This window comes from Sceloporus occidentalis, unplaced genomic scaffold (assembly GCF_023333645.1).
Source record: "Sceloporus occidentalis isolate IW3139 unplaced genomic scaffold, rSceOcc1.0.p SCAF_3, whole genome shotgun sequence".
NCBI lineage: Eukaryota > Metazoa > Chordata > Lepidosauria > Squamata > Phrynosomatidae > Sceloporus > Sceloporus occidentalis.
Window position 1 is genome coordinate 180,082,142 of NW_028316983.1, and position 60,948 is coordinate 180,143,089.

General features: G+C 39.2%; 1 long non-coding RNA gene across 1 annotated transcript; it reads right to left on the reverse strand.

Moving 5' to 3' along the window:
* Window positions 1-31,721: 31,721 nt before the first annotated feature.
* On the reverse strand, window positions 31,722-60,018 carry LOC149317172 (uncharacterized). Its single transcript, XR_016280737.1, has 3 exons — window positions 60,004-60,018; window positions 57,156-57,218; window positions 31,722-31,742 (listed from the first exon to the last, which is right to left on the reverse strand). It is a non-coding gene; the product is annotated as an uncharacterized LOC149317172 (long non-coding RNA).
* Window positions 60,019-60,948: the final 930 nt, after the last annotated feature.

Here is a 60,948-nt window from a genome sequence, read left to right on the forward strand (position 1 = left end):
CTGGGTACCATGGTTCAAATAGCTGGAATGTGTCCAGAGAAGGGTGACCAAAAAGATAAAAGGTCTGAAAACCAACCCTTAGAAAGAATGGATTGGAGAATTGGGTAGGTTTAGATGGGGGGGGGGGGGGCTGAAAGTTGACATGGTAGCCTCCTTTAGTTAGCTGAAGAGATTTCATGTAGAAGGTGACATGAGCTTGATTTCTGCAGTTCCAGAGACTAGAACATGAACCAATGGATTAAAGTTACTAGAAAAAAAATGCCACATAAACATTAGGAAGAAACCATTGATGGTAATAGCTGGTGGATAGTGGGAAATATTGCAGCAGAAGGTGGTGCACTTTCCTTTTTTGTTGATCTTTAAACAGAGGTATCTTTCAGTAGTGCTTTAGTTTTTTATTCCTGTATGGGAAATATTGCCCTGGCAATCCCTTCCAATGGTTGATTCTATGGTTCTATGACCATATTATTACTAAAACCTATTTTTAAAAATCAATACACATCACTGTCTATATCTAGAGTAATGCATTTTGCAAATGACAACACATTTGGTGTGTGTCTGTCCAGAAGGGGCAATTCGGTATGAAAAAAAATTGTTTCCCCTTTCTCCACTCCTTGTAATGTCATTCATTACATTTACCATGTTTAAAATTCTAGCTTTTCTTACCCAGCTGATCAGGCAATTGGACATTGAAATGTTGCTCTGTATTATGGAAGAACAGGTGGTTAATAGGTCTTTTTATTGATGACAACTGTGTTAGAACCATTCTTCAATTTTTAGAGGCATTGTTAAGTGTATCCAAACTCATTAATTAATTATGATGTTAATATAATTGCATGAGCATGTGCATCACCTTACTCTGGTATGAATGATAAATTATTCTTCTTCCTAGATAGGGCCTCAATTTTTTCTGTCTCCACTCCTTTCATTCTAACTCCACAATGAACAGATATGGAAAGCTAGCCAGGTATGAAAGAGAAAAAAGAGAGGCGGTTAAGAACAAATAAATACTTTTTGGACAGTAAATGCAAAGTATGTCCTATAGGGCATTTGCAACCCGCCTATGTCTTTGGTGGTTTGCCTTAGGGATAGGCAGTTCTGTCAGTTTTACTTTCCCTGTAGTAAATGTTTCCAATTGTTTGTAAATTCTAATTGACGCAGAAGTGGAATACCAGGTGCTGTAGGTTATAATTCAGAGGAAGGAGTACCTCTGAGTATTCCTTGCCTAATATAACTCTATGAAATTCATGGAGTTGCCATTAGTCAACAGACGAATTGAAGGCATATAAAATAATAATAAATAATAAAAATTTTATTTATATGCCGCCCTTCCTTCGATCAGGGCGGCTTACAGCATAAAAACAGACAATACAAAATACAAATCAATAAAAAATACAGTAAAAATACACAATACAAAGTGACGAAAACTCTAGCCCAACAGTAAAAAGCCCCATGGCCCAGCCTCTTGGCCACGAAAGAGGAGGGAGGCCCGCAGGATATCTATTCGGGGAATGCCTGTTGGAATAGGAAGGTTTTCAGGTCCTTCCTAAATTGGGCCAGGGTGGTAGACGAGCGGAGCTCTGTGGGCAGCGCATTCCAAAGGGCTGGGGCAGCTATGGAAAACGTCCTCCGCGAAGTGGAGGCTAACCTAGCCCCAGGCACCTTCAGTAGCTGCTGCCCAGACGTTCTGAGGGTGCGAGGCGGAATGTACGGGGAGAGGCGGTCCTTTAGGTATCCTGGGCCCAAGCCATTTAGGGCTTTATAGGTAATTACCAACGCCTTATATTGAGCTCATGACTTATTTGCGCATGGTTTGTTTGTGAAATAAAGAGAACTTTATGTGCAGGAAACAGCATGTTCTGCACAGCAAATAACTATGGATGAATTTTGCTTTGAATAACTTGCAAGATGTAAAATTTTTCATCAATCCAGGATTCTCTTTGCCAGGCTTCTCCAAAGCTCAAGAAACGTGTATTTGATAATTTCTGAATATTTTTAAATATTCTTTCCATGCCTACAGCATAACAAACCACCCCATTTTTCTATTTTTTTTTCAGCCAATACAACACAGTTCTCATGTTTAACTCTTCAATGGTTGTGTTATTATATATGCAATTTGTTGTTATTATTTTTAGGAACACATCAGTAATAAGGTTGAAGGTGATGTAAACAATTCACTTCAGTTAAGGAAAGTTTTGACCAACCAGACATTAGAAGCTTTTTTCAGAAGAAGGTTGTGTTGCAGACCCACTGTGTCTTATTCATGAATCCCCCTTCCCTAAAGATCCTACTCTTACTTTGATTTTGTTCTTAAAACAAGCTGTTATTCTTTAATTCACAATTGAAAATTATGTGGCCTGCAAGTTGTATGGAATATGGTGGGGGGGGGGGGGGGCAATTCCATCTGTGGCCTTTGGTAACTTTAGGTGTCCACCTCTCTCTCCAACCTCTGACCAGACCCTCACATAAAACATAGGCCCACCACAAACTGAGTCTTTAAAAGAAAGCAGCATTATTTTGGCATAGATAAGGCATTACAGTATTTCAGGCAGACCTTCACCCCCAAAACAATCTTAAATTACCTTACACTTCTGGTTTGGCAAAATGCAGCCCCGTTTCAACCCTCTGGAGCAATAGAGGAGCCCCAAATGATGGTGTGTAGTCTTTCAAGGTACAGAGCATGCCCACCCCAGGTTTAAATGCAGCAGTATATTGCTGAGATTGCACTAGCAGAACATTCACCAGCAGAATTGCATTATTAAACCCCTATACTGAATGTTAGAGAGTCAGCATGCTGTAGTGGTTTGAGCACTGAACAGTGGAAACCAGTTGAGCTTCAAATCCCCATTCAGCCATGGAAACCAGTGGGGTAACCTTGGGCGAGGCACACTTTCTCAGTCTCAGAGGAAGGCATATGCAAACCTACTCTGAACAAATCATGCCATGAAAACCAAATGGTGGGGTCCCTGGGGCTTCTATAACTTGGAAATGACATGAAAGCATGCAACAACAATAAATACTGAATACTGATGGAGCAAAAGGTTTGGGGATTAATGGCAAGTAGACAATATGGCTGACAATTCATGTAAAATTGCAATAGACAATAGTTGTTTATTTATTACCTGTCCTTCAGCTGAAAAGGCTCCCAGAGCCACTTACAAATAATTACTCTAACAGTTCCCTCCCCAGAGGCTTACAACTAAAATAAGACGTGACACCTAAGGAAAAGGGAATGGCAACGAAAGAGCAGATTAGGTTCAGCAGATGTTTGATTCTCTTCTCTCCCTCAGTGGGCCAGGACAGTGGCAGTTGGAATGGAGGGAGATCCTCTCACTAGCTGCTTGCCCAAGGCATGATGAAGCTGTACCAAACTGCTCTATTCTCCCTTAACAACCACAGCAGTGGCAGTTGCGATGGAGGGAGGGCCTCTCATCTGCTACTGGACCAGGGCATGATAAACATATGCCTGGCTGCTCTTCTCCCTGTCAGAGGACAGAGCAATGATAACTGGAATGAAGCAAGGACCTTTCAGCAGCTGCTGAGCCAACACAAAATGCATAGAGGCAATGTGGACTCATATACTGTTCTGTATGGGGGGGGGGGGGGGACCCTCACAGTTCAAGCCAGGAACTGGCATGGACAAGATCTGAAGGTGGCAGCAGTGATGGCAGGGGTGATAAGAGAAGTAGGGACAGGAGAGAGCCAGTTGAGTAGTGAAAATAATCTAGTCAATGTCCCTGTGGAGAAAATGATAAATAAGGTAGCTCTGGGGCAACTTCAGTGGTAGGAGGGGCAGGAGTCCAATTGGACTTTTTCCTCTTCTGTAGACTACTTTCAGGAGGGTCCCCTCTATTTTTCTTTAAAAAAAACAATCAAGGTCCAAAACACACTGCAGAAATAATCTAGTTTGAGGCCATTTTAACTGCCCTGGCTTAGTGCTAGGGAATGCTAGGAATTGCAGTTTATTGTGTGACACCAGAGATCTCTGACAGAGATAAGCTAAATGTCTCACAAAACTATAGTTCCCAGAATTCCCTAGCATTGAGCTAAAGCAGTTAAAATGGTCTTAAACTGGATTATTTTGGACCCCAATTAGCTTTCATTGATTATTGCTAGTTCCTGGTTTTATCAGTTTATTGATTTAAACATTTTTAGTTTTATGTGATTAAATAACTTTAGTGTTGCTACTGAATCATAGCAGTGAACATATAATAAATCTTATTATGTTTATCATTATAACTCAGTAGCAACATAAAATTAATTATAATAATAATGTTACATAATATGTTATAATAAACATAAGTCATGAATTCATTTTATATGTTGTCACTCTGAAAATTTCAGATATAGAGTGGGATATAAATATTTTTTTATAAAATAAAAAAGATAAATAGATTTTTTTGTAGAAAAATAATAAAAGCACAAATTTTAAAAACACACACAGAAATACACAAATATGCCTTATCAAGATTATAGGTGTGATAGGCACAGGCATCATAATTCTCAGATATATTCCTTAGTGAACAAAAGAAAGCAGCAAGATTACTAAGATAATAATTTATCTGAATATAGAAGGATTTCTACATTGTGCCAAGTTTATTTTTTAATGTGAAGGACTTAGTAAATCTCTGCAGATCAATAGAAAAGCTTCTTCTGCCACTTGCAGCCTTTACATATGTCAGACCCTAAATAGCTGGACTCGATTACTGATAGCCAAAGCAAATTAATAACTCCCTTCCCTCATATACACAAAGATATCTATTTCATTATTTCTTCATATGCTTTCTAATTGTAAGTTCTGCCTGGGAGGCCATTCTTGGATAAAGAAACAGGGAACAGGGACACCATTATCATCAGAACTATTCTTCTCAGCAAACCCAGTTCAAATATCTGCTTTGAAAATCAACACTCCTGTGGATTTCTAGTCAGTTTAATTTTTAGTTCATACAGAATCATTTCAACAATGCAAAGGATTTAGATCTTTTTGTCAATGGAGCTATGAAGAATGTTGGAGAACAATTTTGTTTGCATCCATGTTAGATGAAAAGTGATGCAACAAGAGATTTATCAAATGATTAATATCACAGACATTGTACAAGACCTTCTGATTTGCTACAGCTTTTAAAAACTGTTTTCTTAAGTTTTTTAGTGTGACACAATGCAATGAAAAAATTACACAATTCACATTTTTTAAAATTCTTCATGTAAGGATTCTTCGACAGAACAGATTTTTTTACCCAAAGGGATCCCATTTGGGATGAATAGAAAGGCTGCCAATGTAGGTATTCTGATATAAATAAAAAAGCTATTCAGAAATTCTGGTACATGGAAGATATTTGGGAGAAAACATCATAGTGATTCCATGCAGTGGCATCACTGCAGTCTGTGGTGGTGGACCACACTGGGTCTGTCACCCATTGGGGTAGTCCACCCAAGGGGGGTTGCCTTCCTGGTCCCAAATGGACATGACCACATGGGACTCAGAAGGCCACGGGGTGTGGAAGGTGGGAGGTTCCCTTCCGGGTCATGGTCATGCAGGACTTGGAAGGCTGAGTGGGGGGGCTGCCTTCCAGGTCCCTTCATGGGACTCAGAAGGCCAGGGAGAATGCTGAGAAGGCCAAGCATACCCTCTACCTCACTGCTGCAGCACTATTCTAAGAGCCGTGGCAGTGAGGTAGGGGAATGCCCTTTTGGTCCTACCCCCTGCACTGGGTGACACTCCAGGCAGGGATGCCACTGATTCTATTTGGAGATCTAGAAAGCACAGGCAGTTAAAATTTTCTCTACCTTCCAAAGGAAGTAGAAAGACAGAAGGAAACTTTAAGATTCTAAATAGCTTGTTTTGCTGTTGCTGAAACTAAGTGTTTTGATGTGTGTTATTCCTCATGTACACTCTTAGACATAAATTTGAGCCCAGTTTCTTCACACTATCACATATATATCCCACACATCTGAGAACCTCATTCTTTCATTAGCCCTGGGTTTATAGTGGTTGTCCCACTTTTCTTTCTACCTCTCTTATTAACTATGCCCATTTGGTACATCAAAGTACTAAATGAGCACTACCATCTGGATGGCAATGATGCAATACTCCAGATATTGTTTTTTGGGGGTTTTTTTGGGCTATGTGGCCATGTTCAAGAAGAGTTTATTCCTGACATCTGTGGCTGGCATCTTCAGAGAATTCTCTTCAGTATTCTCTGAAGATGCCAGCCACAGATGCTCACGAAATTTCAGGAATAAAGTCTTCTAGAACATGGCCACTTAACCCGAAAAACCCACAAAAAACTATGGATGCTGGCCATGAAAGCCTTCAACTTCACACTCCAGATATTGTTGCCCAGAAATTCCCAACATTCTTAGCCATTGTCTACAGTTCCTAGGGCTGCTAGGATTAGCAATCCAATGGCATCTGGAGGACCACTTGCTTCCCACCTCTGCTCTACAGATTAGCTGAACAGTGGAACACCACTTTGAATATACCCAGCCATGCCAAAAACTGGGTTGGGCCTGATTCATACTTGAATGGGAGACCAAGAGGGAATATAGGGATCTGCAAGTTAGGCTAGGAAACAATCCTTTCAAAAATCTTGAAGAGCTTTTCCTATAGGTTTTGACAATATTGTGCTACTTGGAGGCAGGGAAGTCTGTAACTTCCTATATTCTTATGTAACTTCCTATTGTTTCTGCAGATGCAAAATTATTTTTTTTTCAGTGTTGCATAAGCTTATACCAAGTTTTATTTTCCTACATTCTGTACTCAGGTCCATTCTTATGTGTTTGTTAGTGGCAAAGTACATATCTTTGTTATGTTATATTTTTAATATAAAATTAGGATGATAAATACTTAATTTAAACACTATTTACTAAATTAAATACAGGGAACTGCCATCAAAGATATAGCCACAGGAACAGGGGAAAGTATGTTTGCAGTATAATTAGCATAAGTACAGAGCTTCTGCCTCCAGAACCTTAAAATTATACATAAAGTATTAATATACTTTACTTAAAATGGCATTAAACATTAATGTGTCTTCATTACAGGGATTCATTAATATCTTAAATTTATTCTAACTCTTCTGCTTTTAGCCTACCTTTTTGGTAGTTTATTAAACCATTTCTTTAAAAAAAATCTATGAGAGAATTTAATGTTAATATCGTTGGAAATTGCTTGGTATAGTAACATATTTGAAATATAACCAAATGCCATTCAGGCCATGCCTAGTTCCAAGAAAGAAAATCCATAGGTGGCATGTGGACCAAGCAGCATGTATGGGGGACCTCATCGCAGAATTATGGGGGAAGGCACACCACCTCCTGCTTGGTTCATGAGCTGTGGTTGGAAACAGTCATCCACCTTCTTAACTGAACCGGAAACAGTGAAATTATATTTTCAGAGCTCACCTTTCCAGTTTCTTCACATTGTCAAAGGTCTAAAGACTTTTTACTTTTTACTTAGCCAAAAACATTCCACACATACAAACCATCATTTAGATTCCTTCTGCCATTGCCTGATGAGTTTCTTTGCAGTTGCCTGAGAAGGGCTGCTCTCCATCTTTTCAGTTAAACAATGTGCTCCATCTTTAAATCTATTTTGTCTCTGCAGATTGAAGATGCACCTACCACCTTCCTAGTTATTCTCTAGGCTTACTGCCATCCACTGCCCCCTCTTCTCATCACTTTTACTATTTTTCTCCTTTTCTTTTGTCTATGTAGATTCAATAATGCAGCCATCCTTGGGCAGGTCTACACCAGCCAGAATACGTCAGGCTGCTCCTAGAATAAACTGACCCAAGTCTCAATCCCCTCTTTACCTCCACATTCCAGAGTGACACTGGGCAGCTGTCTACACATGTATCCCATGTGCTGCCTGGCACTGCCACTGATACCACAAATTACTCTTGAAGAAGAAGAAGAAGAAGAAGAAAAAGAAGAAGAAGTGGCACCCAGTATTGATGAAATGACTGGGCACTTTGTTATGGCCTCAGAGGGGGAGACTTGCCACAGTGGTGGTGGCACAGTGGGACACTATGTAAACAATTACCCAGCATCACTCTGGAGTTGTCTTTATAGGTAAGCCTTTATAACACAGTGTAAAACAAGAATGACCTGGTTTCAATGTGGAACTGGTCTCATTCAATGAAGACAGTCTGTAGTTGAACTAGGTCTTTAGCACTGTGTTGTGAAGACATGTTTTGGAGAAGGCAGGGGGAAACCCATTACTTTGGCCTGTGTAGACATGCCCCTTGTAGATATGCCTATCCTATCCTTCCTATTCCCACATTCCATTCTGCTCTTCCCTCTGCTCCAGATAGCTTGCTACAATTCACCTGTGACTTTGCATCTTCATTTTCTGGGGTAAATTCATGTCTGTTTTTCATTCCCTGGAGCATTATGAGAATTAAGATTGAGGAAGAAGTTTATCTGGTCTGCATTTTCATGTGAACCTATTTAATCCACACTTCCTCAACCAGTTCCAGCCAAAATGGAATTATTTTTCAAATAATCACACTGCCGTAAGTTATACAATGCAGTATTCCAGTTAAAACTGGGATCTGAAAATATGTATATAAAGAGGAAATGTCCACAAAAATGTGTGTATTGTTTTAAACTGAAGTGTGTGCATGTAAAAATATATGGATTTTTGTGAGATTAAAAAAGTTTTTTTAAAAAAATACTCATAAATCAGTGAAGATGTGGGATAAAACAAAATTAGAAATGATGAGAAACTAAAATTGAACGATTCACCACCAACCTGGACCAAAACTCTTAATCATGTTACTGCTGAATATGATTAATTTGCTAAAACATTTTTGTTTCTGGACCAATTGTATTGGTCTCAGAGTAGGCTATCTTCCATCTAGGAGGGATCCAGGAAACAGAGAAAATATAGGCTTTTTTAGTATGAGACTCAATCATCAATTGTTCTCAAGGGATTTACTTCATGGACATAAACTAACCAAGATTCAGATTGTGGAGAAATGTGTTTCCTAAACAAGTGGGATAACAACTAACACCAGTCAGAAAAATATATCAGCATATTGATGATGGGTGGGGATGGGGAAATGGCACCACCCGATGCTTAGGAAGGGGGGGTCTTGTTGCAGCTGGCACCCTGAAGAGTCAGTGCCACACTGCCAGCCCTCCATGCAGCTGCACAGAGGGAGCTCTCACATCTAGAGCCTGGGGGCGGAGAGCTGGGGGGAAGAAATCTTGCCTCCAACTCTCAGAAAACAACGTGGGGCTTGGAAGCCTCAAGAGGCTTCTGGGGGATGGCCTAGATATAAATAGGCTGTCCCCATGTGGCTTTGGCCATTCACAGGCTAACAGACAATTGAGTAGGTTGACCTGCTGAGTCCACTTCCTTTGTGAGGCGTAGTGACTCACCCTTCTTCATAATTGCGTTGGGCCACCAGGTATTTCTACATCCCAATGAGGGTTGGTGGGTGATCCTCATGCTGGGATGGGGTGGGGGTTGGGCTTTCACTGGCTGAGGTGGGGCCTGGGGGAGCATTGATTATGATGTATTGATGATGAGGATAACAACTAACACCAGTCAGAAATGATAAGTGAGGATGGGGAAATCTGGCATTTTGGTTTCTCAAGCATTTTATTCTTCAAATTATTTCTGCTGAAAATCTGAGGGAATGCATTTATTTTGATAAACTAACCCAAATTCCCAACATTTGATAGATAAAAACAAGGACACATGTTATTACATCAGATTGGTTAAGACAGTGAACGTCTTAACCTTAAGCTAAGAGAGACTGCAGCACTTTACTTTTGTATGAGCCTCCTGGGAAAGGGAAATTTCTGCTCTCCTCTCCTTTTCCCCTGATGATTTAATTCAGTGCAAATTAGTGAATAAAGAACTTTAAACCCAAGCATTTAAGAGCTAATCTCTGAAGTTCCTCTCATGTTCTTTCCATCCCAGGGTTGAAGAGATATGGAAATTCTGATGAATTCATATCAAAACTATTTCAAAGGAAAGTGACACCCAGCTTTAGATCAAGGTAGCTTTTTAATTTTCAAGAACTCAGTAGAGATTTTTTGGGTGGTTTCAAAACGTTTTATGTAGCAAACAAGAAACTCATACTTAAGGTCCATTTGAATCCGTAAATAAGATAGACGAGCTCTAGGACCCAAATGAATGGTCACATCTTAAAAACAGAAATATCAAAAGTGCACAGTTCTCAGTACTCTGCTAGAAGACAAAATATAATCCTGGTACTGTGAAGCTAAAGAACAGCCAGGGTGAAATCTCACTATTTGTTCTGGAGAAGAAAGACTTAAAAGCCCAGAACAATTCGTAGGCATTCCTTTATCAAAATCAAATTGCTCAGCAAATGAGGAACCCAGGAAGTCAAAGTGTTCAGGATACACGTGAAGCAGCCAAAACGCAGATCTAATGCCACTCTTTGCCATTAAGTTCCCTGCGCCACAGATAGCAACAACTGATAGTGCAGAATCAAAGGACGAGTCTCATATCTCACTAAGAAAAGATCTGGGGAATGCTGTCATTAACCATGTGACCCTTAGGGTAAGAAAGATAATGAATAGCCCAAAATTCATGCAGATATTTGCAGGGAGGGACTGCTCCCAATGAATAAAATTTTTAAATTGGGCATAGATGAGATATTGTTGAGGGAGTGAAAAACCTCACCTTGTGAATATTGATCTTACTTTTAGATGCAGCAAATTGTTCCAACGCAGTGTAAGAATAAAGGTTTTTAACACTAATTGAAAGCTTGGGAACATTAAAAAAAATTGAAGCGTTAATCATTTTTTTTAAAAAATGAGCATGCAGCATGACTGCCGGATAAATGGAAAGCCAATGACAGGGAACTTGAAAAAATATTGCAATTGGAACCTTTGATTACAAATGATTTGTATTTTTATATCTGCATAACACAGGCCAACAAGAAGACTCATATGCTATATGTACAGGGATTTGTGTGTGGGGGGGGGACCTCACTGTTGTTGAAATTCTATTTGAAAGGGGTCAGCTCAGCTCAAGGAGACATGATCTCAAAGCTTCTCCAAATCTAGTATGAGATACCATCTCAAGCATGAGACTGAAATGTTAGAAGATTTTTCTTTTTCCTATCACAATTTCTGCCTTTTGTATAATTTTTAGTTTGCAAAGAACTCCTATCTCTGCAGAAATCTTGTCTTTCCCCCTTTCTGCAACTAAGCACACAAACACACACACACACAAAGAGGGAGAGAGCACAAAGAATAGGCTGGTTGAACACACACACAAAAACCCAATCAATCTTTACAGCATTTCTACTCACACAGATAACATTTCCTGATATTGCATTTTTTACAGTAATGTGCTGAAACTATTTCCCCAAAAAAGTGCACAATTTTTCCCAAGAGGAATTAGAGACATACAGACAAAATTTTCACCATTAGTGGAGGCATGCATTTTGTGCATTTTGGTTGTTCAAATAAAGGTAGAGCTGTTTGGTCGATTTTGGATGTTATTGTAATTTATGGCCAATACAGCTACCCTTGGATATGTTTTCTCCATTAGTACAAGTATCACCAGCCAGCCCACTCCTACTTGCTTTCTTACTGATAACCAGTCTATGGGGCAACATTGGCTGTTAGTTTCACCCCTGTTCACTTTTTCAGGCTTGTCTTTGCACCACCAGGCAAACACATCACTCTCTATAAAGACTGACAAGTATAACTTGGCAGACTAAACTCTCCCTACAAATATTCTCAAGCTTATACCTTGCCTCAATGCTAGAGATTTCTGGGAACTATAGTTTTGTGAGACATTTAGCATTCTCTGTCAGAGAGCTCTGGTGTCAAAGTAAACTACAATTCCAAGGATTCCCTAGCACTGAGTCAGGGCAGTTAAAGTGGTTTTAAACTGGATTATTTCTGCAGTGTGTTTTGGACCTAAAATTCCCCCTTTTCATTGTGATCTGTTAGCATTTTACCATCCTTACTAAACAGCAGTCCCACTTTATCCTTGGTCATTCTCTTGTCTTAAATATATCTGAAAAACCTCTTTTTGATGCCCCTTGTTTGCATAGTCAGTCTACTCTCATTCATATCTTTAGCTTTCCTTTTACTATTCCTACAAATGTGGGTTTAACATGTATACTTTTTCTTGGTGGCTTGTCCTTTCCATTCTTAAGTTTCACCCAGAATGGTTCTAGGTTTGTGGAAGCAAAAATGAAAAAGAAAAAACACATTGATGCATGACTGCTCTTTATTTAAATAAATGCATGCTTTGTAATTAAAAATGAAAATTAAACCTGCACTTTCATGTGATTGTAAAGTGTCCTTTTGAGTTCATCCCACTTCCACATTTTTAAAAGCCCTGGTGCTGTATGTGGCCATTTTTGTCTACTGCTTCTGTTTGTGTGTGTTGTTTTAAGAGGAAAACATTGGGGATAAAAGAGAGGCAATCATTCTTCTGAGTAAATCTATCTAGGGCTTTTGCTCCATATTACATTTTAACACAGAGTACACTGAATGAGATTGAGTTCTCTCTTTTCAGCTTTCAGTCTACGTTTTGGTCAGATGAGCCATCCTCTCCATCTGCAGCACTGAGCAATTTAAAAGCTACACCACCTAGAGAACATTTTCTACCATCCCCACCAACATCATTATAAGATAGCAAGATACATCAGGGCTGTGGTTTCATCAGGATTTCAGGTTTCCTCCTGAAATAGAAATGGCAGTTTAGAAAACCCATACATTGAACTGAGCAACCATTCTATGAATAAGAATCAAGAATCAATCCATTTAAAATTAGAGCAAGAGATTGTGTTGATATTTTCTAGGTTGACTTGTAAGATAGCAGAGCTGTAAGATAATATAATATAAAATAATAGAATGTATAATACACACACACACACTCACAGAGAGAGAGAGAGAGAGAGAGAGAGAGGCTGTTTTCATGGTATATTTATCAGCATTCACTCTCTCCTCAGCCTACTAAATACAATTTTAAAAGGAGCTTAAACTAAGTAGTTTTGCCAATGGTGCCAAAGTACTCTCACCCACCAAGTGGGCAAACAACAAAATACTTCAAGAGATATCTTATATTTTCCTTTTATATATATATATATGTCTAGAAAAAGCAGGAATGTCTTGAACACAAGTTGCCATTTGGCAGTATTTGTTCTTTAGTAAAAGGGTTCCAATGGAAATAAAAATTATAAATTCTTGGGCAAGTCACACACTCTCAGCCTCAGAGGATGGCAATGGCAATTCTCCTCTGAAGAAACTTGCCAAGAAAATCCTGTGATAGATTCACTTTAGGATCAGGAATACTTAGCTATAATTGAGGATTAGCTATAATTAATATAATAGACTAGCTACAATTGAGGAAATGCACGTGTGGCAGATAAATGGGAAACTTACTGGAAGACCACACTTCACAAATGGCATAGGCACTTGATAGAACAAAGGGGAAATATCATTTTTCATGTCATGAGAAGACGATGCTGCAGTCGTTGAAAGCACCAGTGATAGAAGTCGCTGCAGACCAAGACTCAGTGGTAGGGACCAAAGCTATAAAAGATGAAATGATAACCTGAGAAACATTAGCAGATATAGCATTGCCCAAAAGTCCCTAGAACTGAGATAAAAATTTAGGCAGCTCAATATAGAGAGAAATGTGGCACTCATTCAGGAACGATGACCCATACCCAGGATCTCTGAGACAGGATCATCCATGTGTTTAGCTATATATTTTTGTGGGCCATTCATCTACCAGTTCAGTGACAAACTGATATATAATATAATGGTTCATATATCTGAGTCATGAAGTAATATCAAGAACTGGAGGGTTGATAGAGCAATTGTTGGGTAGATCCTGAGCCCCACTACATGTATCCTGTTCTGACCAAACAATATAAGCAGTGGGAGAAGTAAAAGAAGAAAAGAATTCATCACTAGCAGTATAAGTGGGTAGTTTCTCAAACCTGAGAGGAGGAGGAGGAGGAGGAAGAGGAGGAGGAGGAGTTGTTTCTTCTCTTTCAAAATATAATGAATCGTTTTTCTTTAAAAAAAATGATAGAGAAAAAGTAGACGTCCTGGATTAGTGATGGAAGGATAAATTCATCTGTAGATAATTTTTGTAAAAAATAAATCAGTGCCACCTTTACATCTGATATCCAATCACTCATCTCATCACATGCTGCCCAGTAATCTTCCCATGCAACAAAGCAATCAGAGAGGCTCTTCTCCACTTTCAATTCAGCCACAGTGAATTTTTTGGTCCCTTGAAATTTTCAAGCAGTTAGCAAAACAAAAACAAAACAAAACAAAAAAAAAAAAAACAATCGTACATTCTCCCAAAACTATTCAGTTGCAGAAATATCTTTCAGTGCATTACACTCTTCTTCTAATTGTGTGTGTGTGTGTGTGTGTGTGTGTGTGTGTGAGAGAGAGAGAGAGAGAGAGAGAGAGAGAGAGAACTCTTATTATGTTTTAGATATTTTTTATTCTATGTTTCTTTAAATGTTTGGTAAAAGAAAAGTATGCTTTATACTTAGACAGAAATGAAAATAAATAGTAATACCTTCATTTCATGTGTCAAATTTCTTCCTCCTCTTCCATCTTTATATTCTTATTCTGAGCGCAGCATTCATTCCCAACATTTTCAGTTCCACATTTTTACAGTCTTCTACACATTCTTGTTTCTGTTCAGAGGAGGGGTATTTTATTTATGTTTTAATCTGCAATCCCAAGCTTTCTTATCAGAGAGTAAACCCAACTTCTGCATGAAGATATTTTAAATCTCAGAAGGAACTCCTGGATGTAATGGAACTTAATCCCATGTAAGTGTGCTTACACTGCTGAGACTGCAGTCTCAGGCTGCATTTACACTGCATAATTAATGCAGTTTGACATTGCTTTAATGGCCATGGCTCAATGCTAAGGAATTCTGGAATTTTGTGAGATATTAGCCTTCTCTGCTGCCACAGCAAACTACAAATCCCAGGATTCCATAGGATGGAGCCATGATAGTTAAATTGGTGTCACACTGCAGTGTCAAGTCCTTGCAAGGCAAGTCTCAAGTGTGGGAATCAACATTTAACAGAAAAAAGGAGGCAGAATCCTTTCTTCAAGGTGAATAGCAAATGTGTTAAGTGATGGATTTGAGGTGGGGGGTGAGGTCCACTTGGCAGACTGTCCCCACTCTACATCAGAGGAACCTTCTAAAGCTTTTCAAAAACTTTAGAAGGATCCTTCTATCTCAAGCCCATTGCCTAATAAATTTAATTTTTTCCTGCACTGGGGGGGGGGGGGGGGGGGGCAGGTCTTGTCTGCTGCTCAAAGTGAATGGTGCCAGCAAGTCTGTTGCTAAAAATATACAAGATGCAAGTTGATATCTCAGGAAGGAGGCTCTTTGAAAGTTCATACTACAAACCTTTATCTTTCAATTTGCCTCGAAGGTGCTATATGATCTCTTTACATACACATTTCCCCTAGTGTATCTTGACTTCCCTTTTCTTCCTCTTCCTCTCTTATTTCTCCTGTTTCTTGTTTTAGAGTGCAAGTTCCTTGGGCAAGGATCTGCTATCTTGTAGTTGGCAAAGTGTCATGGACATTGATAATCCTAAATCAATCAGCTACTTGTTCTGTCATGACCTATGCAAATATGAACATCATACCATGCCATGTTGCATACCATATCTTATGCATCCATGAATCATCTTAGACTGATCTAACAATATATACATATAGAATCACTCTTGCCTTCTTTCACCAGCCACTTTATTGTTCTCCATTCATGTGCACAACAGCACCTCTCTTTGCAAATTTTCTGTTCCATTCATTTGCCAATATTCACTTTATCCCATGGTCAGTGAAATATTTCATTTACTTTGATCTGAGCACAGTAACGATTAATTTATTTATACTATAACAGGAACATTCCTTCTTCATCAAAAGAAAAGTTAATGGGGTACTTGACACCTTGACACCTTCGCCTTGAAATCTACCCATACTGAAGCACAATTGGTTTCTATTTGCATAATAGTACTATCCATCAATTTACTGGCATTTAAGTGACCATTCCTCTGATGTAATCCCTTACTTTTATTTTAAAAGAATTTAAGTTTAAAGAGGTCTTGTAATGGAAACATGGGCTAAACAAGGATATTTCCTAAGGTCCAAAGAGAGTTTGTGGACTCAAAATGTGAGGGGTGAGGAAGCACCTCTCCTACTCAGTCAATGAATCAATGTTTATTGATTAGCTCTTAGACCATATCAAAATAACACAAAAGCAGATAAAACACACTGTAAAAATTCTATAGAAATTCTATAGAAATTAGAAAAAGCTAAATATAATAAATCTGAAATATGAATAAAATACCGTACTCAGTCACTAAATTGCATATGCCAGTAAACTGAGTATTTAAATCAGTTTATTTCCCGTGATAACTACCAACAATCAAGGACATTTATGTAGGACAGTACTATGGTGTTGCTTTCTAAACTACTCCCCCCTACCTTGCAATAATGGACTTACACATAAAGGGAAAGGTTCTTGTCAACCTCTATCCCTCTATTCTGGTTTTATTTCCCAGTAGGGAAACATTCCACACTGTACCTTCATCCTTTCCAAGAAACAGACTGAAGTATCCCAGTATTCTCTTAGGGTCATACACAGGTAGTGTCCTTATTACATGTGGCTCTACTTTTCTGGGCATTGTGTGGGTTGGTATTCTATTTTTCCTTCTTCCACAATGCTTCCACACACACTGATTTACTATTCTCTGCTTCATGGTGAGCAGGCATGATCAGAGAAGTGATCCCCATACCCAGATACACAATGATGACATCAGTGCTCAGATCTGCCAGGCTCATCTGGGGGTCTCAACATTGCTGTAATCATTTTACATCTGGCTATGAGGACATTGCCAGACATTTGTCCAATCCTTCCTGCTTGCTGTAAAGCACAGAATAGCTGTGAAATATAGCTTCAATGACTCTAAAGTATGTTAAGGGAAACTTCACATAAAGTAGGTCTGCATTCTCATATTTGTACTATAATGAGTGAATGATGGACTGAGGTCTCTATGTACAATGGCAGCTGGTGGCTTCCATGTCAGTGATGTCATGCCCAGACAGGCTGAGGACACAGAGGATGAGGAGGAAGCTGAGTTTGAGTACCAGGTGGAGGTGGAACCTGAAGCCGAGCCAGGCCCTAGCTCTGCTCTGCCAGCTTAATCACAGCCTGTAACTCAGCAGGCCAACCTCCCCCCAGCAGAGAGTTCAGGCACAAAGGATATGGACAAGCAGGACAATGAGGTACTGACCTTTAACCAGTGAAGAACTGAAAGGGTGTGCCTTCGTCGATCCAGGAGGCATTATGAGAAATGTGCAGCAATCAAGAAACACCTGTGATTAGGAACTGGATAATATAAACAGGTGCAGGACACTGAACTCCTTTGCCAGAGCTTATCTGAGCTTTTTAGTGAAAGCATGTTTCTCTAACTCCCTTGTTGTCTGAAACCTTGTCTCTTGGACTACGGATTGATCTGGAACCCTTGACCTTTGGACTGCCTTGCTGCCCTGTCTTTCTGGAACCCCGGACCCTTGGTTTGCCTGACCTTTCTCTATTAGACACTGATTTGATACTTGGATATTATATTTGATTTCTTGCATTTGTAAAGACCTGCTTTACAAATGCAAGAGCCATTATCAGCAGCCTTGGCAGCTTTCCTGGACAAGTGAGACAATTCTGGATTTTATTTCAGACTTTAAAGTAACTATCCAAGGTACTGAACCCTACACACAAAATAGGTTCAGCACCTCAGAGAGTTTTTTATACCTGACCAACAGATTCAGGGAAGTGCTTATTGGAGCACCCTAAGGTGAGATTGAAAACAACTCACCAAAGAACTTTTACAGCTGTGGCCCCGCATTATTGGAACAAACTCCTGGAAGAGATCTGCCTCAGTTCTACTGTCGATGTGTTTATGAAATCTCTGAAAACTCATCTCTTCCGTTCAGCATATCCTCCCGACTCTTTTTAGGAAATTTATCCCCTCCCAAATGCTACCTCAAGATGCTTGACTGCGATTCGATTAAGATACTCAGGACTTTTTATATGATGTTTTTAAATATGTCTATGTTATTCTGTCTATTTTATTCTGTTTTGTAATGGCTATTTGATATTTGATGTTGTGAACCGCTTTGATCATTTTGGAAAAGCGGTATATAAATAAATTTTTATTATTTATTATTATATTCACCAAGCCACCGACATGACAGCCATCAGCTCCTTCTATGTTGCTGAATATTATTGAAAAGAAAGAGTCTTTAGGTGTAGAACAGACTGCACTATTTGAGACTGAGAGGAGGAGTAACCCCCAGTAGCAGTCCTATGTGGTTTGGTCCACTTGAATCTTGGGAATGCTTATACAGTACACTCCCTGCATCTGCAAGACCAGAATTTCATTCATTCACCCATGTCCAAGGAAAAGAAAACTCATTCTAGACATCTGGAGATTCTCCATTGTGGACTTGATGAGCAACCTCCACCAACAACATAGGGTTTGCTATTGGAAGTCTGAAAAAGTATCCCCCACAGATATGGGGGTCATACAGTAGCAAATGATGTGTAGACTACTCCTTAGCTATCAGATACTCAGAAAAAAGAAATTAAATATACACGTGAATATTTATTTATTTATTTATTTATTTATTTATTTATTTATTATGCCACCTTTCAAGGCAGCACACAGACAAAACATTTAAAATCTCAATAATTAAAAACATCTACACCCAATATAAAATCACAATAAATATACAAAAGTTAAAAACAAACTAAAAACCACTCTGCTATGAATTATATACCAAATGCCTACCTGCATAAAAATGTCTTTACTTGCCGGCAAAAAGGCCAGCAGGGAGGGACCCAGCCTAGCCTAATGAAGAAGGGAGTTCCAGAGGGTGGAAGCAGCCACCGGAAAGGCTCTCTCTCATGTCTTCACCAAGCAAGCCTATGATCTTGGCGGGACCAAGAGAAAACCTTCTCCTGAAGATCTTAGGGCTCTAGCAGGTTTGTATGCAGAGATACAGTCTCTCAAAAAGTCTGGACCTAAGCCGTGTATCTGAACCTGCCTTATGTTATAGCCTCACAAGATCCTGTAAGGAAGCCCTTGATAATGGGTAAGTGCAGCAGCAGAGCCAGCTTGACTGGAGGAAGAGGGAGGACTCCAAGGAACCACCCACCCCCAGGACTCACAGCAGCTTCAGCAGCCAGGCAAGGCCTTAAAAACCCTGCCTGAGAAGCTTTTCCAGCAGCAGAGCCAGCTTGAGTGGAGGAAGAGGGAGGACTCCAAGGAACCACCCACCCCCAGGACTCACAGCAGCTTCAGCAGCCAGGCAAGGCCTTAAAACCCTGCCTGAGAAGTTCACTCAGAGATAGAGACTGTGCAAGAGGAGGGATTAAACTCCCCTGAAGGCACCAAATTCTCCTCTCTGTTTTTTTTTTTTTTTTTTTTTTTTTGATGGGATGTTGAAATAATGAGGAAATAGTAAAGTAAAGTAACTTAATACCAAGATAATAAATAACAGTTAAGTTATCTACTAATTAGTTGGAAATAAGGAATTTGGGAAACTTGTCTTTCCTTTTTCTCTTTTCTTCCCCAAAGAAAAAAAAAACTATTTGTATTTCCCCTTTCTCTCTTCCTCCCCCCTTCTCTTCGCAAAATAGTGTGATTATGGCAGATAATAACAATTTAGAGGAAACAAAGGCCCCTACTCCATCTAATTCAGCAATGTACTCTGACCAATTAAGAGTAAGAGAGACTCATACCTACTTATTAGAGGAAATAAAGAAAATTACCTCAGATCTAAAAACAGAAATAGCAGCTAAGATCAAGGAGGAAACAAATTGCTTAAGAGAAGAGATTAAAATGGATATACAAAAAGAATTGAGTATTTTTAAAGATAGCATGACAAAAATTACTGGAGAAGTCAAATCACTTAATAAAAAAATCACTGAGATTCAAGAGAAAACGGAGGTATTAGAAAAAAAGGAGAAACCTCAGAAGAGAAACAAACCCAAGATGAATATTACAAAGCTAATTTAGAATTACGGCTACAAAGAAAGGCAATAAAACTAAGAGGTCTAAGTGAACAATTGAATGAAAACTTCCCCCACTCATTCTACAGTGTGACTAGTATGAAGTTTTGTTATTTCAAGTCTAGAGTCTTCTGATGTCAATACAAGAGAAAAGGTTAGATTGCAGGGCAGTGAGCCAGATATGACTTTAGTCTAAGGGTTACCGCTAACGGGGATAGTTCACTTCTAGCTTCAATCCATGAATCTGGAAGGTCTGCAATGCTCTAATTATGACATGACTTTCAATTTCACCTCAATTATGGCATGGTACAACTTCATTCTCTTGTATATTTACGCAAGTTGTATAGCTTTATTTTAACCAATGAGTACATCTTTTGTTTTCTTCCCTATCTCTGTGTAAGGTCACACTTGCAATTTTTATCTCCAAGGTTTAAACTCATAGGTTAAAATATGATGCTTGGTATGTGATAGGAAGGTCTAAATGAAGAAATTGGGGTCTTTGACCTCAATCTCTGTTTCTCTTTGGGAAGGGGTGGGCTCACTCTGTGTTTTCAAATTGAATCAAAATAACCTAACAAATTAACCTATTAGGTTTTGAGCATTTTGGAATGCCTCAGATGCCACAGATAAACAGACACATAAATGGACAGATGGACATATAGAGACAGTGATATTACCGTAATAAATCATTTTACTCTGAAACTGTTTTATAAAAAATTAAAATTCTCATGTCTTTCATAGAGATGGGAAGGATATTAAAATATTTTTAATGGTTGAAAACCATGTTTCTTGAGTGTTGAGAAAGCCTGACAAGAAGAAACTTGGACTGATGAAAACAGTCATAGTTCAGGACTTATTCCATGCAAAATTCACAGGATTTATTCTATGCAAAATTCACATGTGGCATTTTTGCACAGAAAACAGTATTTTCTGTACAGAAAACAATATATCTATGCAGATTATTTTGTATACAGAAATATTGTTTTCTGTGCAAAAAATGCTGTTACCACAACTGAAAGTGCTGCTTTCGCTGGAGAAAAAAAAAAAAACATGTGTGGATTTCAGGCAACAGAAGTCCTCAAACACAGCTTTTTTAAAAGTGTAGCAGTATTATCTTCCATGCAGGAAATGTCATTTCTCATGGCAAAATAGTACATGATATTCCCCCTCTCCCGAATAACTGCCAAACTGTGAATAGTCCTTGAAAATTGTAATTTTCAAAAACTTTTGCACATCACAACTGCAAAAAGTACTTGTTACTTACTTCAAGAACTAAAATAACAAATAATTATACTCCTAGCCCTTCATAGGCTTTATAGTAACACCAGAAGCAGGGGGGTAGACATGTTATCCGGTTGTAGTGAAACCATCAAAGATCTTGTAGCACCATAAGAATCATGTAGCACCATATTTTATTAAGAATAAGTTTTCATGGTCTCTAAGGCACTTACATTTGATGTAAATATATATATATTACTGAATTTTTAGATATGCCATAAGTTTCTCTTGTCAGATTAGACCAAGCTGCAATTTCCCCATCTTAGGATGTATTCAGAAACTGGGTAATCAGTTTGATTTCGGAAATTTGGTAAAGTTCAAATGTTTTGAAACAGGAAAATGAACGTAATAAAACATAAGCCTCATATTTTATTGTTTTAAAAGTCTGCATTTTAGCTAGAACTGGTTGCCTGCTATTTATTTATTTATTTATTTATTTGGCATATGAAATAGCTTTTCATTTAAAATTACAATTCTAAACGAAATGTTATTTATATATAAATATATTTATAAATTATTATTGAATTATACCAATGCAGCAGCAAAAAATAGAAATGAAAAAATATTAATTTGCTTATGTTTAAGCAACTAAACACCATACTAACAACTGGTGTTCTTTGAAAAAACATTATTTGTGTGAAAAACTTTACTGAATTCCTGGATTCAGCAATGTATTACCAGAAGGCAAAGCATTATATAATTATCACTGAATATATAGAATTATGCCTCATTCATAGTAAAGAATATAAGATGAACATCTGCCTCCCTCCCTATCTTTCTCTTTCTCAGACTGATTTAGCACCCTGTGCGTGAGCTACATCTGTGGGCATGACAACTGCATATCAACAAATGCCAGGTTAAAAATAGCAAACGCCAGGCAAAAAATAAATAAAAGACTCTTGATATGTTCAAAATGAGTGTTGTGTTTAAAATGTGCTTTGCGTCTGGAAGTTGTTGTTGCTGTTGGCCAAAATGTGTTATGGGAGTGACATCTTTGTAAGTACACTTGTGTACATGGGAATTGGAATTGGTCAATTTTGTTACGTTCCTATCCTGCTGTTACATTACAACTAGCAGAGCTGGCAAAGTACCCTATGTCAATTGTGAACCTATGCATATCATGTACTGATGTGCATCAGTCGTAATGCACAGAGGGAACTCTTGCTGGTACACAGGTACATGTCTTCACAATTCACTAACAGGATTTCACAACTCCTCTACAACTTAGCTAAGTATATGTAAAGTTATATTAAATAAAAGGTGATATAGTATTCTGATGAACATTTTTCTTATTTAATAAATTTGTCCCATCCTTCCTCCAAAGTTCTTCCTCCCTTCTTACATTCATTTGGAGGTAGCTTAGACTAAAAGACAGTGATTGCTCCAAATTGTCTACTGAGCTTTGTGAATGAAAAAAGAATTTAAACCTTAGTCTTCCTAGTATAAATCCAAAGCCCTGGCCCATATATTAAACTATTTTAATTTTACACGTTAATTTTTACTCTTCCATACTGGAGGGAGGAAACACCCTGTCCTAACTAATCTGATAATGGCATTTTAAAATAATACATCCTGATTTGTAAAGAATTCTCTAATGCCAAGCATAATTAGAAGTAATCTACAACAAATGTAGGTACGGTGCCCTGGCATATCATCAGTAATGAAATCTAATATTGTGGAAAGTTATCTGTGTGCCTTGCCAAAAAAAGAAAAAGAAAGAAAGAAAGAAAGAAAGAAAGAAAGAAAGAAAGAAAGGGTAATTTTGTCTTTTTTTTTACAAAAAGTTATTCAACAAGAGGAAAGGACCACATCATTATCCCCCCAGAGCTAAGTATCTTTCAGCTGACTTAGCATCAATGGAATTTACATTTACGTATATACAGAACTTTCCACTGAAATAAATAGGAGTTGAAGTGTTTAGCTTTGTCTTAATAATGTGCCATGTTGAACTGACAGAAAATTTTCTCTGAAATTCGGAAATGGAATATCGCCAACTATAACAATTGTTATATAACACATTGATCTGCTTTCTACCAACGGGCTTCCCAATTATGTCACTGATGGAGATACAAAAATAAGTGACCAGGAATATTTCAAATGGCATGGCCCATTAGAAAATCATCTTTGGGAAAGTCAACCCCTCAGTAAACATGAGTTGTATGGGATAGGTTATATTTCAATGATAGAGCACATGTTACCATGTCCAGCTACAGATTAGGATGAAAATTACTCCATTTTCAAAATTTAGTGCATTACCATTACTTGGCATAGGCAGAGCTGAGGCAGATGGACAACTGCTCTGGGAATATTATTTTAGAATACAATTTCCAGAATTCCCCAGTTTTCCTTCTACTTTGACAGCCTTTAAATACAACTTCAAAATCAAGATGCATACAGAGCCAATTTTTTTTAACATTTGTATATTTCTATGTAATTTTATACTGTTTTTAGACGATTTTAACTGTTTTAATTTTTTTTATTTTTAAAATCTGTGAGTCACCTTGAGTCCTTCTGGGAGAAAGGAATATACAAATAAAATGAATAAATTTAATTTTCTGTATTGTCCAGTGCTTTTAAAATGATGTTTAATGCTCTCAAAACATTACTATATAGTGTTTTTGCTATTTTGTTATAACATAAGCTGTTTTTGTTTCCATCTTGGGAGAAGACCAGACATAAATTAAACAAACAAACAGTTGGCTTTTTGGAAAAGTGAAAGACATCTACATTAAAAAAAAACTTGTTAGAAACCAGAACAGTGCTTATCTGCAATCTGTATGCATGGCAGTTGAGGAGTGAAGGTGGCTATTTTGGTTATTTCTTTTTCTCTATGTCACCCCTTGAAGATCTTGAAGACATTCTCTAGGAGCCTTGGGGATGCTTTAGAACACCATGAAAAGCTAAAAGTGTTAGAGAAAAATAAGGGCACTCTTCCCAAATACAAATTCTGCCCCCCAAGATGAAATTTCAATCCCAAAATTTCTAGTATCACAGTAATTCAAAAGTTGTTGATCATTTAGAAATAGTCTGGTTCAAGCATCCAAAGAAAAAGAGCAGGCAAGGTTACAAGGGAATGTGAACCCAGCCAATGTAAGAGTACAAGGTGGGGATGATTTTCAATGTCTTACCTTCTACAGAGCTAGAAAATTGTTACATTAAATAAACTGGAGAATGAATGGGAAATTAATGTGAGGAAGAAGAATTATTAACCTAGAGAGGAAATAACTTAATTTGGTGCCTTAGTTCAATACTGCTTCTCCCCAACCATTTGGGCTGGGGAGGAGATTTTGCTGGCCTCTCATTAGAGACCAGCATGTTAAAGGAAAAGAGCATGCTCTGCTGGCTGTTGGGAGAGGAGGGGCCGGGGTTTAGCTTGCTTGGGGCTTCCCTGCCCAAACTCCTCTCACTTGGCTTCAAACGCTGGAGCAGGAAGGAGGCCTGAGATGCCTGTTCCTGCCCAGCACTCCTTTGGCCAGCCTTGGAGAAGAGGGGCCTGAAAGCCAGCTTGATTCAGGATAAACCAGCAGGAAGCCAGCTGGCCTGACTGTGGGAAGCCCTTGGCAGGACAAGAGATCTATGGAGGCTCAGTTATGGGGCTGGGAAGGGGGCTTGGGTCCTTCTTCACAGCAGCCCTCAGTTGGGCCTCTGGGGGAATAAGAGAATATCCCCTTCAAGTTCTGTGCCTGCTACCTTCCTCCCCCTGTTAATAGTTTCAGTAGCAGCCATTTGGTTGGAGGCTTGGCAGCCATTTTGTATTGGCAGCCATTTTATATAGCTGCCTTGCAGCCTTGTTGTGGGAAGAAGGCCTGGGGCTCAGTGAGGAGGGTCCTTCCACTGCAGAGGGCCCCAACTTTACATAACAATCCTTAATCAGACCTATTCCACTGATACCTTAAAGGACTCAGATCCTGTCTGATGTTGGGAGCTAAGCAGTGTCTGCCCTGGTTAGTGTTTGGGTGGGAGGCTGCCAGTGCTGCAGGCTATATTTCAGAGGAAAGAAGTGGCAATGCCACCTCTGAGTCTTATTTTAGGCTAAAAAGGTTCATGCTAAGCTGGGTTTGCCCAGAAGGTTTTTGTAGGGGAGTGTGCCCATAAACACAAGAGCAGCTGGTGTTTCATTCACTGCTGGCTGCCTCCCTTGCTGCTGAGAAGTGTGGCAGCCATTTTCTATTGGCAGCCATTTTCTATAGCTGCATTTGCAGCCTTCTTCTGGGGAGGCCTGTGGCTCAGTGAGGGTGCTGTGCATCTCCAGGGGGCCCTAGCTTGGCATAACAATCTCTAATCAGTCATTTGGGAATAAAAGCTTTCATGCTAAGCTGGTGTTTAATTCATTCTATAACAGCATTCAGTGCTGGCTACCCTCCCTTGCTGATTTGGTTGAGGCTCAGTAGCCATTTTGTATTGGCAGCCAATTTATATAACTGCATTCCCAGACTTGTTTGGGGAGGTCTCTGGCTCAGTTGCGGGTGTCAAACAACTATAGAGGGCCACAGATTGTCATAACAATCTGTAATCAGTCATTTTGGAATAAAATTTTCATGATAAGCCAGGTTGGCCTGGACATTTTTTGGGAGGGAGTCTGCAAATAAACGCAAGGGCAGCTGGTGCTTAATTCCCTTTATAACAGCATTCTGTGCTGGCTACCCTCCATTACTATCAGTGTGGCAGCCATTTATTATTATTATTATTATTTCCCCAGCCATTTATTATTGTCACATTGTAAGCCTTGTTGAGAGGATGTCTGTGCTTCTTCAAGGGGTGTCATACAATTTCAGGGGACCCCAGTTCCACATATCAAGTGTTAATCAGCCATTTTCAAATTAAATTTTATGCTAAGCTGGGTCCAGTATGGATGATATTTGGAGGGGAGTCCACCGTTAAATACAAGGATGGCTGGTGACACAAACATATACATTCATTAATGTTGGGATGGGCGATATATTATGCAATTCAAGTTTGTTCTGTTCAGTATGGCCTTTGTTTTTTGGAGCACATCCTTATAATAGGAACTATCATTTACTCAGTTGAAGTAATTGCTAATAGCTCCAAAGAAAGGAATAGAGGGAGAAGGGCCCTGCCCCCAAAGAGGAGGATAGTGATAAAGATATTCATTGGGATTCAGTGCTATCCAGGTTGCAGGCTTTGGAATCTGAGAGGGTGGAATATGTTCCAAATGCATCTTCTGGGCATATGTCAGCTGTGATGTTGGAACAAAAGAGATTATTTAACAAAGTTTGCTCTCGTCTTACTCCCCTTGAGCAGTTACAAGCCCAAGATGAGGGTTCTTCGCAGTCAATGTGTCAGGAGGCTTCCAGAGGGTGAGCAAACTACAGTGGATGGTAATGTTTCAGACATTTCACCAGGTGAGGAACTTGAGCAACAGTTTCTTTCATCACTGGTCACTTGACCACGGGGTCCAGGCCAGTTGCAGGCTGTATCACAGCCTAACCCCATACCTGGGACTTCCATGGCTACAGGGGTGCCATCTTCCCCTTCTGCTAGGCCTACACAAGGTGAGCGCTTGCATATTGGACATCTGGTCCAGAAAGCGCCTATTTTGTCTTCCTTTCATGGTTCAGGACCAACAAGCCAACAACAGAAACTGTTATGCTGGGAGTTTGGCTCACAGGGTGTCTGTAACCGAAAGCCCTGTAGGTTTAAGCATGAATGCTCATTGTGTGGAGGGAATGAATCCTTTAATAACTGCACCCTGATAAGGGGACAAATGGGACATAAGGACCAAGATACGAGAAAGGTAGGTGGCCCTGCCACCCCTGCTACAAAAGGGACCTAGCTCATTAGATACTGATACCTTCTCTATCTGGCTGAAACGTTATCCCATCAGAGAGGCTGCATTGTTCTTGTTAAAAGGTTTTACTTATGGTTTGAAGATCCCCTTTTTGTGATATTTCGTCCCCTTTTCTGGCTCCTAACTTAAAATTAGTTAGGCAAATGGGAGACCTGGTATATAAATGATAATCAAGGAAGTTTCCGAAGATAGGTTGATTGGACTCTTCCAGGAACCTCCTGTTCCAGACCTGTGGGTCTCTCCATTGGGATAGTCCCTAAGAAGACACTGGGGAAATTCCAGCTTTGACATCATCTTTCTTTTACCAAGAGAGACTGTGTTAAGGATGCCATTCCACACCAATTGGCTACTGTTAAATATATCTCTTTGGCACTTCCATGAGGGAAGTCAACAAATACGGATTGAAAGCAGAGTTGGCAAAATGTGATATTCAGCTTTTCTCCTGTTGCCAGTTCACCCAGGCAAATTTGATTGGTTAGGTTTTAGTTTTGGTGGTACATTTTATATGGATCTGACACTTCCTATGGGGTGCTGAATGTCTTGTTCAATTTTTCAAATGTTTAGCACATTTTTGAAATGGGTGTTTAAGACCAAATTGTGCTTAAAAGGGGTTATACATTATTTAGATGATTTCCTGTTCATGGGGGCATCTAGCTCTGGACAGTGTCTCCAATTTCTACAGTGTTTTGAAACATTAGCTGGAGAGTTGGGGGTTCCTTTCTCACCAAAGTAAGACAGAGGGCCATGCCAATAGCTTACCTTCCTAGGTAAAATTATAGATACGGTTAACCAATGCTGGTAGAGGGTCAACTGCTTTGCTTCCCTTAGAAAGGCAACACTAAGGGAATTTCAAGAGCTCACTGGCCACTTTAATTTCAACTTTAGGGTTGTGGCCCCAGGTAGGGCCTTCTTAAGATGTCTCTGTGATGCCTTTGGTGGGATTTCACACCCTTACCATAGGACAAGGTTGATGCAAACTATCCACCATTTGATCTATTCTTAGATAAGTTCAGTGGTATAACCATTTGGAGAGAGGTTAAGAAGCTAGATGCCCAGCTACATATTTTCTGATAATACAGGTTCAATAGGCTTTCTAGTCCACTTTTTGAAAAGATGGTATGCCCACAGGTGGCCTGTGCAATAATTAGAATCAGATATTACTTTAGACTTAACATTCTTGCAATTGTTCCCCATTTTAGTTGTCGTACATTTATGGACAAGCGAGTTGGCCAACTCTGGTGTGACAACATGGTGTTTGTACAAGTAGTGAGTTCACTGACCTCTAGATCACATAAAGTCATGAGATTAAAATGTGCATTCACATTGCATTGCTTGTCACATAACATTCTCTTCGCAGCCTCCCTGGAATTGATAATGAGATTCCTGATTCTATTTCTTGTATGCAGATGGAGCGATTCAGGCAACTAGCTCCAGAGGTGGCAGATTCTCTACACCAGAGGTGGCAGATTCTCTACACCTCATGCTAACGGACATATGGAATCTTGGCAGGGAAAATTAGTTCTGGCTTTGGGATTGTCATTGACGCCTGCGTCAAAGAAAACCTGTGTTGGGGCGGCCAATGAATTTATGACAGTCCAAAGATGCTCAGGGTTGGCTGACCGGTACCCTGTGTCTGTTATACATTTCTTACAGTTTTGTGTGTCCTTACATGATAAAGGATTAACAGTTTTGTCTAGACAGAACAGGCTTTCGGCTATAACCTTTTGGCTACAGCCATGGTACTTCAAGTGATTTTAGGATACATAAGCTACTGGAATGATGGTACAGGGAAGCTATAATAGCTAAGGACCCACACAAGCTTCTGTCACCCAATATTTTAAAGGGTCTCAGTGTTATTTGGCCATCTCTATCCACTTCCTCTTATAAGGCAATGCTTTTCCATGCAGCCGCACTAAATGCCTTTTTTGGCATGCTGAGGATAAGCGAGCTAGTGGTAGCTTCAAGACAAGATTTCTCCAATAAGGCCCTGTTATTTCAAGATGTTACTCTATCCGAGCAGTCTATTTTCCTTTTTATCCATTCCTCCAAATCAGACCAGGCAAAAAATGACAAGGTTCTGCAACTACTATCATTCAGTGATAAATAGCTCTGTCCTGTTAGAGCTTTAGACAAATTCCTACAAGTTAAAGGACATACCCCTGGCCCTTTGTTATGCTATTTGGATGGGCTACCAATCACCAGGTTCCAGTTTTTGTTCAGTTCCAGCAAGAATATTAAATTGTTTATGCCTTAACAGAGTTGTATTTGCCACATACTCCTTTTGTATAGGGGCTGCATCTACAGTGGCTGCCTTGGGCGTACATCAACGAGATATGCACAGGATCGGTCGATGAAATCTCAGGTCTATGGGTCATGTTTGCGACCTCTGACTTATTGATGGTGTTTTTGTATGATCTGTTTCAGATGCAGTACACCCTGTGATGAGACACCGTGTGTGGATCTGCGGACACATCATGGTGTTCTGTGTGGTCCGCCAAGCCAGGAGGTGCCATTTTGGAAGCCAGCTGGGGCTATCAGATAAGGGCATTGTTGAATAGAAAGAAAAACGTGTCCTGTGGTGGCACGGGCTACTGTCTTTGGCGAAGGCCAGTTTCTGCTGCCTCTTGTTTTGGAGATACATTTGGGAGGCAATGATTTGGTTTTGTTCAATGGCAGGGCCCTTCTTTGTCAAGCCATTCATGACATGCGGTGCATTCATGAGAGATGGCATTTTGTTATGCTGTTAGAGTCGGCAAAGCTGCCACACCGAGTTTGGGGCGGTGGAGGTGATCCACGCCTTTACAATAGGGCCTGTAAAAGGGCCAACAATAAGATCTGCAAGGCTATGAATGGAGGACTGGGTTTCTACCTGGTTCACAATGATATCATGTTGCTTAAGCCTGAGCTCTACTGAGCAGATGGCATCCACGTTTTTGAAGTGGGGAACCAGCTCTTTCTTCGAGATCTGCAAGCAGGGGTTTTGGCTGTTTGGCCAGCCTTGTGGGGGATAGGGGCTAAGCCAACGCTTGCCCCTTATCTGTGGCATAGGCGGGGGGAGATAGATGTTTCGGTGAACACCTCGGCACCCTCCTAAAGGGTGAAGCTAGGTCTCTGGAAATCACGTTTAGGTCTTGCGAGTAAACGTGAAGGGAAAGAGACTTGCCTTGGGGCTGGCTTGAGATTTAAACCCTCACTTAAGTCTGGCGAGTTAAGTGGGGGAGTCTTGGGTTGGCCTTCCGGATGCCGGCCGGGGAGCAACCCAAAGTATGGATTGCCCTTGGGGCACAGGTGTTTTCGCCCTTTGGAAGCTGGGGAATTGGTCTTGGAGCAGACCATCTGCCAGCTGTTCCTACACAAGGTTCTCCCCCCTGGTTTTTTGCAGTTCTCGAAGAAATAAGTTTAAATAAGTTGAGTTAAATAAAGTTGCCCATTTTATAACCCAGTTCTCTGTGTCTGGTCTCATTATTAATGAGTTGGTCAGCAATGCACATACAATCAAAGGACTCTTCTCAGAGAGAACCTTGAATCCTGGAAAACTGACTTTTGATAAGCTGATTCATTGTTTCCATTCATCAACACTGTACTACTTTCATATGCCAACACTATATTGACTACTGTAAAAGTCTGATGGACCTACATCACCTTACACAGCCCTTTAAAAAATTAGGGCAAGAGAGATTATTTGCATCTCTTTGAATCCATTCTGTCCCACTCCCACAACTATATAACCTCTCCCCCTATGAGGCTGGAACCTTCTCTAAGATTTCAGAGCAATGCTGGTGCTGGGGAGGGGGGGCAAGTGGATGCAGTGCCCTCCCTAGAACAGTTTACCACCTTCCCAAGTCTTGATATGTAGATGGTGCTTTAATCTATTGCCTTGGTTTGGCATAAATTTACATTCTGAGGTTTGGCATAAATTTACAATCAAAACTAAGTTTACCCCCTAAAAAATAGATGCAGGATCTCTGCCCCCTTTTCTCTTTGCAAAGGTAAACACATGCCCTCTTCACACTACACAAATACATTATCTTTATAATTTAGCTCCCAGGATTCCAGTTCTTTGGGATATGTAGTTCTGTGAAGTATTTAAAATTACCTCCCAAAGAGTTCTAGTGCCTCACCAAATAACAAATCCCAAGGCTCCACAGAATGCCACCATGGCAGTTATAAGACACATCAAACAGCTATAATTGCATAGTGTAAAAGAATCAGAATAAGCAATAAAAGGCAGAAAGTGCCCATGAAAAAAAAAAACTACCAGTACACCAATTCTACTTTTTAATAATCCTTGCAACAAGACAGGAATTATATTGTTTTTAAATTTCTTGCATTTGCGCAAATGTGTAAAAATCTGCCTGTGCAAACTGTCTCCTTGTCTTTAAAAAAAACCTCATCACCTTACAGGAAGGATGTGGAGAAAAGGTGGGTTTTTGTTTAGTGTACAAGAATGAAACAAGTTAAGATTTACATTCCTAACAACATTTTCCAGAATCCCATAGGCAGCATGGACAATGGCTGTGTGACAGGCTAATAATCTCACCTGGTATTAGGCAGCAACCTATACAGTATTCCTCTTCTTACCTAATGAGGAAAAATAATCACCAGAGAATCAGTTTACTGCTATGCATTTAACAATAATCTAAAAATATTTTCAACTGTCTTTGAACACTGTGAACACATAGATGATGCCTTAAACAGAGTACTTTATTTATTTTTTCGTTCTCCACACCCTTCTGTCATTCAGCTAAAGTTTCTGATGAAATTCACTGTGGTTTGCCTCTTTCTTCCCTGCCCCACCAGCTCTATTTCTAACTATTCACTGTAAACTTGATGAAGGGCACTGTGTTCTTCTAAAGGATATCTCAGTAGAATGCATATTGAAGGGGAGGGGGGCTAAATTGAAGCTGAGGAATTAATTTGTTCCTCTCTCAGTGTGTGTGGGAAAATTAATGGAGAAATTCATTTTTATATTAATAGAATTTATGCACTTATTCCTTTGGAATACTAAGATGAGAATAGATTCCCCAGAACACCAGGATGAAATTTATATGACAGCAGCCATAGGAATGAAGTGGAACTAACATGAAAGTATTTGAGTCAAATCTAAAAAGTTCACATAAGAGTAAATCCTACTCCAAAATTTCATGTCAACATACCAAATTCCTTGGCATTTTTTCAATGAAGTTGGCACTTTTATTAAGATTTGTTTAAATATTGATCTATATTGGGCTGAAGGCAGATATAATTTGCCATGATCAAATTTATTTACAGCAGAATCCTCCATATACATATATAGTCTGCAGTAAGCCCCAGTAAGACCAAGGAGGCCTATTCTCAGATAAATGTATATGGGATTGCACCTTATCTATTATTATTATTATTATTATTATTATTATTATTATTGAAGAAAACACATACCTTTTTAATGGTTTTGCACCACTCAAAATGGATTGCAATAAACAATAAAATAATCCCCAGTGCCTTGGGATCCAGATTGGATCTGACAGCCGACTTTGAAAGGATAAGACGGCATGCTTAGCACATTTTTAGAAGAGGCGATCATTCAAGTATTGAAATACATCTGTTTGTCATAGCATATGATTGCCACCACCTAAGTATATTTCATTTAGCATGCTTTGTTTTGTGATTAGTAGTTGAAAGATAAAGAAAGGATTAATTGGTAAATCTTATTACTGAGACATGTTTCTCTGATTAATCTGCATCAGGAGAGGAAAAATAGGCTTCTGTCAGGTAACATGTATTCCACTTAGTATACTATGAAATATAATATACTATTATACTGATTTATTGTGTGTTTCAAAACACCTGTGCAAAAGAATCTATTCCATTTCCAATACATAAAGTGCTGAGAGATTAAAATTGCTCATACAAACAAAGGCACAGTTAGAAAAAAATAGTGTGAAGTATGTCCATTAGATATTAAACTATGGGTAAAACAGACTGGCAAAATAAGGCAGCTTTCAGTAGGTTTGAAGCAAGGAGTTTATATGGTGCATGCCTCTAAAACAGGTGGAAACTGAAATGAAGTCACACTACAGGGCTCAAGAAACAGAGCAAAAAGAAGCCAGGATACTCCAGTTTACCCCACAAAATGTGCATCTTCACTCCTGTATATAAATACTCCAATGTGAGTGCGGGGCTGCAGTTAAGCAAAAAACTGAAAGTGTGAAAACTCCAATGGATGTAATTACAACATACACAAACCATATAGTCCGAGAGGAGTGTGTGGGGTGAAGGAGGGTTAAATAGGCATGTATGGGGAGCTGCCATGATTGTACTTTGCCAGTCTATCACTCACCCACTGATGTACCAATGCTCTGTACTGCCAGATCATTGCATGTGCGACTGTGTGGCCAATCAAAGGGGTATCCATGGAATGGAATGGAATGGGAGATGTGGAAGGTACTTGGAGATTTCAGGCATGTGTCTGTGTGACACATACAATGGGGAGGCAACATAAAAATTACCCAGCAGCATGGCTTGACTCCATGCCATGTAGTCAGGCCACGCTTATTCAGACTGCTTTGGAAGCTGGCCATGCAAACAGCATGGTTTCAACCCACTTTCAGAAAAAGCAAGATCAAGCCACTTTTTCCTGCTCTTCTGCTCCAGCCCTAACTAAAGTTCTGTTTAGGCTTTCAGTTACAGGGAGTAGTGAACATGCAAAGTTACTCACAATATATACAAGACTAATTCTTTTCTCCCAGTGATAATACCCCAATTAATACATTATCTATATTGGAGACATGCATCCAAATGGCTCCTCTCAGGGCCCCATATGCATAGACATGTGATGTTCCAGAATGATAGTTATGATCTGAGGAATAGCTAGCACATGAATACATGAGCTATCAGCATAATTTAAAACAAATAATTTTAAACAATTGGCTTCACTTTTAATTGTATTTATTTTTCTTTCCCTGCTTGCTTGAAGCAGTAATATACAGGTACTATACACTTTGTGTTTGGCCTACCTCAGTTCCAGAGTAACCACTGGTTAATTGTGATATAGGAAATCTTTGAAAACAAAGCTTTGATTTTCTTTCATTTCACTGAAGTGCAAAGCTTCTCTAAACTGCTTTGTGATCACTCTGTGAAAGTGTACTTGACTCAGACAGAAATAAAAAAAAAAATAAACCACTGTACTCTACAGAGAAAACTAATTAAAAGAAAGACATTCACAGAATTGTTTTACGCAGAGCGGGTATATTCTGCTTTAATCAAAAAACACAGTTAAACTTCCATTTTCCCAGATTTGTTATGCTTGTATTGTGGTAGCTGTGTTTGGCCACTGATAAAGAGACTTTTGATCAAAATGAATTTGATCTTGTAATATATTTTCTAAAAGTACCAGAAAAAAAGTTTTTTAAAAAAAAAAAAGACACACTATTCATGTATCCTATTATATTTTGTTGTTGTTTTAAAATATATGTTATTTTATATTGTTATTTTATCATATATAATAAAAGATTCAGTATAATGTTCATTTTCTTTCATTTTAGATTATGTAATAAAAGAAGTTTGAAGCAGTTTGAGGCCCAAGTGTCACATGACCGAGTGAACTCCCCTCATTGATCCCAGCTTCTGCCAACCGAGCAGTTTGAAAGCATATAAAAGTGCAAGTAGTCAAATAGGTAGTACTTCTGTGGGAAGGTAACAATATTCCATGCAGTCATGCTGGCCACAGGACCACAAAGTTGTCCTTGACAATGCTAGCTCCCTTGGCTTAGTAACAGAAACTAGCACCATCTCCTACAGTTGGACTCCACTAGATAATCCTGTCAAAGGGGAAACCTTTACCTTTTAATAAAGGAACTTGTACAGTGCGCCCAAGTCATACACAGCTTCTAGCATACACTGGGAGCCACGCCAGAAAGGCTTCTCCTGTGCCCTGGAAGAAATAATGGGGCATTGTTTCTAATGGGGCTTGACTTTATGCGGTATTTCCCTTATGCGACAGGGTCTGGAACGGATCCCCCGCATAAGGGAAGGGCCAACTGTATAATGTTCATTTTCATTTCCTCTCAAGCTCTCTTTTTGTCTCCATAGGTTTTTGTTAAAGCACATTTCTATCTTCTGCTTTTTCTGTTTTCTGCTTTTGATCAAAATGATAAAAGTTTTTTATTCTGAAAAAACACCATCAATACCAATGGGATGGCATTTTTCTTAAATCTGTAACTGGAGGCTTTCAGCATTATCACTCAAGTTTCATATCCACCAAGGGTTTAGCCTAACAAATAATGTTTCACCAATGCCATTTGGTGAATTATTTCATTCAGTTTCCAATTAACTTATGTAACACATTCTTAAATCAGCCAGGCAGGCTAAGAATACCTGCGTCAAAGGCCACCAAAATAAATGTAAATATAACCATTAAGTACACGTATATCTATAAGAAGAAATGTAATGGTCTTTGGTGTTTGTATAATTGTAATTTGGTGTCCATATAATAGTAATACAAGAAATAACACATTAAAACAGTACATTTTCCTTCTATAGTTTAAGATGACTCTAAATTTCTGTTAATATGCATTTTATCTAGTCAGGGCCATGTGGCATTCAGTTTAATGTTCCAGTAAAGTACTTATGGTCATTGCTTAACAAGTCTACTCAGAGGTAAATCTCAATGTGTTCAATGGGGCTTTCTTCTAGAAATTGTGCAAAGAATCTCAAATTAAATGTATTTCAATATATTAATAGGTATCTTATAGCTTTCTACAGACCATCTTTGTATTTCATGAATGTAGATAGCCTCATTACTTGTTAAGTGCCATGAGCAGGATACATCAGGAAAGTCCAAGAATGTATTTGAAACATTTTACTAATTCTTCAAAGATCATCTGAGCATTTTAATGAGGATTCTACTGCCACACATTGGCATGCATTAATATAAATCTAGGAGAATAATGAATATGGGTCCAATTTTGAAACTAATCATTCTGGAAAGGATCTGCTTTAAAATCAGAATTGAATTGTTCTACACAATCCAATCTTCAGTTTTCCACATTAGCCAAATTTTCTTCTCACTAATGAAATGTAGTTCTTATTAAAACAGGAATGGAGTGTTTGTAAAACAGCTTTCATGTTAAAAATCCATTATTCCTTTTCTCATACCTATTTACTGTGGAAAACTGAAACTAGTTAAAGGGTGGCCTGGATTAACTGAGCAATATAGGGTTCAACTGCTGTGTTTTTGCAGAGTATAGGTTGTATAAAATATGAAAAATAAGTAGACTGATACATACCATAAAGATAGTATTTTCCCTTCAATAAATGACTGTAATTTTAAAACCATATCTCCACATGTTTTTCAAACACAATGCTATGTATGTACAAAGTTCTGTTTTACCAAATGTTATGGAAATGCATTGTTACACAAAATGAACAGTATACATATATTTTTCTTGTGTATTAGTATGACTTAAGTAATTGTGTTTCTTCAGTTTGTTGAAAATGAGAACCACCATATTTATGAAACTCCAGTAGCTTTTATCACAAGTCTCATTGACTCCATGTAAAGTTGACCATGTGCCTAACTCACTGCTTTGTGTATTTCCATCCTTGTGTTGAGTGAGAAAGATGTGCATGAAGTTTTCTGTGCACAAAATAATTTTGATAGCTCAAAGAACTATTGGAGTTGGACTATATACCAATAAACATGAAAATTAATGCATAAAGGTAGAACTGGGCTTGTTCACAGTATAATGCAGTTGTAAGGGACCACAATACACAACTAAAGTACTTCTAAAGGCTTCCCATCCAACTTGTTTTAAAATCTCCAGGAGAGTCTACCAGCCTCCAATACAGTCTTTTTCACTGCTGAACACCTGTTACTGTCAGAAAACACTTCCTGTTTAGATGGAATCTTTTTTTCTTATTGTTTGAATCCATTGCTTTATGTACTAGTGTACCATAAAACAAGCTCCATCTTCTACATAACATCTCTCCAGATATTTAAAAATTATGTCACTTCTCAGTCTTCTCCAAGCTTACTTTCCAGAGCTTTTACTATTTAGGTTACCCTTCTCTGGACATGGTCCAGAAAATTTATATTTAGAGTAGACCTGTTGAAAGCAATAAATACACAAAGGGCCTGAACAGATAGGCCAAAATAAAGCTGCTTTGGGTCACTTTGGAGGTATGCTGTTTAAATGATGCCTGCATCCTAAGAGGCCAGAAGCCACACCAAAGCTATGCTCCAGTCCTACAGACTGGAGCACAACTTTGGCACAGCTTCTGGCCTCTTAAGATGCAGGCATCATTTAAACAGCATACCTCCAAAGTGACCCAAAGCAGCTTTATCACACATGGCTTTTAAACCATGATTCCCCTGGGATGGAAGCAGCATCATTGATGCTGACTGCACAATGCCACTTTCATCCCATAGCTGCCCCATCCCTCAGCCATCAATTTTAATTCACGGGGGAAACCCATGCATGAATTGCCAATTGCACTATACCCCAGGTGCAAAAAGCCATTCATGGGGCACTCAGGAAGTTGGCACTCATGGGGAATCAGTGTCCCCTTCTCCCACTTCTCCCTCCTCCCCCTCACTATTTTTTAAAAGCTTTCCCCTATTTTTCATGCACTTCCAGAGCTCTGCAGACTTCAAAGTTTTCAAAATGTTTTTAAAAAGGTTGTACCAGGACTGCAGCAGTCCATAATTGTGTGGAAAAAATTAGGAGGGGGAAAATAAAAACACCAAGACACTCTAAATAAGGCACAAGGGAGGGAGGGTGGAGTTCAGGGAGAGGACAGGAAGAGAGCCCAATGGGGGCAACAGTTCCTGTCGCACAAATGAAAGATAATGCGGTGATGGCTGCAATCAAATCGGTATGTTGCCATTTTAATTTTTTAAATTTTTCTGCAGCGACAAATGGTCTGGTGTGAAAATTTCCTAGTGCTCTTTGAAATTATTTTAGACTATTTTCACCCTGGCCTAACCTTGTGCCAGCATGTCTGTCTGTCTGTCTATCTATCTGTCTCTGAGTTGGAAGGAGATTGGATAAGACATAATTTGGCTCATTGCTCACTCCATCCCTTCATCACCTTTTTTAAATTAGCTGGTAGCACTGTTTTTTTATGACAGAAGGGAAATTCTCTTGTAGTCTTTTTTATGGCATGTTATAGTTTTTCATGTTACTTATCTCCAACTGATCTCATTTTGTAAAGTTTGGAGAATGATGCTTCTAGACCTCCACTGAAAGTGTGACTAAATAAATATCATTACTGATTTTTGTCAGCACACCATTCTAGGAAAGGCTTGTAGTAATTAGTAAATTTACATAACAGTCTGTTTTCATTTTGTAATCCCATTACAGAAAACATTTCCCTTTCTATATTCTTTTATCTTTCATATTCCTTCATGCATAGCACAGTATCACACTGTGCGCTGAAAGATAATTGGTAGAATTATAATTATGTGTTTATAATTTAATTTCTACTAACAAATACTTCTTGAAAGTAGTTTCTTCTATTCTATGTAAATATATATGTGATTCAGTTTCTTGGACAACATTCTTTATGGATGACCTTAGCTAAGAAGTTCATTTGGAATGAGAAACCTTATTGTTGGTGGTGACAATTTATGGTTTGAGCTAGCCTAGTTAAGACTGTTGCATGCAGTGTTCCAACTAGTGTATGTGAGAATGAAGGTTTAAAAAGAAAAAAAAAAAAGAGAAAGAAAGAGAAAAAGAAAGGTCCATCAGAATATTAAGTATTATTATATACTACCCACTTCCATGACTAGTAAGAATTTAAGATGGCTGTGCTTATCTGGGTTTAGTTTCCTTTGAAGCATGGATTGATAGATACATATACCACTTTTGCAATGTTTAGAACTACAGATGAGAGAGGAAATCTTAAGCATATCTACAAACAGAAAATCCTGTATCTCAAACTAACTCTACTGAGAGGGACATCAATCCTTCTCTTGCTTTAGTCTTCCCAAAACAGCTTCAAATTGTTTCTCATCTTTCTTATTGTAACATTTTTAGTTTCTCATTTCTTCTTCTTCTTAAGAGGCCAGAAGCTGCACCAAAGCTGTGCTCCATCCTTAGGACTGAAGCATGACTGTGGCACAGTTTCTGGCCTCTTAGGACTCATGCAGCATTTAAACAGCATACCTCCAAAGAGACCCGAAGGAGCTTTATTCTAGCCTGTCTGTTCAGGCCCAATAGATACCTTTGGCCCAGTACAAACTGGAAGAAAGGGGCAGCCCGAGGCTGCCCCTTTCTTCTGCAGATCATTGCCTTGGCAACCACATGGCTGCAGCAAAGATACGCTGTCAAAATGAGTTCTGAAATGGAGCTCCTTCTCGCGATGCTGCCAAGGTGCCATTTGTGCCCTTGGGCATCGCGGTGATGTGTCTTGTGCACCTTGCTTTTTGGGCACATCGCTCAAGACACGTCATTGGTACACATGCTATCTACATGCACATGCAGTGGCCATACGTAGTAGGGCTGGGGAGTGTGTGGTTGTGGCGTGCTCTCAAGCCTTAGTATCAGTGCAGCCACACTGCTTTTGGCCCGTCTGTACGGGGCCTTTGTTTCCATTGGTTCCAAAGCCAGCAACTTTCCATTTCTTTCCTGCTCACAGCACACCTTCTTCTCTGCTTGCTACTCTTGACAGTGGAAGTGACAATGGATCAGACACTGATTCAGGTGCATCAGGTGCTCATCATGGTTGTTTTTGGGAAAGGCTAGTGGAAGGAAACCACTATGCCAGTCTAACCCTTTCCCCTTTCTGTGGTGATGATTACACTATATATTATTAATGGTTAAGATTTATGGTTATTATTTACAAATCTTGATTTATTATTATGATTACATTATGTATGCATTACATATTATTTATGGCTATGATTTATAGTTACTATTTATGAATGTTGATTTATTATTATGATTGTATTATATATAATTACACGTGACACACAATAGTTATTATGAGGAGAGAAGCTTGCCAAGCCTGGATAAAGCCAGCCAATCATGATCTATGGAAATTGGGGGTGGTGCTATGAGGAAAAGAAAAGAAAAACCAGAGGCTTGTCTGTCAGTCAATTAAGATAGGACCAGGTAGATATAGAGATGGGGGCAGATAAGACAGAATGTTGCAAGCAGACCAGTTAGAAATGTGTCCAGTTAAGAATATAGAGATGATAAAGCTTAGGAATAGACAAGGACAGAAGTGAGAGAGGGAACTTTTGTCTGATGAGAGTGTAAAAAGAATTCAGGTAGAAGTTTGTTTTTAAACTAATGGATTGATAACAATAATACAATCTCAATATTACAAAGTTTCCCCCCTTTAGTTACAAATAACCCACTTCCAATCCCTCTCCTAATTCATAGTACATAATAGAAATATCAAACCTCTTAAATCTGCAATTTCCATTTTGTTACTTTACATACCATTATAATAGTTTTTTCCTGATTATTAATTAAAAATGTAGATTGGTGGTTTGTGGTTTAAATTGGTTATTACAGTGGGGTTTTATTCCAGGATAACCTGTGAATTTATATATTTTGTATATATTTTCAAACCTTGGATGGAAGAATCTGTAGATAAGGAATCTGTGGATACAGCAGACCAACAACTGTACTTTGACACATAAATGTCCTGCTTACTGAGGCAGCACAGCAAGGGAGTGTACAAAGGAATAGTCCAGAGTCCAGTCCAAATGTCACACAATACCAGTCAATCACAGCAAGGGACAGAGGCAAAAGCATAGTCACCAAGCAAGTGCACACATCAGACAACCTGAGTCATGAATTTAAGAGCAAAGAACACAGAAGCAACAAGGCTTTAAGACTGGTTGTCAGCTGCAAAGAATTGCTGCAGCTGGAGGTCTTTTAAAAGGCCTCAGTTTCTCTCAGCTGAAACCTATTAGCTCTCCTCTTGGCTTCTAGCCTGGAAGAATACCTCAGAGACTCCTTGAACTGTCTTTGCTTCACAGATCCTAGCACCTGCAGCCAAGAGTCTGGAGAGTCTCTTTCTCCCTCTGCAGCTTCCTGAGCCTCCTCTGAGACTGCTGATCCAGGCCTGTCTCAGCCTCCTTCATTATTTTATATCTCCTTTTGCTAGGTTTAATTTTGAAGTTAATTTCACTTACAGGGCTATGGTCCATATCTTTGTGATAAACCTCTCCTTCACCAAACCTGTTTTACCTAAGTGGGCAGCCCTAGAGGGCATTATACACCCACAGCTGTCCCAATATGTAAAGTTTCAGATCACTTTCAATTATAATCTATGGGTTTACTTTATTTATTAGTAGCGTGGAAAATAATTCCGGATTCATACAAGCTTGAATAAAAGAACAATAAAATTTTATTTAAATGTTGGTTGTGAGTGTTTCATTTGTTAAAAGATCATGTTCGCTTGTTCTTGTTACACTTTTAGGTTTCATAGTTTATTTGTAGCCTTTATGGATCTGAAATGAGCTTTCAATTCGATATCAAGAGATAAATTCTGGGATAAATTTCTTGCTTCCACGATTGAGAAAACACTACTTGGCCTAAACATGAAATTATACAGTAACACCACTGTAAGAATAAGGTGTGGAATACAGGGAAACCTAAATTGTTCCATCACTGCAGTAAGAGGGGTACGGCAGGGGCACATTCTTGCACCCACACTCTTTAATTTATATCTTAGTGACCTCCTTTCAGCGATTTCCTCAGACACCTTTCACTCCCCAAAATTAACCTCAGTCAGCATCCCTTTACTCTTATATGCTGATGGTGCTGCGCTGTTACCTTTCTCTAAGGTGGGACTATCAAGAGCAGTTAGATATTAATTACAATAAATCTAAAATAATGATATTTTCTAAGAAACACTCCATATTCAGCTGGAAGATCTCTGGCCATGAAATAGAGCAAGTAAGGCAATTTAGATACTTAGGAATTACATTCAATGCATCAGGTACCTGGACAGCACACCAGGCAATTTCCATTCAGAACGCTGCATGACAATTGTCCATTTCTTCTACACGAAAGGCAGGCAACTGATACCATCTGCTCTAAAGGTCTTCAGGGCTAAGGTTCTGCAACAACTTTTGTTTAGTATCCCAGTGTGGATTTTAGGATTTACATCATTTGTAGAAAGAGTTCTTTCTGCGTTTGTCAGGAAAATCTTTTCCATGCTAAACTACATTCCAACAGCAGCCTACACCTTGAGGTTGGGTGGTCTTCAGTGGAATGCCTCGCGTGGAAATGGACCTTAGGTTATTTCCTGAAAATTATTTTTGCAGGACCTGAGACTAGATACACCTAGTTAATATGTAGAGACACATACACCACTGATCTGATGAAATTGGTGACAGAAAAATTCCAGAAATTGGGTCTCCTGCACAACGTTTTAGGTACACTGAACTGGCCTAAGGCAAAACAGATTCTTATACAACACATTAAAGGCACTGATATGCAATACTCAGTATCTGCTGCATGCTCTACCTGCTCCCCAATTGATTTGGGATGGTGCTTCAACCCAAAGGAGGCAAAATATTTGGAAAATTTAACAATTTCCAAATATCAGTTGACATTCAGCAAAGGTGGGTTCAATGTAATTCCTTCAGCTATGCTAGAGGGACGTTTCCATTGACTTGAATACAAGGATAGAATTTGTCCATGTGGAGATTGCCAACCAGAATCCATATCTCACATTCTTCTTTATTGTATATTTTACAAGGATGATAGACTACGATTAATTACCCCTTTATTAAATAGACATCCAGGCAGAACTTCTGAATGGTACCTGAATTTTTTATTGGCAGATGAGGACAAAAAGATCACAGAGGAAGTCTCAAAGTTTATTTTCTCTGTTATAAAAGTTTGTAAAGTCATGTGTTATAAAGGCGAGTAGTGATGTCCTCTCCGAGCTCAAACACTTATGGAAAAGTTGGACTACGAAGTGGTGAGTCTGTTAACAAAACCTTTGTTATAATGTATTTTACATGTTCATTTATATGCTGTTTATGTACTACTCTTGCTGTTATTTAATTTGTTGCTGTTATTGTTTTGCTTTTATACTGCCTATGGTTTGTTAACTGAAATAAAGGCATTCATTCATTCATTCATTCATTCATTCATTCACACTTTTAGGTTTATTGCACAAGCCCCTAGAACGGTCTCGCGTGGAATGAAAGGGAGTGGGCCATGGATACATTTTACTGCACACCAGAACACCGCCATCACCGCCGCTGGACATTCCTATTCCGTTCCCGATCTGTCCCAGAAGGGGTGATTTTTGAGAACTGTTCAGAAATGTCCCCAAAAATCACTCCATCTGGGATGGATCAGGAATGGAATGGGAATGTTCAGTGGCGGTGGCGTTCCGGTGTGTGGTAAAACGCATCCCTGGCCCACTTCCGTTCCCATCCCACTCCCTTTTGTTCCATGCCAAGCCCATTCTAGGGGCCTGTGTGATAAACCCTTTTGTTTCAACTTTATAAATCTGTTAAACAAGCATTCTCTTTTAGGACCCTCATGCTGTCTTTGTGTACTATGGCCTTTCCATCCTTATTTCTATATTAGCTTTCAGGCTATCTATGCCCGAAACTCCCTCACTCTGAACTCGGTCATCCTTTTCCTCTGAACTTTAGCGCTCACAGGCCTGTGCAAACCGACCATTAAGGCCAGCCGGGGGTGGAGTCAAGGTGTCACGTCCGCATGATGCATGCCCCGATTCAGCCCCAGGGTGCCTTAATGCCATGCACTGCTCCACATGGTGTGCAGCATCAGAACGCTCCTCTCGTGCTGCATCTTCCCGACAGTGCCAAAGGAGCGCCTTTAAGTAGCAGTCCTGTGGCTATTACACCCTGCAAAGGCTTGATCAGGGCTGTGACGTGTGGTTGCCGTGGCCCCAATCCAGTGCACCTAAAGGTGGGTGCAGACCACAACCCCACAGTACCTAAGTTCTGGACTCTCACAAAACCAAACCCTCACTGACTGACAAACCAAAACCCTATCTGAATCTGCAGCAATGGAATTCTTTTTCTCTACATGTCAAAATTCTGTTGGCTGTAGCTAGCTTACTCCTGATTGGCTGTTGCTAGCTTGGCATAATCCTTCAGTCCAAAATCCTGTCTAGCCAATTCCATTTTTTGTCTTCTATTTTTTTATACACAAATCTGACTGCCATAGTAATTTCAATCCTTTTATTTAATTTCAATCCGTTCCAGAGAAATATTGCATTGTTTTCACTGAAGTGCTACATTATACTGTGTATATAGCCAGTGTCAGTCTAGATGTTTAATTTACCTGTTAAAAATAATTCTTTATTGTTTTTATTTTCTCCATTTCTGTCCGGATACTTTCACTTAGGAATTAATAAGGAGGACTGGTCATGCCTTAGCACACCAAATCCAATAACCAAAATATTCATTTGTCTATTACAACTATCATCTTGGGAACCAAGAAGCAGATCCAGGAGAGGTTTTAAAGCATAAAAGGACAAGGTGAACAATAGGAGCGCAAGGGTTGGAAATGAAGGGCCAATCTAGATAGAGGTCATCATTCTCATTTTCCCTGGAACAAATATAAGGTGTATAGTAATTTGCTTTCTGAGGCAAATGCTTAGCTTTGCTCTGCACCACAGATATGCATACTGAGTTGGGAAGAACCTAAGTCACCAACAGCAGATTTCTTTCCTGAATTTCTGTAAAGTTATAGGCTGAATTAATTCAGATAAAAGTTCAATAGGCATATCGTTTTCTAGCATGGAGTTAAATTGGAAGGCACAGATGTTGAATTCTGCCTATAATATAGCTGGTACAAGCATAGAGCCCACGTCCGGAAAAACTGATGACAGGTCTAATACCCTGGATAACTATACAAGTATTTGCACCAAAATAATTTTGACATGCATTGACCTTGGTTCTGAAAACTCTGACCCTCCTCAGCATTTTAAATATCAGTTCACTTGCACTGACTAACTCATTCAGCTTCAATTTTGGCACAATCAAGAGACTAGCATCCTGAGATCTTAGCACTCAACTAGAATGTAAAGTGAAGGAAGCTTATTAAGGCAAGAGAATCCAAGGACAGGGAAGGTCTTGTAAGTCAGGACACCTATTTTAAAATCAATGTAAAAACTGGCTAGTTGTCAGTAGAAGGGTTCAAGCCCTTGAGGAGTATGTTGAGACATGATCTAAATAATGTAAAATATTCCTTTTACCCCATTACACTGATAGATTGCATTAGGTCAACCAGAAAAGAAATGTCACTGTAACACATTTTGGCCCATATCCAACCAAACAGGTGCTTAATCTTAAGTGCTAAAATTAATATGGCTATTAGTGTGCTTGAATATAGCTTCTGCATCATTTTATGAATGATTATGGACAACACGTCCCACTGTAAAAATACTAAAGTTATTTGAGTTATGCATACAACAATACTATGCAAGAATGAGCAGGGAAACATTTTTAAAGTGGAACAAGAGAAAAGATATGTAAAAAATTTAAATTTTGCTCACAAAGGCAGGAGGAGACTCTAAGCAATTGTGATTGTGAATTCCAGCCATCATATTTGATAAGTAGAAAATATTTTTCTATGAATCTTATGTAACACACTGTATGCAATTTGTGTATACAGTGCTGTATGCAATTTGCATATACAGTGCGCCCGTGTCATACACTGAAAGCCATGCAGGGAGGAAGGGGCGGGGTGTCCCATAGGAACAAATGGGGCACACACTCGTGGCATGCGTGTGCCATGCTGCTGCGTCGCCGCACACACAAGCCCCATTCATTTAAATGGGGCTTGAGCATAGGCATTATTTGTTTTACACAGAGGAGTCCGGCATGAATCCACCACGTGAACAAAGGGCGCACTGTATTTATTAATATTTATCACTTTGCCATGAAAAGAAAAAAACTAGCCCCTTTGGATATATATATATATATATATATATATATATATATATATATATATATATTTGATTTGTCTCCCAGAGCATTCTTCCTGAGAATACTCATTGTTTCTACTGACTTCTCATAAGTTCTGGGTGCCCTTGGTTATCACTAGGTTTATAGACTCCAATATACATTATAAATGACTAATTAAAAGCTCTTTGAAACAAGTGCCAACAAAATGATGCTAAGAAGATGACTGACATAATTTTAATCATTTTAGTCCTGTCTTTCATTCAGCTAATCCAACTAGTACTACAGGACCTATGAAGGCACTAGACAATAACAAAGCTGTGATATACAGGAAATGCCTTGCAAATGTGAATTTCCACTGGATAGCATTGAAAGACGGGATTATACAGTCAAGTCTTTGCAGCTTAAATGAGCGGGGGAAACAAAGGACTAAGAGATATGTGGCAGAACTGCAAAGCACCCTCAGGATGTCACAAAAAGCCATAAATAGAAAATGTTTTAATAAGCAGAGGTTTAAACCTTGCCCAATTATTGCCTTAAAAGATTCACCTCTTTTACGACCTTTAAAACAGAGATTTTGTTGTTCAGTAAAAATAAAATATTTTTTTTATATTTGACATGTGAATAGGATGAAGGTTTGGAGATATTTTAATTCTACTTTTCAAAGCCTTCTGGCAAGAAATATGTGCAGTATGAATGGAACAATCCCTCAACAATCAAGGACGTTTCCTACAGATGTGAGGCATTTCTCTCCATACACAATTCTGAACAATATTGGGCTGCCATAATTGTCCACTTTTACCAGGGACAAAATGTAGGACAAATTCAAGACCAAACTGTAGGGCAACTGCAGGACAAAACTCAGCTCAAAATGTAGGACATTTAAGGTCCACCATTTTTCTTCAATGTCCTACATTTTGGGCTGAGTTTTGTCCTGCAGTTGTCCTACAGTTTGGTCTTGAATTTGTTCCACATTTTGTCCCTGGTAAAAGTGGACAATTATGGCAACCCTAGAACAATATAATCCTACTGGTCCACAAAATGAAGTTGCTATGCATAGTAATATCTTTTCAAACTGACAAACTATTCTGTTTTACTGAGCAGTAACTTTGCATCATTTGAAACTGCTGACAAAAAACAGAGTGCACAAAATATTGTAGTTTTTAAAACATTATTTTTAAAAATGAGACATTAAACTATTTAAATTCCTTGCAACTTGGCATGTTAATTGACCTATTTAATTAAGCCAAGCAGATCTCCCTCTCTTACTGTACATGAGGAAGAGATTTACAATTAGTGTTGGACATAGACTGAAACTGAGAAACAAGAAGTGATAACATGATAGAAGTATAAAACTGAAGAGTACAATAAGAGGGAGAAAGATGTGCCCATGCCAGTAAAATGTGAGATATCTCAGTGAAACTGGTTTTGTAACAGAAATTTCAGGAAACTTAAAAATCTAGGACTGACAGAGCAAAAGAATTGGCAAGAGGACCTAGTAATTGAAAATCCATAAGTTTATTTCCAATTGTCGACAAAGGAAAACATTGAACTCAGTGGAATTCAAGTTCCAAAAAGCTGAGGCCCCGAACAAGACAAAATGGCTCTTTTTATATTATTGAAGACAAAGAAGCTTCTTCAATACACCTTATTGGCTAATTACAATTTAAACATACAGAATTCTTACAATCAGAACAGAAATACATGCATACATTAAAACTGCATCACCACTCCTTACCCCCTCCTTTAGGAATTCAGTAGCCTTCCTTCTAACCTTGCTTCTGGATGTCAACAATGTATCCTTATCTCAGTAGTTTATGTTATGTCTTTTTTACTGGTGCCAGCTTCCATTTAGGTCAAGATGCACTCATTATTCCTTTGCTCTAGTTTTTCTCAACTCCAAGCCTCTATTTTAAAAACTATCTCTCTGTCTGACAAAGGTGACTCCATCTTTCTATAGCTTTTTTTATTTCAACAAGGGCTTTCCACCACAGTTTGCACTATAGAAAGTCATAGAATCATAAATCATAAAATCACAGAGTTGGAAGAGACCACAAGGGCCATCCAATCCAACCCCCTGCCATGCAGGAAATCTCAAAAAAAAAAAAAAAACTTGCACAGGCAGCAAGTAGGGGGGACCCATGGTCTGCAATGTCTCTACACTAATGCACAGAGCATGGGGAATAAGTAAGATGAACTTCAATACCTAGAACAACAAAACAAATATGATACATAGGCATTACTGAAACCTGGTGGGATGAGTCTCAAGATTGGAATGTAGAAATAGAGGGGTATAACCTTTTCAAGAGAAATAGGCCAAACAGGAAAGGAGGAGGAATAGCCTTATATGTCAGGGACATTTACACCAATGAAGAGATCCATAGAATCATAGAATAATAGAGTTGGAAGAGACCACAAGGCCCATTCAGTCCAACCCCCTACCATGCAGGAAATCCAAATCAAAGCATCACTGACAGATGGTCATCCAGCCTCTGTTTAAAGACCTCCAAGGAGGGAGATTTGACTACACTCTGAGGGAGTGTGTTCCACTGTCAGATAGCCCTTACTGTCAGGAAGTTCCTCCTAATGTTGAAGTGGAATCTCTTTTGCTGTAGCTTCCATCCATTGTTCCGGGTCCTAGTCTCTGGAGCAGCAGAAAACAAGCTTGCTCCCTCCTCAATATGACATCCCTTCAAATATTTTAACAGGGCTATCATATCACCTCTTAACCTTCTCTTCTCCAGGCTAAACATCGCCACCTCCCTAAGTCATTTCTCATAGGGCATGGCTTCCAGACCCTTCAACATTTTAATCGCTCTCCTTTGGACATGCTCCAGTTTCTCCACATCCTTTTTAAATGTCTAGAACTGGACACAATATTCCAGGTGGGGCCTGACCAGAGCAGAATATAGTGGCACTATTACTTCCCTTGATTTAGACACTATACTTTTATTGATGCAGCCTAAAATTGCATTGGCTTTTTTACCTGCTGCGTCGCACTGTTGACTCATGTTCAACTTGTGGTCTACTTGGACTCCCAGATCCCTTTCACATGTAGTCTTGTTCTGCCAGGTGTTGCCCATCCTATATCTGTGCATTTCATTTTTCCACCCTAAGTGCAGTACCTTACATTTCTCAGTGTTGAAGTCCATTTTGTTAGCTGTGGTCCAACTTTCTTGTTTATTCAGGACATTTTGAATTTTGACCCTGTCAAAAGTAATTGTTGATGGACTTATTCTCCATGAAGCCCCTGTAGAGTCTTCTAAACTACTTAGATTATTTTAATCCTCCTTTACCTGGCATGGCTAATTGTGTAGTACCACAGAACATGGTGATGATCACCTCTAAATTTCTAGATCAGGATTGATGAATGCTAACATCACCATAAGGGGAAGAGCTATAACCAAGCCCTCATTAGCCTGGCTAAAACTTCCTTTGGCTTGGCTGGTGGTGAGGCATGATGGGAATGGCAGTTTGTCACAATCTGGAAGGCCATAAGTTCCCCACCCCTGCTCTAGATTGACAAAATTATTTGACACAGTATAACACTATATTAATGCCCCAATAGTTAAACAGAAACAGCAGTTACATCTAGAGACAAACAACAGAGAGTAACCACTGTTATCATTATTGTGATCTATTTCTGAGCATCTGCATACTCACACTGGAGTATCTATGTGATGTTGAACTAGACCTAAGAGATCCAGGTTCTAGTCATTGTTGAGCTATAACTCACTGGAATATCTTGGGTGTTTTCTATCAGGCATGCCTACCACACAGGGTTGTGTCTCTGCAGAAAAAATGTAGATGAAAAAAGCCACACATGGTGTCTTGAACTCATTTAAGAAATATGGAATATAAATGTAACTAATAAATAATGCAGATACAGATGAAACATTGGACTAGATCCAAAGCAGACAAAACGTGGCCCTTATATAGATTACCTGCAGGCCTTGGCCCAATCTCATGCACACATTGGCACATTTTCAACAATCCACTGTAATGAATCAGTTAAGATTTCTGTAAAAGTCATCTATACATTGCTCAACAGCATGTCAAGGGTTAAAGCCAACAAACGCTGTGCAAATTAGCCAGGGTCAACAAAAATCCTACAGAACTACCATAATCCCTTTTTGTCCACTTAATTTGAAGCGTGGGAGTGGAAAAGATGTTTCTAAACCTCTTTGAGGATTTTGACAATAAGGGGGGATCTCCCATCCCCTATTTACATGAATCCCAAACAAAAAAACAAACATTTAGAATTCAGTAGCAATAACCAAACCATCAGGTAAATAATGTAGGTATAAGAGTTAGGGAATGAAGACATCCTCCCTCCCTCCCCATAAGAACTCTCCCCCACCAAATAAAATGTCCCTTCAGCCAACTATAATAAAATGTTTCTTCAACCAAATATTAACTATTCTACTTGTTGTTTTCACATTCCCTTGAAAACTATGGCTGTTCCATTTCTTGAGATGCCTAAACTGTGTTTCTAATTGCTCACTTGAAGTTTTAATGTAGGGACATAGCCATGTCAGTTTAGAATATCAGTATGTAAAGGGATCTTGTAGTACCTTTGAGACCAACTGTACGAAAGAGGCTGTAGCATAAGAAGACATATGTATTTATAAAATACAATAATAAAACTTTAGAAACAGAACAATGAGAGTGATAACAGCAGATAGAAGAGTGAGAACCATTTGAGAATATATGAGAGGCAAAAATAAGAAAGCTACATACCTTAGCCCTCACATATACTAGCTGCACAAAGAGACAGGATGCAAGCCCTGACAATTTATCCACTATCTACAAAGCCTGCTGCATGGAGCTGGAGGTCCACACACCTTTTCTCCACAAATGCCACACATGCTCCACCTAGTTAGCTCTCCCTTGGCTGACCTGTAAGAAGACTCACACAGTGTGACACCACTGTCTGAGCTCCAGGACTCCAAATAGGATGTCTGCCCTGAAATAGTCCCAAAGCTTCCTCTGCTGTCCCCCCTGGTGGATCCCAAAACCCTAAAGGTAGATCACATGATCATCATTTGTCCTCAGTAAGCACCTCTAGATGATCACCAATAAAGCTTTACCTGTATTGGACCAGCTAAATGGTCCAAGAAACCATTTGCGCAGATAGTCCCAATTTCCCGTCACATTTCTGCTGAGTTGGGGGGGAAATCACTCACATTTCAACCTAACCCAGAAGCAACCAGCCAAAGCTCTCATTGCCATCTAGTAAGGAAGGATGGTCCAAGCAAAGCAAAAGACAAGAGGAAACAAGGAGAAATGACAGGGCTTGATATAACCCATTGTGTCATGAGGTGAGTATTCCTTTTTCTTATCCTTTTCTACGGATGGATAAAGAATGGCTCTGAAATGCAGCCACAACCCTCTGCTTATGGGATGCATGTTCATGGAGCTGAAAGAAAACCTGGCCATAGCTTTTTGTTTAGTTTGCCTTTACTCTTATATTATTTTTAAAAATGATTTTAATTTCATATACAGTTTAGTGCTAGTTAAATAATTTTTTTACTTATATTATTTTTTTGTCTTATAAAAAACCTTATAAGATACTTATAAGAAGTGGTATTCCTCCACCGAGTGTCACTGGGTGTGGGAGGTGGGACTTGTGGGGGCAGAACCAAAGATCACACCCTTTTCCTGCCTTCCACATGCCATTTTACTCATAAGTAGAAACTGGTGTGTGGCAGGGAGGGAGAGTTCCCAAAGGACCCTCCCTTTCTGCACTGCACTGGTTTATTCCAGAGTAAAATAGCATGAAGTGGGGAGGGAAGGTGCCTAGAGCAACCCCCCTTCCTGCCACATGCTGATTTCCTCCAGAGTAAACCGGTGCAGGGGAGGGAGGCAGTGCACTCCTCTGAGGTGTCACCCGATGTGTTCCACACTCCCTGCACTCCCCTGTGCCACTATTGCTTAAAAGATAGCCTTTTTAAAATTGCATTATCTGCTTCCAAGGGGCTGAACTCTGAAACAGGAACAAGGTATTACCTTAGAAGTTCCATAGAAGGAAGCCGTTTCAAGGAGCATTAACAAGATGACAACCATATTGAGATCAACTATAATAAAAAATACCCTCCAACATTTTACAGATGAAAACTGGGATAAATGTGGGGAAGCAACATCAGAGTGTAGTCAAGATGGCAAAAGTTATTATTGAAGAAGAACACACAAGGTAGAAGGTGCTGCAGTACTTTGCTTTTGCCTGAGCCTGCTGGATTCCATTCCCTCCTCCCCTCTCCCCTCTGCTGAGTCAATTGAATACAAACTACTTTTTGTACTTTCAGTTCAGTTTGCAGCTATTGAGGTAAACTAGGGAGAAAGGAGGAAAGTGGGAAGCACCAGAAGACATTTTAAAAGTTACTGGGGGGGGGGGGGGGGAGAACGGGACATCAAAGGATTAACTGGCACTATCCCAACCAAATTGGGACAGTTGGAGGTATGCAATAATAGTAATAGTATGTTAAGATTTGTTTCTTCTGTACTTCAGATTGCTGAAGTAGCATCTTTTAACAAGCTTTTTGATAGCAAATATTACAGTGGATAAGCAAAGAAATTGGAGTAGCCTTTTTAAAAAGTTGCAGATATCCATTCTTTTGAATAAGACAGAGAGAGTTGATTAAGGGGATGCCTGTCTCCCAAATCTATTAGGGCCACTGGTTACTGTCTGCCATAGTCTTCCATTCTTTGAAAAAGAGAAAGCAAAAACGTAAAAAAACCGCACTCCATTCTAGTGACTTCACTTGCTACAGTCCTGAGGGACTGTAGAGGTGAAATGCAGCCTGGGTATGGTTTGAATGCTTGAAGGAGTTCACCCATTGTAGTGGGTGAGGGATTGGGGACTGAAGCTCTGGTTATTGTTTGTCTTCAAGTATTCAAGACAATAAACCAGGTTCACCTCATACCCATCGCCTTCTCTTGGTAGCTTGTGAGTGGAGCCACCAAATGAATCTCTTCCACCACTGTTTTTCAAGGTAGGAAGGATACAGGCAGAGGTCTGTGTCTATGTATGCATGTGTTAGTGCCAGGGAACCTTTATATCTCAGTGTCCTGGGCGTCCAAACCACAAGGTACTACTGAAAAGAAATAAGGGCATTAATGTTGGTCAGGAAAAAGAATAAAATAATTCCTAACAATTTGGTAATCATATATGCATTAGTTGATATTACTAAATTGTTTGTACTAGTTTCATTAAAAAAAAAAACTTCTTGTAACAACACTTGTTTGTATCTGCATCTTATTCTGTCACAAATATCTACTCTTCCCTATTCTGCCTGTGTTTCACCTTGGAACCAGCAATAATAAATACTATAATCCTCTTCAATGGCATTACATTTCAGGATGTGCCCTTTGAGACCATCCCTCTAAAGCACATTACCAGCCTATTGGGGCGGAGCAGTTACGGCTCTATTATTTGGCCTGAAATGGGAGAGAAGCCAACCTGTGGTATACTAAAGCCCTTGTCTTCTTCTAGGACATGCCAAAAAAAGATTACACCATTGAGATGCAGGCTTTGATGTTCTATACAGAGTTGGTCTCATGCCATAACCTATGGAAACTGCTGAACTCACAAGGTGTCTTGGATGCCAGAATGTGAACCTCTTGCAAGGACAACAATGTGTTAGATATGTATAATTCTGAAATGTTTCTGTAGTTTTGTAGTATACCTTCTGTGGTCTAAATTGAATCTCCCCTGCATAATGGTCCTGTAGATTTTTTAATCATATATTATTAGACTGCCTCTTTCCAATGATGTACTGGAGTGATAAATCATTGGAGTATGTGGCTGCTGTGATGAGATGTTGCTTCAGTACACCATTGAAGTTGTCACTCAGTTAATGTATTATTAAGGCATACTGATGATGTGTTGCACAAAAAAACAGTGCAGGCAAAGGAACAAAAGGTTTAGGAGCCGATTCAATGTAATTACAAGATAAAAGTCAGCCAGCACACAGCAGGCTACAAATGGCTTTCATGGATTCAGTAAATCGCCTTGCCTTTCTTTGTTGTTTGTGGTTTCAAGTGGCTTGTTTTCCTAGTCTTTCTCCCCATCCTTACCCCCATAGCCCCATTTTCTGGATTGATTTGACATAAAGGAAGGATAGAGCTAGGGACTGAATGGTTTCAAATAAAGTAAAAAACATTAAAATGACAAAATAGTAGTTTTTTTCATAAGAAAAGTAATCTCTCTCTCTCTCTTTTACAAGACTGATCATCCTGCATGGACCAATTTTAACCCATTCCCAGTTAAACCATGCAAGATTTTTGGCTGTTGGTTGTGACTGTTTATGGATTAAGATGTATCCTATATTTTATAAATGCCATGAATCATGTTTGCTTATGTAATTCATGTTTATGATATCCTGTTAAAGTGAAACGCACATACAGCAGAATAATGAAATCCACAGTGTGTGCTACTTTACAGTATACTGCAGGGAAGAATACCATATTCAAAAGTTTGTGTATGGAAACAAAAGCTCTTAGCTTAAAGACAACTATGCCAATACAACATCAGTGCTCACTTTGTCCTTTGATTGACCCCCTTTTCTAAGGTGTATTTGTTGGTTAATATGTAAATCCTTAACTGCAGTGTGGAATTATACAATCTAGGAGAAGCTTCATGATTTGTTTCTGCTATGGCTTTTTCCACCATTTTTCTACTCTTGTGTTTATAGTTATAGCAGCTGAAGTGAGATGGAGAAGAGGGTAGCAAAACTTATGCCAATATTGTAGGGTAATTTAAGTTTCCTAAGCCTTTGCTAAAGAAACAAAAATATTTAAATATCAAACATACCAAAGCCAAGCCTGTTAGGGTCTAGCTTTCAATTAGCACAGTAGCAGAAATGTGCTCTTGTCTAACTATCGGGCAGTACAGATGGGTTGCTCTGTGTCGCCCATCGTTGCTCTGCGTCTGTGCTGCAACATCCGCATGCTGCAGCACAGGTATGCTGTCTAAAAGGAGCCGCTCTAGGAGGCTCCTTTTTTGAGATGTCATAAGGGCCGCGATGCGTACCATGTGGGTGCTCGGGGACCCTTATGTCACGAGACTGCACCCTATGTACATGGGGCTGCAGCCTCTTGACATCAACGCAGAGATATTAGGGCTCAGCGCATATGGATGCCAAGCATTATCGAGCCCTAATATCGCTGCTAATGGCCTGTGTGTACCGGGCCAAAGGTTCCCTAAGAACTGACACTGACTCAAAAACAATAAACACAAGTAACTTGAAGTTCAAACAAAAGTTTACTTATAGTTTTAATCTATATATACATAAAGGCTATATCCTAATCTAGCTAGTGAATAGTTCAGGTAAAAAGAAATCTTTATCTCACTATCTTTCCAAAGAAAGTTTAGAGATGAGGAAGATGGAAAACATGCAGTTCAGTTGAAAATCTTTGGGAGAGAATGGGTCTGTTAGTCCTAAAGGAGGAATGACCTCAGTCACATGGTGAGAGAGAAGGGGGGGGGGGGGGAGAGTTTGCATGCAGGAAATCCCTGTCTATTTATGGAAAGGGAAAGAGAATGCAAAAATCGTCTAACAAATATGAAATGAGAGGGGAACCAACATTTATGTTGGTAGTTGGAGATAGGACTGCCTACAGTTTCACACCACATTACCTGCCATGGCTAAATGCTATGGAATTCTGGGATTTGTAGTTTTGTGAGATATTTAGCCTTCTCTGTTAGACAGCTCTGGTGCCACAACAAATTACAAATCCCAGAATTACATAAAATTTGAGACAAAATAATAATAATAATAATAATAATAATAATAATAATAATAATAATAGAATTAAGCCATGGCAGTTAACATGGGGTCAAACTGCATCATTTCTGCAGTGCAGGTTAGATCCTGCACTTGCAATATTTCACATGGTGTGCTCTTTCCCAAGACCCATGAGCCTTTATGAAGCTAAAGAGGAGGAGGGCAGCAAGATTTACAATGGTTCAATAGACATTTTTTTCAGGCATGTTGTGGCTGGAATGGGGAAACTCACAAAGAATATTTGAAAAACATGCATTTTAAAAGTAAGACTTTGTTACATTTATATTCAAGCTTTTCTTCAAGGAGTTCATGCTGGTGTGTATGGAGATTATTGCACCTGCAAATCCTGCCAGCATAGACATGGGATTGAAAAGTCAAAACTAGATATTATTGCATGTAGCCAAGGCCAGGCGAGTGCAACCTGTCTGCAGCCTGGACCCCAGCCATGCTTTTCCAGCTGCTTTTCAAAAAACGGAGCTTGCTGTTTTTGAAAAGCTGCTTGATAAGTGTGGCTGGGGTCCGGGCTGCAGATGGGTTGCACTTGCCAGGGCTTGGCTGTGTGGGATAATCCCCGGTTTTGACTTTTTAATTCCAAATCTATCCCAGTGGGATTTACAGGTGTGATAATCATCCCCATATTTATCCTCACAACAACTCTATAAGGTAGTTTGGGCTAATAAATAGATGCTAGTCTGTAAATGTATGGTAAGATTCATGAACTGAGTGGGGATTTGCACATGGGTCTTTCCAGTCCTATTGCTTAGTATCAAATCTCTGTTGGGGGCATCTGTTGCTGATTTTTTCACTGGTACAGTTCCAGTGTTGAAGAAAAATTGGGGTTTAAATAACATTATAAAAATAATCATAATAACTTGATCCTCAAGCATTCCTGCCATTGTTTTGGCTTCTGCCTTTAGCACCCCAGATCCTCTGTTTATAATTTCCTCGCTCATTGTTTCCCATATGCCATGATACAGTGATCTGGGTGTTGGATTATGACACTGGGAGACCAGAGTTCGAATCCCCATGAGCAGTGGGAATCAACTGGATGATGTTGAACTTTCTCAACCTTATAGGAAGACAATGGAAACCCATTCTGAACAAACTCTTGTGATAGGTTACCTTAAAGTTTCCATAATTCAGAAATGAAGTGAAGGCACAAAACAATAGCTTCCATTTCTCCTAACCCTTTCTGGTTTGTTCTTATTCCCTCTAGAATGTTAATTCTGATTATCTTATACCCGATTGCCTTGCATGGTACAGATATATCATGAAAGACCAGGAAGATAAGCAAAATGAAAATGGAATTACCAGAAAGCTGCATGAGAGAAGGGATCCACCGAATTCTAAAGAAGCATATTTGACATCCAGTGCCTGAATAAAATAAAATTGTGCAGAATCCATTTCATTATATATTGCTAAGGAAGGGTAAATAACAGCAGTTCCACCTGAGTAAAAGCAACAGAGAAGTTTGCCGTTTCCACCCTACATAGTGATCTGACCTTTCTCTTTTAAAGGTCAGTGTTTCCACATGAGAATAAAAGAACCTTTCTAAGTGGCATCTAATTAAAAAGTCTAGACTATGATAGAATGACTCTTTGGAATCATTATCTTTCAGTGATAATAGCAATATGAACACCACTTGAAGGATCTGAATTAATGAGGCACAAATGGTCACTAGTGCCTTTAATAAAGTCCATGGCCAACAAACACTCCTGTATATGATTTATCAATAAATAACATAACATCAAGTTTCATATATATATATATATATATATATATATATATATATATATTATTGTAAAAGGTATATGATTTTAAGGAACATAAATATCTGCACAGGAAAATGTAGAAGTGACAATAAATGACTGGCTACCATGTCTGTGTGTGCTGTGTGCCTTCAAGTCATTTCCAACTTATGATGACCCTAAGGTGAGCCTATCATGGATTTTTTTATTGGCAAGATTTGTTCAGAGGAGATATACATCATCCTATTCTCTGTTGCACCCAATACCAGGAGCTTTGGATGCCCTTAGTTTGTTGCTGTGCTCTTACACTCAAGTCTTTAAAGCTTAAATGAGCACAAAAAGCAAGGACCAAAAGATATTTGCCAGAGCCACAAGTCACCCTTGGTATGTCAGGAAAAGGCCATAAATAAAAAATGTTTTAATAGATAAAGATTTAAACCTTGCCAAATTTTCGCCTTAAAAGACTCACCTCTTTTAGGACCTTGAAAACAGGGATGCTGTTGTTGAGTAAAAAATAAAATATATTTATGCTTATGCCATAGATGAAAACCACCAGGACATATGTGGTCAAGCAGCTTCAGTGTGTGGACAGGCAATAAGAGGGTGAAAGTTATTAATGAGAAAGAACACACAAACCTACTGTCTTAAACAAAGAAACCAGGAAATTTAGGCACTGAGACCCAGTACAGATGGATAAAAAGGGGTGGATGGGGTGAGGGCTGAGCAGCCCCATGCTTACAGCCCTCCCCATGCTGCCTGGGTGTCATCTTTGTGTGCGGCCATTCAGACGTGCGTGCCATGATGACATCATTTTGGTGCAGCACCCAAACGATGTTGTGACAAAGGGGTGTGATCAAGCCACCTGGCAGTGGCTATGATGCCACTTTGCACGCACAAAAAGGAACCAGAAAAACCAGATCCTTTTTGTACTCTGCAGAGGCCAGATCAGTGCCATGATGAGCATTTGCCACAGCACCAATCTGGGGCAGAAAGGGGCAGCATCTTGCCATCCCTTCCTGCCTGTTTGTACCTGGCTTGAGTTTAGGAAACTCATCTAACTTCAATTGTAAGCTGGCAGGATGGGGTGGGGGAAATAAGCTGATTAGGAAGCACAAGACTTTGCCTTCTCTTCTCTCCTCCTTCTGCTGCTGCTGAGTTTAACCAAACACAAACTCATTTTGCATTTTGGACTCGGTTTGCAACTGTTGCAGTCAGCTGAGGATGTAGAGGGAAAGTGGGAGGAAGAAAAACTAGGACATTCTAAAATCACCCAAGAAAGCAGGACAGCAGCAGATTAATTGGGGTTGTCTCTGCCAAACCAGGACAGTTAGAGGATATGTTATTTATACAGTGAAAAGGCATAGTTTTATTAATACTTGTCAAAGCCCTATGGCTAGAAATATGTGTTAAGACTAACCAAGAGGTGTTTTTTTTTTTAATCACTTATGTATCCTCTGAGAATTTTAGATGGAAGTATATGGTGCCTTACTCTTTTTTATGCTCCCTTCCATTGCTGAAATGGTACACTTAACTTGGAAGATGTAAAATGTGTAGTGAGGTAGAGGAACCATTTTATATAGGTATTAAATATGTACTCATCCTGTTTGTACTTTCCTAGTATCAGCCCTGCACATCGGAACTAATAGCTGACATCCACTACAGAAGTAATGAATTGGGAGGCAGTGAACTGAGGTGTCCCATATAGTTGGGAGATCTTCTGTTTCTGGATGATGATGATAAACTGCATCAGTGTATCTTCTTTCCTAAATATATGTGAGGGTAACAGGGTCTTTTTGTTAAAAAAAATTCAAGAAAGCTGTTGTGTCTGCAAAAAAAGAAAATATTGGGCGAGTAGGTTAGGTTTACTGACTAGTTTAAAACTGAAAGTCACTTTTTATAATGAAAGATCATTATGGAAAATTTTACCACTGTTGACTTATCCCAATGTAGTCTCTTCCAGAGATTCCTCCCTCTTCACAGCTCTGCTTGTTATCTTCTAAAGCATTTTGTGAACAGTTACATTGCTATGGGCAAAGTTCAAAAATAAAATTTCATGTGGCAATCAGAGTTGTTCCCGGTGACCTACAAACCTTTCAGTAAACTTCAGATCTCTCAAACCATTAGAGATACTTATTGTGGGCCTCTAGAATACATAAAACTATTGATAAAGGGGAAAAAATGTGTTGAAGAAAACATACTTTAAAAAAAAATTCCTAGTGTGTCTCCCCCCGCCCCCCGGGGCCAGGTCATATTACATTTCCATGATGATACCAAACAGATAAATTGCAGGACCCCCTTTTTTTTTACAGTTTTCCCCATATATCACCAGTTCTGTTTTGTTGTTCTTTTTTTCTGTTCACATTCTTCACTGAAGTTAGATTAATGTATGTGATTAGCTTGAGAATACTTACCTTTATGAAGATTGTGAGGTTGACAGTAGTCACTTGAACTATCAGGCAGTGCAAATGGTGTACATTCTTGGCTGCATCTATCATGGTATACATAAATTAACAACAACAACAACAACAAAGAAATATGGAATGTGGATAAATTGACGGTATCCAGCTTCTGATCTAAACTTAGCTGTCACAGATAAATTGCTTTAAGGAAATTTGGTCACTTAACAGGCTTTCATTCTCTGCCACCTAAATGAGAGTAATACTCCTTGATCAATGGGAAGACAAATTAGAGTATAACTATACTATTCAGACTAATGATAGACTTGGCCTCAAAGTGTGGATGTGCAGGAAAGTGCTCATGGAACATATGTGCAAATGCTAGAGCAGGGATGAGGGTCCCATGGTCCTCCAGATGTTCAATTCCCAACAACCCTAAACTCATTGTGAGGAATAAAGCAGTTCATCAGCAACTTGAGCTTGAAGGTTCCCCTCCACTTACTCTAGTGGATGATGGAATATATGGGTCCTCCTTCCATATCTGCACAATCATCCCAAGGAAGGAGGTTTACCTAATGTTTAGATAAGAGGTAGTTTTATCCAGTATCCCATATGTAGTAGTCTAAAAATGTTTTCTGGTCATCCCAAAGATCTTCTAGCCCAGGGATGGTGAGATTTGTTCTAAAGACAACATTAGAATACATCTTCCAACATCTCTGATCATTGACTGTAGTGGGTAGAGATTATGAGAGTGGTGCCCACAACATCAGGAGAATCACAGCCCTATTCAGTGAATTGAGCTACAATGAGCTATGAATTGAGCTACAATTCATTCATTCAATTTGTGCTACTCACATCCCAAGTAGGCATCAGTTATTCTTTTAAGCTTAGTAAGAAAAACTGAGCACTAAATTTGGAATTTGCCAAGCCATTGTATTCTGCATCATCATGTATAGATGT